Source organism: Malania oleifera, chromosome 12 (genome assembly GCF_029873635.1).
Source record: "Malania oleifera isolate guangnan ecotype guangnan chromosome 12, ASM2987363v1, whole genome shotgun sequence".
NCBI classification, from domain to species: domain Eukaryota; kingdom Viridiplantae; phylum Streptophyta; class Magnoliopsida; order Santalales; family Ximeniaceae; genus Malania; species Malania oleifera.
Window position 1 is genome coordinate 50045000 of NC_080428.1, and position 72089 is coordinate 50117088.

The 72089-nt window shown below is 37.7% G+C and overlaps 1 protein-coding gene across 1 annotated transcript; it reads left to right on the plus strand.

Moving 5' to 3' along the window:
- The first annotated feature begins 19272 nt into the window (after nucleotides 1-19272).
- LOC131144441 (sm-like protein LSM8) lies at nucleotides 19273-53272 on the plus strand. Its single transcript, XM_058093099.1, has 7 exons — nucleotides 19273-19598; nucleotides 22806-22899; nucleotides 23042-23082; nucleotides 23180-23254; nucleotides 52531-52583; nucleotides 52700-52807; nucleotides 52924-53272. Exons 2-6 carry the CDS (start codon nucleotides 22863-22865, stop codon nucleotides 52788-52790), a joined length of 297 nt encoding a protein of 98 aa, XP_057949082.1. The 5' UTR covers nucleotides 19273-19598; nucleotides 22806-22862; the 3' UTR covers nucleotides 52791-52807; nucleotides 52924-53272.
- The last annotated feature ends 18817 nt before the right edge of the window (nucleotides 53273-72089 follow it).

A 72089-nucleotide genomic window follows, 5' to 3' on the forward strand; every position in this document is an offset into this window, starting at 1 on the left:
TATGCATACTAGGTTATTACTCATCAAGAGTTTGATAAAAGGAGTAAAGGTCATAAAAATTAGAAAAAGAACACAACTCACTCCCCCTTCTTAGGTTTCTTAAGGGACCAACAAGAGTAAGTAAGGGGAAGTATGGGAGAAACGGGCTTTGGGGAGCCTATTGGGTTTTTGTAGCTGCAAAGGAAGTGGGTGGGGTGGGGTGGGGGGGGGGGAAGGGAAAAAAATGACCCCTATGGATAGGCCTGGGGGGAGGCGTTAATTGAAAATGGGCTTTGGGAGGAATTGGGCTTGAGTACATACCCACTATGGGTGTGGATTTCCCAATTAAGCCCAACTGGGCTTTACAAACTAGCACAGACCCACAATGGGCCTTAAATTCCAAAATAAGTCTAGTTCGGCCCATACTAATTTAGGCTTTGATTGTGTGCGTGCAGGTGCTGAAGAGGTCAGCCCATGGAATTCGAGGATGCTGAGGTTGCTTTTTTTTTTTTTTCTCTTTGATTGTATTCCAAAAGAAAAATGCAAATAAAAGCTTGTACAAATTCTAGTGTATGGACAAGCAAACAAAATGATGAGGTCAAGTGAATGGAAATGAGAGATCACGCTTAGGCAAAGACCTTAGACGACTACATTGCCTTTTTTAAAAAAAAATCAAAAACCCATAAAAATGCCTCAAATCAAAATAAAAAATAAGATAAAATACCTAAATTTTGTTATATAGCGATCGGACAAAATAGGGTGTCTACAAAAGTACATTACTCTTTTTTGATAAATTATCATGCATACACAATAAATGATATAATAAATAAATTTTTTTTGAAAAATATATAGGAGAAAAGGAAGATAAGCCAATACTTAAGGAAATAGAGAGGCAAAAAGAGAGGACAACCCCCCTCTTTATGTTACACCTTGTGTCATGATCTTAGAATTTTGTGACCTTGACACATGGTTTTAGTGTATGATTCTGACTTGTAGAGAACTTTGGTTAACAAGGGTTTGGTTATGGAAATCTTGTTGAGATGATTTTGGTATGTCTCTGTGATGTTATGGTGGATCCACATAATACTTATAGTGGTGTTCTTGAGCCAAAGATATAATGATCATTAGATCCCTAGTGGTTACTCATATGTGAATAAGAATGCTTCAACGAATTCATTTTAGGGGAACACCAGGTGAGCAGCTTATCTCCTCAAGTATCCTATTAAGTACAAGATGAACACCTTAAGGAGAGCTTAGGGGTGGGCTTTTGATATCCTAGATGGATGTCTTGGGCTTTCGTATGGGATTAGGAGTCCCATGAATGATTTATTTGAGAATGAGGTCGCACGGTTATTTTAGCTTGGAGGGTTGGATGCTTGCCCTTCTTAGTCATCGACTATATGGTTGGATTGTGTCATTCCAGACTCAGTTGGACTATTGACATCCTTTGTCATGCCCCGAACCCAGAAATGGGACCCAAAGGTGAAAATGTAATCTAACCTATCCCTATATCTGATAAAACATTCAAAGATACAGTACAAAGGATGAAGGTTTGACCCCGTGGGGTTCCCAGGCACTCTAAACACATCCAAACACAATCATATATGCAGCGGAAAAAGGTCATTTTATATATATACAGTACCATACCAGAGTCTATACAAGATCAGAAACAGGCTCTATCAAAATGTACAATCGGGTGCCCAAATACATCTCAAAATGGCAACCCACCAAAATATAGTCCTAACACTTACCCAAGCGCTAACCGCTGTACACCGGTCATTACGCTCCCTACACTAGGACACTAGTTCTGGTTACTCGAAGGACCTGTAAAAATGTACGTACAGCAGGGATGAGACACCTCTCAATAAGGAAGAACACATGTTATATCGGTATGTGGCATTTGAGTGTTATCATGATGCAACATACACGCAGTTAAATGCAGTCCAGTACTAATATTACACAGTGCATACACGCACACATACACATGATTAGCAATCTCAGTGTTGTCACATCCTTCGGCCAGAAGCCAGCCCGCAACATACGGTGTTGGCCCGTAGCCAACCCGAGAACACGGCGCCACTGGCATATCGCTAGTCCACGACTCCTATGGCATCGTACCGACGCTAACTAGTGGATCCACACCCTTTGGCCTGATCTGCCTGAATAGGCTCACGCTCTCGGATATAGAGCCGGACACTCTTGCCTACATGGCAGGCGATAAACACATGCCCTCGGATATAGAGTCGGACGCTCTCAGTACCTGGAACAATTCGGAACCCCGTTCCTACTAGCATTTCAACAGTCACACACACATGCATGCTCATATAACCAAAAAAACCACACCCATTTGGTAATCTAAATCATGGTTTTCCAAACAAATACATTTTAAACAATTCAAGGCACGACCATCCTAATAATCCAGTATAAATCAACATATACGCTCGGTTTTCAACAAAACTAGGGATGCAGCCCGTCGCCCCCTTTTCCCAAAATTGTAATAATGAAAAAACTCATAGTTTTCCTCGTTAAATCCCCCCAAATGAGTAGTCAAAACATACACAAGACAGTGAACCACCGTTCCACCGAGTCCGATTTAAAAAATAATCGATATAAACATAGTTCCCCTTACCTTTTCCCCAAATAACAGATCCCGAACTCCAAGGCCCCTAAACAGCAAACCGAGTTCCAAAACCTACAAATCACAGTACATAATATACTCACAAGACAGTTTCCTACAAAACTACCTAATCAGAAATGAAAACCGAGCTTTACCTCGACTTTTCGCCAAAACCCGAAAATCCCTGAAACGGGATTCCAATCCGTAGAACTTGTAGAGAATCCTTCCACGATCCTCGTGGTAACTTCAGATTCACGATCCTCGCGACGATCGGCAAAGAAATCTAGAGAGATAGAGAGTAGGGAGAGTTCTAGAGAGAGAGAGAAAGAGAGATATTTGAGTTTTCTTAGCTGAGAAGTAATGAGAATTCTATTTATAGCCCCTTTGACCTGGGCAAACTCGTCCGTGAGATGGTGTCCTTGTCGACGAGGCTCTATAGTCCTCTCGTTGACGAGACGGTGGATTCGTTGACGAGATAGTGGATTCCTCGACGAATCCTGATATCACCAGTTCCCGAAACTCCTCGGTTTCTCCTCGTCGACGAGAGATGCAAGGCCTTCATCGACGAACTCTGGCTTCATCGACGAAACCTATTCAAATACCAATTTTTCCTCTCTTTTATTTATTTAAACTCATTTATCACGGTTTAGGTTCTTACAATCTCCCCTCCTTACAAAAATTTCGTCCTTGAAATTTGCCATCTCTCTTTCACAAACTCATACACAGAACATATATACACGAAAGTTGTCAACAAGAAATTGGCAACTACTATAACGCAGCCCCATCATACCCATACACATATATACCCTCACTTGTAGCGGAGGAATACCGCGGTTACATATACAACTGTCTCAGGAGTTCACAATACACACACTCCCGATGACTAACCACCTATCCCAACCCAAAGTAGGATAACATACAAGTGCTCAAAACACATGTGGATACTTCCAGCATACCGTTTCAAGTTCCCAAGAAACTTCCTCAACCTCATGGTTTCGCCACAATACCTTCACTAACAGTATATCTTTAGTATGAAGCTTATGAACTTTACGGTCCAGAACTTTACGGTCCAGAACAAGTATCTCCTCATATGCTAAAGTAACCCCAATTTCTAACTCATCGTAGCTAATAATATGTGAAGGATCCAACACGTAACTCCTCAACATGGATATGTGAAACACATCGTGGACCCTCGAAAGTGCTGTAGGTAATGCAATCTTATAGGCCACCGGACCCACTCACTCAAGAACCTCAAATGGTCCGATATACCTCGGGCTCAACTTGCCCTTCCTGCCAAATCTCATCGCCCCTTTCATCGGAGCGATACGCAAAAATACTACCTCCTACTTCGAACTCTAACTCATGGCCACGAACATCTGTGTAACTCTTCTGCCAACTTTGAGCTAATCTAATCCTCTCCTGGATCAAACCCACATTCTCAGATGCCTACTGCATAAGTTTAGGTCCTAACATCTGATGTTCACCAACCTCATCCCAACACAAAGGTGATCGACACCTCTGACCATACAAAGCCTTAAACGGTGCCATCCCGATACTAGACTGGAAGCTGTTATTATAAGCGAACTCTATAAGTGGCATAAATTGTATCCAGCTACCACCAAAGTCTAACACACAAGTTTGCAACATATCTTCCAATATTTGTATCGTCCTCTCCGACTGTCCATCAGTCTGGGGGTGGAACGCTGTACTGAAAGTAAGCGTTGTCCTTAATGCCTCTTGCAAGCTCATCCAGAATCGAGAAGTAAACCTCGGATCTCGATCTAATACAATGGACACTGGTACCCTATCCATTCTCACAATCTTATGCATATACAACTCCGCCAGCCTACTTAAAGGATAGCCAACTTTCATCGGTATGAAATGAGCAGATTTCATCAATCTATCCACGATCATCCAGATAGCATTTTGCTTGTGAAGCGCTAGTGGCAAACCGGTCACAAAATCCATGAAAATATGCTCCCATTTCCACACTGGAATAGGCAAAGGCTGCAACGGCCCTGCTGACCTCTAATGTTCAGCTTTCACCTGTTGACACGTCAGGCACTGCTCCACGAACTGAGCAATCTGCCTCTTCATGCCAAACCACTAAAAAGTTTCACGCAAGTCCCGATACATCTTCGTACTACTAGGATGTACTGTATACAAAAAATGAGGCGTTTCCTCCAGAATCGTCCTTCTGATCTCATCATCGTTTGGAACACATAGCCTGGTCCCAAACCTCAGCACACCTCTGTTAGAGATGTTAAACTTTATAACCAGTCCCTGCTGTACCTTTTCCCTAACCTCTGTCAACTCTGTATCACTAGCCTGCGCGGCTTTTATACGTTCAAACAGGGTCGGCTGGACCACCAATCTAGCAATGAAAGCCTAATGATCACCAGACACCAATTCTATACTCGAGCTCTCCAAATCCCGTCTGATGTGACACTGAGTTACAATCACAGATACAGTCGTAGGTCCGGATTTCTAACTCAACACATCAGCCACCACATTAGCCCTCCCAGTTGATAACTGATCATGCAATCGTAGTCCTTAATCAACTCTAGCCACTGCCTCTGCCTCATGTTCAACTCCTTCTGTGTGAAGAAATACCTGAAACTCTTATGGTCAGTGAAGATCTCACATTGCACCCCGTATAGATAGTGTCGCCAGATCTTCAGTACATATACAACAGCAGCCAACTCCAAATCATGCGTAGGATAGTTCTTCTCATATTCCTTCAGTTGCTGAGAAGCATAAGCTACTACCTTACCCTATTGCATAAGCACACATCCCAGACCTTTCAGAGACGCGTCGCTGTAAATCACAAACCCACCATCCCCCGAAGAAATAGTCAACATTGGAGCAGTAACCAACCGGTGCTTCAACTCCTGAAAACACTGCTTGCAATCACTGGTCCACTCAAACTACACCCCCTTCCTAGTCAATCGTGTCAAAGGTCCAGACAATTTAGAGAAACCCTCTACGAACCAACGATAGTAACTTGCTAGTCCTAGAAAACTCCAAACCTCCTACACATTCTTCAGCCTCACCTAGTCGACCACAGTTTCAATCTTGCTAGGATCAACTGATATACCATCACCAGTCACCACATGGCCTAAGAACGCAATCTGACTCAACCAGAATTCACACTTCTTCAACTTAGCATACATCTTCTTCTCCCGCAGAATTTGTAACACTAACCTCAAATGTTCCACATGCTCTTCCGTACTCCTAGAGTTTACCAGAATGTCGTCAATGAATACCACTACGAATCGATCTAGGTACTCATGGAAAACCCTGTTCATTAGATCCATGAACACCACCAGAGCATTTGTCAACCCAAAAGGCATGACCAAAAACTCGTAGTGGCCATATCTGGTTCAAAAATCCGTCTTCGCTACATCCTCCGATTTGACCCTCACCTGATGATATTCTGACCGCAAATCGATCTTCGAAAAGACCCGCGTCCCCTACAACTGGTCAAAGAGATCATCTATACGAGGTAAAGGATAGCGATACTTCACAATTACCTTGTTAATCTCACGGTAATCAATGCACATCCGCATCGACCCATCCTTCTTCTTCACAAACAATGCTGGAGCTCCCCAAGGTGAAACACTAGGTCGAATGAATCCCCTGCCCAATAATTCCTGTAACTGCTCCTTCAACTCCCGAAATTCTGTTGGAGCCATCCGGTACGGAGCTTTAAAAATCGGTGCCTTACCAGGCAGCAACTCTATCGCAAACTCCACCTCATGATCCAGAGGTAAACCGGGTAAATCATCTGGAAACACATATGGGAGTTCAGTGACTACCCATATATCCTTAAGCCTCAACTCATCCCGCGGCGGTTCCTTCATACAAGCTAGGTACCCTTGACATCCATCCAAGAGTAGCATCCTCGCCTGCAATGCCGATAGAATCTGTGGCGTCGATCACACGCACGATCCCACGAATTCATATTCCTGCTCCCTAGGTGGTCTAAACACTACTACCTTCCTACGAAAGTCGATCACCGCGTAACTGGAGAATAGCCAATCCATCCCCAGAATGATATCGAATCCCGACATGTCGTATACCACAAGATTTGCCAAAAACAGCTTCCCCTGAATCACCACTGGGCAGTCTTCCAACATCTTCCTATAGAATGATACACTACCCGATGGCATAGTAACAGATAACACCGCGTTCATGACTCGGGTCTCAAACCCATACCGTCCCATAAAATTCATAGATACAAAGGAATTGGTTACACTCGAATCAAACAAAACAGAGACCTTATTCGAAAGCAATAATAAGGTATCTGTCACCACGTTCCCTGCATGCTCAGCGTCCGCTAGAGTGAGAGAATATACTCTGGTCAGAGTTGTAAACGTCTGAACGATTCCTCGAGGTATCTAATTGCTCCCTCAGTTCCTACTGAATGCAGGCACATCTCGCTTCGGTGTACGACAATCACAAGCCATGTGACCAAGCCGACCACAGTTATAGCAGTTACCTTCAAAAGACTAACACTTACCCTCGTGTCGTTTGAGGCACCTGGTACAACGATCACTAGTTTGGCTCCCTTGAGAATCCTAGCGCTCGGTATTCTAGCGGTAGCCCGAGCCCTTGTTCCTCTTCTTCTATGATCCCTGACAAGATCCTGTTTAAGAGCCAAAAGGTACTATCCTCTTCCTCGATTCCTGATCCACCTCATTCTCTCGGATACCGGTCTCAATCACCGTGGCTTTATCCACCAACACCGAGAACTTGTGGATTTGAAGCATACCCACTAGTATGCGGATATCCTTCCTCAGGCCCTTCTTGAACCTCCGAGTCTTCTCATATTCTCTTAAGATCAGACATGGCACAAATCGAGACAGCTCTATGTACCGAGACGCATATCCTTGCACCGTCATACTCCCCTGAGTCAGAGTAGAAAACTCATCTGCCTTCGCATCACGTACAGAAGCCAGGAAGTATCTGTCGAAGAACACCTCCTTGAAATGGCTCCATGACATCTCCTCAGGACCGGCTCTTTGCTTCTCCAGCAAACTCGCCGCAGTCCACCATCGACCCGCCTCCCCAGACAGCTGGAAGGTGGCATAAAGGACTCGCTGCCTATCTGTGTAGTGCAGGACCTCTAAGATCCTTTCCGTCTTCTCCACCCAGTCCTCCGCCATCGTTGGGTCAGGTCCTCCAAAGAACGTCGGAGGATGCATGCGTGTGAACCTCTCAATGGGGCACCCCGCATCAATAGGAGAGCACTCGCATCTCCTCACACTCCGCCCGATCTCCTATAATACCTACCTCGTCAAACCTCGAGGCACAGGAGGAGACTCATCACTCATAGTCTCCTCGGAGCCACTTCCTAGGTCATTGTTTGGGCTCCATTTTGCATCACAATAGGAATCTATCAGTATCCCTACAACACATACAGTTAACACAATGATCTGCACTAATTATGTTAACTACTCCCTGCCAGGTATAGGTCTATCCTATCACATCAACATGAAATTCATCCATGATCTGCCCTACTTTTTCTGAAATCGTCATCCCAGAAAAAACACGGAATACCGTCGACAAATCCCATTCTAGCAACCGAACAACTCTCAACCAACTTTACCCATATCCAACATCCTATACTCTGGTATGTACTCACAGCTAAGCCTAACCAAGTCTACAAGACCTAACAACCTTGTTAGCTCTAATACCATGTTGTCACGCCCCGAACCCGGAAATGGGACCCGTGGGTGAAAATGTAATCTAACCTGTCCCTGTATCCGATTGAAACATCCAAAGATACAGTACAAAGGATGAGGGTCCGACCTCGTGAGGTTCCCAGGTACCCTAAATACATCCAAACACAATCATATACGCAACATAAAAAGGTCATTCTATATATATACAGTACCATACCAGAGTCTATACAAGATCAGAAACAGGCTCTATCAAAACGTACAATCGGGTGCCTAAATACATCTCAAAATGGCAACCTACCAAAATACAGTCCTAGCACTTACCCAAGCGCTAACCGCAGTACACCGGCCACTATGCTCCCTACACCAGGACGCTAGTTCTGGTTACTCGAAGGACCTGTAAAAATGTATGTACAGTAAGGGTGAGACACCTCTCAGTAAGGAAGAACACATGTTATATCGGTGTGTGACATTTGAGTGTTATTATGAAGCAACATACACGCAGTTAAATGCAGTCCAGTATTAATTTTACATAGTGCATACATGCATACATACACATGATTAGCAATCTCGGTGTCATCACACCCTTCGGCCCAAAGCCGGCTCGTGACATACAGCATTAGCCTGTAGCCAACCCGCGAACACGGCGCCACTAGCACATGGCTAGTCCCCAATTCCCATGGCATCGTACCAGCGCTAACTGGTGGATCCACACCCTTCGGCCTGATTTACAGGAATAAGCTCACGCCCTCGGATATAGAGCCGGACACTCTCAGTACCTAGAACAATTTGAAACCCTGTTTCTACTAGCATTTCAACAGTCACACACACATACATGCTCATATAACTAAATAAACCACACCCATTTGGTAATCTAAATCATGGTTTTTCAAAAAAATACAATTTAAACAAGTCAAGGCACGGCCATCCCAATAATCCAGTATAAATCAACATATAAGTTTGGTTTTCAACAAAACTAGGGATGCAGCCCGTCGCCCCCTTTTCCCAAAATTGTAATAATGAAAAACCTATAGTTTTTCTCGTTAGATCCCCCCAAATGAGTAGCCAAAACATACACAAGACCATGAACCACCGTTCCACCGAGTCCGATTTCAAAAATAATCGATATAAACTCAGTTCCCCTTACCTTTTCCCCGAATAATAGATCCCGAACTCCTAGGCCCCTAAACAGTGAACCAAGTTCCAAAACCTACAAATCACAATACAGAATATACTCACAAGACAGTTTCTTACCAAACTACCTGATCAGAAATGAAAATCGAGCCTTACCTCTATTTTTCGCCAAAACCCAAAAATCTCCGAAATGGGATTCCAATCCGTAGAACTTGTACAGAATCCTTCTACGATCCTTGTGGTAACTTCAGATTCACGATCCTCACGACGATCGACAAAGAAATCTAGAGAGATAGAGAGTAGGGAGAGTTCTAAAGAGAGAGAGAGAGAGAGAGAGAGATTTGAGTTTTCTTAGTTGAGAAGTAAAGAGAATTTTATTTATAGCCCCTTTGACCCGACCAAACTCGTCGACGAGATGGTGTCCTCGTCGACGAGGCTCTATAGTCCTCTCATCGACGAGACGGTGGATTCGTCAACAAGACGATGGATTCATCGACGAATCCTGATATCACCGGTTCCTGAATCTCCTCGGCTTCTCCTCGTCGACAAGCCTCTGAACTTCGTCGATGAGAGATGCAAGGCCTTCGTCGACGAACTCTGACTTCGTCAACGAAGCCTGTTCAAATACCAATTTTTCCCCTCTCTTATTTATTTAAACCCATTTATCACGGTTCGAGTTCTTACATCCTTCATGTGCCTTGCTTGAGTAATGTATGGTGTCATTTTTCTTAGCTCTGACTAGTGGACTGTAAGTTATAAATACTTTGACATGAGGATAGTGTTGGTGGAATATAAATTTAGCTTCCTTACTATTTGAGTCTTGATTCCTTAATAATAACCTTAGTCAGGTCAAAAGATTTTAAGCAATGAGTTAGAAATTTGAGTGTTTAAATGGATGAGGATAAAAAATTACTTATAGTAAGTAGTCTCAGACTACCTTTAGATAAATAATTTTTTTTAGAAAGATACTTGTTTTATAAGTGGTTTCAATAATCCCTTAAACTTTTGGGTCATGTTTGTGCTCAACCGTGTATATTAAGTACCCATGAAGACTCCTCCAGTCCTAACATAATAGATAAATTAACTAGTTAAAAAAATTTGTGCATACTATTTTATAACTTTAAGATATATTATGTTGAGTTATGAATCATATTCGGAGGGATTATCTACTTGGAAATATGTTACAAATGGGAGAGCTTAAGGGCTCGTCGAGGGGGGCTACGATACAATATAAGTGAATTACGTATGATAGGTGTTGGCGTGATTGTAGGCTTGATTGTAGGATTAAAATTATGGCATGATTATAGGAGGAAATTTCGGATAGGTAAATATTGTAATATATATTCATTAATCTTGTATAGAAAAATTGAAGAGAAGGAGAAATATACAAAATTTTATTTTTCATTTTTTAACATGGTATCAGAGTAAGGTTCCAAACCTAACTTTTTTCCCTAACCCTAGGGGTGTATAAAATTTACCGAAAAATCGAGAACTGGACCGAAACCGAACCATTTGAAGCTTCAATTTGGTTTTTTGGTTTTGGTTTCGGTTTCACTCAAAAACCTAACCGTAAAAATCGAAAACAGATTATAATTTTAAAATAATTATTTTTAATACTACATATATATGTCCTGTGGAATATATTATTTTTTTAATTTGAATTGTTGTCTTGTACTTTCTCAGGGAGTGGGGAAGGATTTTATATAGGGGGCATGAGATTTGCTTCCCATTTTGGCCATGTGGGATGAGTGCTATACTACTATTGGGAAGAAGACTGAAGAGACTCTCATTCCTTTTGGCTCCTGGTCTTGGAATCCTGGTAACCTGCAACTGCCATGCCCTCCGACGCTCACGCCCACACCAACGCCGAGTCGCCCAAACCTTCCTTCCTCGACTCCTCATAGCACCTCCCGCTTCCTCCCAAGTCCCACCCCATGCCGATGCAGCGATGCTCACACCCACACCAGTCGCCAACGCCCACATCTCCACGCCGACGCAGTCACACACAGCAATGCAGCTCACGCCCACATTATCTCTGGTGCAAAATGTGTTTCTAATCGTCCCACATCGGTTGGAAATGGAAAGAAAAAAGTTTTCCCACCCTATTTATTGAAGTTGGATCTGCTCATCCTCTTCCGTGATGGGCTTTGCAGTCAAAGCCTTGGCCCAGTTCGAATAATATAAGAGGCTGTGGGCTGTAGCCTGACTTGGCTTTAAGTAATGATTTTTTTGTTTTGTTAGTTTAAAATTTGGTAAAACCGAATTAACCGAACTGAACCGTAAAATAAACGATTTGATTTGGTTTTAAACCGATGGTATACGATTCGGTTGCGGTTCAGTAGTTTTAAAAACCGAGAGGTTCGATTCGGTTGACGATTTTGACAATAACCGAACCAATCCTGAACCATGTACACCCCTACCTAACCCTACCAGCCCTTGTCGTTGTCGGCCGTCATCTATTGAGGGTCACAAATTTGAACCCATCTGTAGACTCCAGCAACCTACCCTTTTCGGCAACCTATCTTTTTGGCCGTCTGCAGCAAAGCTTCGTCTACAAGGCGTCACCGGGCAATTGGTCCCTTACGGCCTCACCCTGCTACCCCTATCCAGTACACAGTACCATGTTCCCTGTACCCATTAACCTGACCTAATCAACACAATACCCACTCGACCACTCCACTCCACTCACAAACTTAGCCTCGCGCTCAGCACTCGGCATGACGACACCCACGATCGCTACCCAAAAAACCCTAGACTATCAGTGAAGTTGTGAAGGTGAAGTAAACTGAATCGCAACTCTCAAGCACTGAGGGCGTGACCCATCGTGAAGAAGGCCCGAGTTACTCCATCGTGAGCGAGCAAGACCCTTCCCCAGTCCTTCGCTCGCTGTAAATTTCTGAAACGCTGCCCTTTTTGCAGCCCTGTTTCCCTTTTCCTCTGGTAGGAGTAATAGCCGAGGCCCCTCTGCTATAGTTTTGTGGACCCAGCCGAGACCCCTCTGTTGCTGTTCCCCCTCAAGACGTGTAGCGTGTGCGATATTGGTTTTTTTTTTTTTCACAGACCGGAGGTTTGCAGTTTTTGGTTTTTTTTTTTTCTTGTGAGCTCGAAATCCAAGAACTGTTCTATCCTATTTTTTGGGTTTTCTCAATAGAGGACACCAACGATCTCGGCACCTCTGGTACTTTTTTATTTAATTCTCATCATAATGCTGATAGTAATATTTGGATCCTTGATTCCGGGGCTACCAATCACATGACGTTCAATCCCGATGATTTCTCACACACTTCTCCACCACAACGTACAAGCATTGCAAATGCCAATAGAGTTGTTTCTTCAATCACCGAGGCTGGCACGGTGACTTTGTCACCTTCTCTCACATAATCTAACACTATTGGTTTCCTCTCTATCTTATAAGTTACTCTCTATTAGCCAAGTAACAACAGACTTAAATTGTGATGTGCTCATTTATCCTACCTTTTGTCTTCTTTAGGATATTCTCACAAAGGAGATCATTGGCCGTGGTATTAAGAAGGGGGGATTATACTACATGGATGATTTCACTGTGGGTTGAGCACATCATATGCATCATCCGAATGGTATCAAGGAGAAACAAATTTGGCTTTTACATCGTCGATTAGGACATCCGTCGTTTGGGTATATGTGACATTTATTCCCTAATTTACTCTCACACATATCAACTACTACTTTAAGTGTAATAGCATTATTGCCAAAAGTCATTGAATTACTTATCTATTAAGTATGCATAAAATTGATGTTCCATTTGCTTTAATCCATTCCGATGTGTGGGGACCCTCTCTTATTTCTACTGCATCTAGAATTTGCTGGTTTGTAATATTTGTTAATGATTGTACTCACATGACTTGCCTATACTTGCTAAAACATAAAGATAAGGTATTAAGTGTGTTCAAATCATTTCATCTCATGGTTCAGACTCAATTCTCAGCCAAGATACAGATTCTTCGGCCGGAGAATGGTCGTGAATATTGTAACCGGGGATTCCTTGATTATTTCCAACACCATGGAATTATTCATGAATCTTCTTGCCCACAGACTCCTCAGCAAAATGGTGTTGCTGAACGAAAAAACTGACATATACTTGAAATTTCTTGTGCCTTTTTACTTGGCGCCCATGTACCCAACTGGCAATGGGCTGATGTGGTTGCTACAGCTGTGCACCTCCTCAACCGTATGCCATCTAAAGTTTTGGATTTTAAGACACCCCTACAGGCTCTTTCAACTTATGTGTCCTTGCCTATAGTATTAATGATTCCTCCCCGTGTCTTTGGATGTGTAGCTTTTGTACATCTCTATAAGGACCAATGTAATAAACTTGATCCATGTGCTGTTCGATTTCTTTTTTTGGGATATGTCGTACATTAAAAAGGATATCGGTGCTATGACCCGATCACCAAACACACCTATGTCACTATGGATGTAATGTTCCTGGAATCCGACATGTTCTACTCTTCCTCGGTATCCAATTCTTCCCTTCAAGGGGAGATCCAAGTTGAAGAGCATAATTGGTCAAGATTTGACTGGCTAGGGTTTGATGACATAAATACGGTAGTCAGTGGGGAACCTGATAAAACTCCAGATGAATCTCCAGAGGATGACATAACTCTAAGAGCAACAACTACACCAACAATATCTACATCAACCCCACCTAAAGCTAAACAAGAATCCTGTAAGGACTCGAACCCAAGTGGCTTCCTACATATAAATTTTTCATCAGAAGCAAATAAATCTAAATTATTTTTATTACCAGAGCACTAATTAGTTTTATTACAAATATATGTCTCAACTATTAAAATATAAAATTCTAAAATACACAAACATATTCTAAATTGTATTACGCTAATTTTTTTTTTTATTCTACTCTACTATTTCTACTCCCGCCTATGCACTTATTACTCTAGATTTTTGGTACGCTCCTCAAAATGATCTGAAATGTAAAATAATGATTGGGGTCAGACGACGCTCAGTAAGTAAATAAGATTATTATTAGTGTGTGGTCAAAACTTTCATAATTTTGTAAAATAATATTTAATACTATAAATTCAAAAAATGCTTTTAAAATAAATGTAAATTTAAAAATTTCTGCATAAAAACTTTTGTCATAAACTATAACAGTAAAATTTTATAATTATATACTATAACTGTTAAACTGAACTTTTTAACTTTTAAAATTATAACTATAATACTTAATTATGTATATATATATATATATATATATATATATATATAGATATGCATATATACTTTTCAGTATTAAATCATTAATTAGGCACAAAAATGCCCCTATTCACATAAACATATATTTTTCTTTCAATTCATCAATAGCTCTGTATACGTAATTAAATATATATATACACGTACTGTAAAAATCACCTTTAGGCTTGTTAATCGTAAGTCATGTTTACCCCCATGACTGGGTTGTGCGGTCTGAAGACTGGACTTAACTAGCTGACCGATCAAACTAAATCAACGTGCATCATCATTAAGTGAGATTTTCCCTATTAAACGCTGGTCCGACCCAGGTGTGCACTCAGGAGAAATTCACTGCCATATAAAATCACTTTGTAAATAGTGATCCGTTTAAACTTTAAGCTGCGGTATTGAGCATTTGTAACTTTGAACTTCCTTTGCCGTAAGGGGTTTTAAAAATATTTTTATTATATAATTTGTACAATTAAAATAATATAACGAAAATCTCATTTTTACTCATATTTTCGTAAAATACACAACGTAAAAAAAAAATTAACTCATGTAATCTTTACTCATATTTTCGTGAAATATACAATGTATAAATAAACTCATGCCACACAATTTTCGTGTTAAAAATATTTTATTGAATAGAAATTAATGATGTAAAATACTCGAGGGATTTAGAACATTTATTAACTCAAAAATAAATGCAAGTATATTAAAGATAAAACTAGTATAATTAAATATACTTAAAAATATACTCAAGAGAATTTTTTGAAACTAACTAACATAATCGAAATTTACTTACAAATAAACTCGGGTATGAATTTTAATAAAAGTCTAACATAATCAAATTTACTTACCTCTTCTTTTACTTTGTGCTACAAACACAATAACTATCTCTAAAAAATAAGATCGTAAAGAGTGGGTGAGTAAGAACTTACTCAAAAATATTCCCTCCACCACTAATTCTTTCACTCATTAATCATTCTTTTCCTTTGAAAATTTTTATGAAAAAAGAAAGTTGAGAACTTCCTATTTATAGGAAAATTTTGAGGAAAAAAATATAATTTGTAAATATATAAGGAGAGGGGTGAAATTATAATTTTTTAAATTAAAGAATGAGCATGTGATGGGTTAGGTATGATTTAGATATGTAATAGAGATGAAGGTTATGTGGGAGTGCTTGCCACCACTCCCCTTTAATTAATTTTTAATTACTTACTTAATTAATTAATTAATTATTTTTTAATTTTTTAATTTATTATTATTATTATTATTATTATTATTATTTTTAAGCCATGTTTTAGTATTTTTTTAAAAGAATTAAATTTGAATTTCGAAAACCCCATATGATATTATGGGTCCCACACAACTTAAAGACCTAAGTGGGTCCTACGTAACTTCAATAGTCCTCACACGATTTTATGAGACCTACATAGTTTTGGGACTTATGTAGACACCACAAGACTTTGGAACTCATGTGGGCCCCACATGATTTCGTGGGCCCCACACAACTTTGAGACCTAAGTGGGTCTTATGTAATTCCAATAGTTTTCATACGGTTTTATAAGTCGTACACAGCTTTGGGACTCATGTGGACCCCACATGACTTCGGGACTCATGTGAACCCCACACAGTCTTGTGGGCCCATCATAGGATACCTATATTATTATTATTATTATTATTATTATTATTATTATTATTATTATTATTATTATTATTATTATGCCTATCAAAACATTATTTTATGTATATGTACTTATTTACGTGTACAAATAGTATTTATCCTGTTTATCCTATGAAATTCCATTTTGACCATGCCAACCTCCAAGGAGTGACTGAGCCGCAATGGTCTCTGAGCACTCGTTAAGACAAGGTCTTTCTTAGTCATCAAATATGAAATTAAGGATCCTACAGAAAAATACTTTTGTATTGATATTAACTTAGTGACTATTTTTATTATTTTATTATTATTATTATGCTTTAATCAGATATATATTTTTGGGTCATCACAAATCCCCCCACAACTCAGTACCTGAAGAGCCATCTCCTAAGAATATACCTGAGGTAAACTCTCCCATTACACTTCCAACTAATAATGATATGGATATCTCTACTGGTTATACCTTACCTTTCAGGCATAATCGTCGAAAGCCACCAAATAGGTACTCTCCATAAATTGAGGAATGAAGGTCAAGGTATCCAATTTCCAACTATGTATCTACAAAGAAACTATATCTGAACCCATTAAAAAATTTGCACACGAACTTTCCTTGTATCATATTCCCACCGATGTTTAGGAAGCTCTAATAGACCCTAAGTGGACCCATGCTATAAAGGAAGAGATGAAGGCATTACTAAAGAACAAAACATGGGCTCTTGCGTCATTGCCTAAAGGAAAAAGGAAGGTGGGGTGCAAATGGGTGTTCTCCATTAAACACAAGGTAGATGGATCTATCGAACAATATAAAGCGAGACTAGTGGCAAAGGGCTATACACAAACATATGGCGCGGACTATCAGGAAACTTTCTCACCAGTAGCCAAGTTGAATATAGTTAAAGTCTTGTTATCTCTAGTAGCAAATCTCGACTGGCCGCTGCACGAGTTTGATGTAAAGAATGACTTTCTTCACGGTGATCTTGAGGAGGAAGTGTATATGGATATTCCACCAGGGCTACACGACAACCTCAACGACTAAGGTTGTGTGTAAATTACAACGCGCACTATATGGACTAAAGTAATCACCAAGAGCATGGTTTGGACGTTTTAGCTTGGCAATGAAGAAATATGGGTTTCAACAAAGCAACTTAAACCATACACTCTTCCTAAAGTAACAATATTAATAATCTATGTAGATGATATGATCATTACAAGAGATAATCCAGAAGAAATAACAAGACTTCAAGAGCAATTGGCGACAGAGTTTAAGATGAAAAATCTAGGAGGACTCAAATATTTTCTAGGAATTGAAGTTGCTAGGTCTAAGAAAGGCATATTTCTTTCCCAAATGAAAATATATCCTAGATTTATTATCAGAAGTTGGGTTATTAGATTGTAAGCCCGCATATACACCAATAATCCAGAATTACAAGCTTAGAGAATACCCAGATCAAGTGCCAACAGACAAAAGATGGTACTAGAGATTGGTTGAGAAACTTATTTATCTATCCCATACACGGCCTGATATCGCCTATGCAGTAAGTGTAGTAAGCTAATTCATGCATTGTCCAAGTGAGATCATATGAATGTGGTGATTCGGATTCTTTGATACCTAAAGTCCTCCCCCGGAAAAGGACTTATGTTCTCAAAAAACAACGACTTTTGGGTTGAAGGTTATGCAGATGTTGACTGGGCAGGAAATATTTCAGATAGAAAATCCACCTTAGGCCATTTTACGTTTGTTGGAGGGAACCTGGTTACATGGAGAAGCAAGAAGCAAAATGTGGTAGCATTATCAAGTGCAGAAGCTGAGTTTGGTGGGATGACTAAGGGTATGTGTGAGCTTCTCTAGCTTCGAAGACTATTAACTGAAATTGACTTTGCCCCAAACTACGAGATGGACTTATTCTGTGATAACAAGGTTGCTTTTGACATTTCTCATAATCCAGTTCAGCATGATCAGACCAAACATGTGAAAGTAGATCGACACTTCATCAAACAAAATCTTGAGGCCAAGATAATACGATTTCCATTCGTTAAGTTCGAAGACTAGTTGACAGATATACTTATAAAAGTTGTGTGCAACATGAGTTTCTACAACTCACTTGACAAGTTGGACATTAGAGATATATATGCACCAACTTGAGGGGGAGTGTCGGTGTGATTGCAAGCTTGATTGTAGGATTAAAATTATGGCATGATTATAGGATGACATTTCAGATAGGTAAATATTGTAATATATATTCATTTATCTTGTACAGGAAATTTGAAGAGAAGGAGAAATATACAAAATTATATTTTTCATTTTTTAACAATAGGAGAGTATTTTGGGGGTTTTAATATAGGTGTATATGTGCCTATTGCAGTCGAGAGTTGAAAACTCAAGGCAATTTTTGTTTTGATAATAAAAATTGTGTAGAAACTCCGTGGACATAGACATATTATCGAAGTACGTAAATTTATGTTTTTCTTCTCCCTTTTGATTCTCTATATTTTTTTGTAGTTGCTGTATAACCCTAGAAAGTAATTTTGCAACATATTATCTATATATATATATATATATATATTGTTATACAATGATATATAATATAAATAATATATTATTAATAAATACATATATCAATTTAGTTGGCTAACCACCAGTTCATGGACATTAAGGACTAAAACTAAATCAATAATTGAAAATCATAAAAAAATAAATCAAAACCAAATTAAATAAATTGGTTAACTGAATTTTCCGTTTATTTTGGATAGGATTTTTGGCTTGATTCAAGGTTTTCAAATTTAATTTTTTGATGAACCCTACTTATCCCCTTTTTGTTAGTTGATCATCCCATAATTGGTGGATTGTCTCCCTTCACAATTGGTGTCTAAATTGAAATGAATTTGGAGACAAGAAACACACAGTTCCAAAGCGTATGTGTTGTTATCTAAGGCAATAAGGCATGGATGACGGATACGCCCGGACTGGCGGACACGTTCGGCGTAAGTCCGGGACACTTAAAACGCTGCGTTTGGTCCACTTTATACAACCCCCCCAAAAAAAACACAAAACTGAGGCAGAACGAGCACAAGACGAGCGTAGCTTCGTCGAACCCGTGGAAGTCTCGAACCCTACCGCTCGCCACCCTTTCTCCCAGCCTTCAAACCTCGCTTCCCGCCTCCAGTCGCCGGACATCTCAACCTCATTGACGTTCGACGACGATCTTAGTTTCTTCGAAGGCTCGAAATCTCTTCTCTGCTGAACGGTCGAACTTCCGAACCTGAAGCCTCTGCTCTCTCGAAGGCTTGCCGTGTGAGTCCCTTCCTCCTCCTTCCCACCCTCTTCCGCATCTCCGTACCAGATTTCTAGTAGTTTTGTATTATATGATTGAACTATTGAAGTGCCCAAGCAGTGCTTGGCGAGTACAAAATTGATGTTAGGGTTGGCGTCGAGCAAGCCAACCTTTTAGGCATTAGAAATTTGATCGAGTCTCAAACACAGATTGCAAATTGTTAAAGGTTTTCTTTCTTCTCTTCGGTAATTGCTTGTGTGGTGTTTGAGGCTTTGACTGTTTGATGATTATGTACAAAATTGATGTTAATATTTCAGTGTTTTAAAGATAAAAAATTTGAAGGGCTACTAGTTTTATTAGGTAGGTATATGCAGTACAGCAGGAACATGGCTCTGCCACTCTGCTGCGACTTTACCTTCAGAGTGTACTTGCAACCCCATGAATGGTGCCTATTACCTCAATATTTTTCATTCGAAAGGAAAAAATGTCTAAACATATTTATTTTTTATATTAATGAACTATCCTTATCCTGCTCTTTTTGTGTCCTTGTTTTTGCAAAATTGCTGAATCACTGTATTCGTACCATGTTGTATTCGTATCCCTTATAAATATCGGTGCTTCCTAGATTTGGAGAAATGAGCACTGTAGCAAACACTCGTCAAGTCATCATATCTTCCAAAAGCGTGCATATTTTTCTCTGCAAGTGCATATTTCAATGGGACCAGTTTTGCATTGGCCAGTGTTGGCATTCTCAAAACTAATCTAAGAACGATATGGGAACTTTTTTGGTACTGGGGCTTCTTCTACTTGCCATTTAAGGTATTACATTCATTAACAAGACAAATATTTGTGCAGTCATAGAGGTCAACTAGTAGAGGGGGTATAAGAGTCATTACTTCTAAATGTCAAGATATGTTGGTGTTATTTTGTGGAAGTCAGAGTAGGTATAAATGAAAGGTGAGGTCAGTTTCTTAAAAATATATATATATATATATATATATTTTTTTCAATTCAAAGACAGCAAAAAATAGGAAACTTCGTTAAGCATTGCTAACTTTACAAAATATAGGGGAGAAGGTATTCCCATGCTAATAGTAACTCTCACACAAGCTGTTATGAATTGGCTCAACCCCAAATAAAGGGGACACAGGTAAAACTTGGAGCTGCACTGTGCCCTCCCTTCCCCATAAAGCAAGACAGACTTGATCAATACACAGGAACAACTTTCTAATAACCTTTTAAGCTCATAAACAATATATCCAAAAAATTGAAAAGCTAGAGATATATCAATATAATCATGTAACTCGCAAATTAGATTTGTATAGTTACACCTGTGATCCATAGCAGGAGCTTCATGCTTGTTTGATTCTGAATTGTGTGCGTACATATATATATATATAGTACAAAATATTCTTTTTCTTAGGTTTCACTATCATATTTGACATGGTGTAGGCTTTAAATTTTTTCATGATATTTTATTTAATTCAATAATTTTTTTTGATTAAATTCAGTTAAAATTACTGTAAACCCATATTTTATTTAATTTAGTAATTTTTTTACCCATATTCATTTCATTTAATAATTTATTTATTTATTTTTTAAAATTAAGTTAAATTTGTTATAAACCATGAATAGCATAATTTTGGCAATTCCATCTTTACCTAATTTCCTCTTTGAATGCTCATTAAATTCAATAAAATTATATTCCATTAAAACGTCTAGTTGGATGAATGCCAGCAAAAGGCTACAAAGCTTAAAAAAAGATTGAATAACATTCACTCAAATTAAAAGCATAGAGATAGACTAAAAATGTTATGAAAAGAAAATAAGTGCTATTATGGATCATTATTTTCTTTTCTTTTATAACCTGAGTACGGTTTGGCAATTATTTGAAGGAATAAATACAGCATGTGAGGTGCAAAGCTCCAGGTTATGGCTCGGAATGTTTTTTTTTTTCACAAATGTGCATCCATATACTTCTTTCTTTCATGCTCCCCAGCCTGGTTTTTTCCATTTCAAGGCAGGAGTCCTTGTCTTCTTTTGATCCTTCCTTTCGCCTGGCAATGAATGCAGTGCCAGTGAATACATCAACCTGTGACAGCGAGGCTTCACAGAGGCACGCACTTTCTACTCTTCCTCTGATCCCCTCTCTGCAACAATTATGATGAAGGTGCAGATGGAAACTTGCGGTGCACACCTTTTAACTTCTGTATTTGATCTCTCTCACTTTGCAGAGAAATCTAACTGCATTCTGTAGCTCTGGCTTCCAAGATGAAGTCTTGGGGAAGAGATTTTGCTAACTTAACAAAATTGGAAAAAAAAAAAAAAAAGAAATTAGGAATGGGGGAATGGCACTTTCTCAAGCGTCCTTATGTGTATCTCATTTGCTGCAGAATTATATAGATTATACGTATACTTTTAATCACATTTAAACTTTTTCCAAGCAAAAATCATATTTTCTTTAAATATAAATTTTACGAAGGAGGCATAGATAAATGTTCTCAATTGTACTTTAATGATGTGGAATGGTGCTCATTGAAATATATGGGTTCAATTTTACATTTTTTTCATCCAAATTAAACTACTTACAACCAGGAGAATCAATATTGGGTCAAAATGTTCATATATAATTTATAGTAATGCATATAAGATATTTTATTTTTCTGAGATATGTTCTATGTGTGGGTCTGATTGTGCAATGAAAGACCATATCCAAATACAGGCTCTGTGTACTGATTCTGAGAAAAGTTCTCTATTTGGGTCTGAGACAAGTTCCATATGTTTTCCTAATTAATAAAATATGTTATGCCCAATATTTTTCACAATTTTTAATATTTTTATGTATTTCATTGTTTTCCCCCTAATTTAATTGTCTTAATGTAACACTTGAAGTTGACTTGTGAATACTTATGATGAAAATTAAACTATCATATATTGCACTGTGTGCAAGGATATTCTGGCCTACCTTGTTCTGTGTGTCATTCATTGTTATTCTTGTGAACCAAACATGGAATTAAGGCTGGAATAGATATTGCATTCTGTGAATCAAACAACAAAATAGCTGCTGTTTCAGCCTGTTTTAGTCCTGTGGAATAATCATTTGATCGCCCTTTGTCAGTTACCATCATATTTCATTCTGCAAACCAAACATGACATTAGGGTTTTTAATTAAATTTTGCTTGAATTATTCTGGAATGACAGTTGCCTCCCCTTTGATTCTCCTGCAGCAAACCTTGTAAAGTTGTGACGATCATTGTACCAAACGAGGCTGTCAGGTGTTTCTAATGTCAAGTGGGCCTGGACTTGAGTCTCTTGTTGATCGTATGCTATCCCCCACTCTTATTATTTTCTATATTTTCTTTTAAGGAACCTCAGCGGTAATCAAATGTGGGTGTTTCATTAGAACTTTGAGCTCATTGTCATGTTGTTTCTGATTTTTTTCCCTCAAAATTTTTGTTTTCAGAAACAATCTCAGTTATTACAAATGATGGGCGTAATATTGTGGTAAGTTTTGTTGTTTACTCCACTGAAGCAATTTATTTATTTATTTATTTTTATGCTTTAACTTGTGTTGTACTAACTGATTGAGTTTCCTTTTTAGGGAGTCTTGAAAGGCTTTGACCAGGCAACGAATATAATCCTTGATGAATCTCATGAACGGGTTTATTCCACCAAGGTTTGAATTCATTTCTGTGGACATTCAAGAATCTATTCATTAATACGTCCTCTTTTATTTGTGAGAAGTAATTCTAGCTTCTGATGCTGCAGATTAAAGATATGATCATCAAAATGAGATAGAAAATTCTTCTCCTTTCTTAATTTAATTTCTTATATTTTAATAAAAAAGAGAAAAACAAAATGATATCAAATTGATGTTGTTTTTTTTAAAAGAATTCACTCTAAAGCATAGTTGTCAAATTGAGATTTGAATTGTGAATCGAAATTCCAGTTTTGGGAATTGAGAATCAAGAATCAAATCAAATCGCAAGATATGGTAAATTTTCCAAAATCAGTTCTAAATGGCAGGTATATTTTGATATAAAAACGACAAGCAAAATAATAAAATACATGTAAATTTTGATAATAAAAGAAAATCATATTTCATGTGTATGTTATCCCTAAACAAAAAAAAAAAGAAAAAGGGAATGAGTTAGGAAATATTAATAAAATAATGAACTTTATGCTGTTTAAGGGAAGGAATCAAGAAAAAATAATAAACAATTGAACTTTTGGTGTTTATCAACAGTTGAAAAAATGATATTTCATGCATATTCTTTCTTGGATTAAAAAAAATTAACCTAAAAAAAGTGATAGTAATTGAACAAATTACTAAAAGAACTAACTTTTTTGAATCTTAACAACACAACTAAACATGAGTACACCTTAGCTGGCGAGTGTTCTGCTCCTTCTTCTCAATGGTAGAGCACTGTGCTACTATAGTGAAGAATGATTTTGTTAAGGCAACATAAGATCCAAAGTTCTATTTTTTCCTCTTCGTAAGCATAAAACTGATGGAAATAAGGAATAAAAGGTATTCATGTGAAAATAATTTAAAAGCGATAAAAAAGAAAAAGAAATGTTGCTTTGGGGGTTTCAACCTAGTTGGGTTTGTCAAGATATGATAGGTCTAGAATTGTGCAAATTGAGATTCCGATTGCCAATCAAAGATTTACAAGGTGAATTGATTGATTCGGCAACGATTCATTTGATTTTAGATTCGATAGTAAGATTCAACTTGATTTGATGCAGAATTGATATGAAACGTATGAATCGAATCGTGAATCGTTAGATTCAAACAACTATGCTCTAGAGCATGTTCGCTTCTTAATGAATCTTTATTTTTGACTTATAATTCCTGGATTAGTTTGATTGGATCAAGAGTACTCATTGTGATAGAACTTGTTTTGAACTTCTGCCAATTTAGTTAATCCTGATGCTGTACTTTGCATTTTCTACAATAAAGAGTAGCTAATTTTTTGCGCTTAAAAGATATATATATATATATATATATATATTTAACTGAGCTTTTAGGCATTTTTTTCCCCTTGGACCAGTAAAAGATCATATCTATTGAAGAAATTGTGGTGACAACCAATCATGTCACTCTTCGTCAATTGCTTGTAGAATATAATACTAAAACCAGTCGAATAGGAAGGTATCAACAAAGATTTGAAGTCACTGTAGTTAGAACTACCTACCATTTTCCCAAAAATAAAGAGTTCAGCTTCACCTCTCCTTTAAACTTGGAGAGTAATCTCCACCCGCTTCAAAAGCTGTATATGATGTAGGACAAGAACAAAAATCAGAAAAGAGAAAATTGAGATAGAGAGAAATAGATAGGAGGAAAGAAGATGAGAGAAGAAGGGAGAATGAAGGAGGGACAGCAGGACAGGGAGTCTGGGACAGAACAGAACAGAGTTAGAGAATAACAGAATATAGAAGAACAGAAGGAGAAGAAAGATGAATAAGAAGAAAGGAGGAAGAACAAGACAGAACAGAGAAGAGCAGAACAGAACATAACAGAAAGAAAAGGGAAGGAGGAGGAAGAAGAAGAAAGGAGACAGGAGGGAGAACCTCTAAGAGAGAGAGGGAAAACCAGTTCTGGGAATCAGATTCAAATGATAACTGTTTTGTACATTATAAACAGAGTACTTATTCACTAATATTACAATTGAAACAAATATTTACAAAATAAGCCTAAGTAAAACAAGAAAAAATAACCCCAAAGTACTTAAAAAGTACAGAAACAATCCTAAATGAGCTAAATTTATAACATAACCAGCTCTTTTCCCAAACTAAATAAAAATCCTAGCAACATTATAAACATCCAAGGTTCTCCGTTGGTGGTTCTCCATCATTTCCCTTGTTAGAAAAAAACTCGACCTTGAGTTCTGAAATGACATAGTAGCTTTAACTCCAAGATTGGAAGCAAAGTCCAACATGTAGGCAAATTGAGAGGAGACAAGATCTGCATTGCATCATCAATCACCACAGGAGAGTATCATATCCTCCAACTGTAATTAGCTTAGAAGGCTGCAATGTACTCTGATAAAATAGCAAGTCCTCCAAGAAAGATATCAATTTAATCTCCAAATCTATTGGCAGCTCAAGCAAATATGCATTAGGTCCATATTATAGAATGGTGGAGAATGTTTCACTAGATTTGGTTAGAGAATATCTGGATAAAAAAAGATGCAAGGGATGGAGGTACAAACTTATAGATTTAGGAGAAGTAATCTCAAGGGGAATTTCAACAATAGGATCCATGATTAAAGAATTTTCAACAAACTCTGGAGCTACAAGTTGTTCTCCAGTCTTTGGGTCAGAAATGGAAACTTGAGGTTGAAGAGCAAGGTCACTGACAAACATATATGTCTAGTAGTTGGCAAGCGCCAACAATCAATTTTGTTCAAGACAAGTTGAAGGCCTTATTTTGATAAGAAGATTCATGAATTATCTTCACTGAAGAATAAAAAATTGTGCATTAATAATATGCAAATAATTTATGTAGTCATGATACTCAGGTTTGCAACAATTTGCATGGGCCCTTATAGCATTTGTTTGTTTATCCTTGACAATTTGAGTTTTCTCTTGAACATCTTGGGTGGGTTTAGGACTACATTGTGACCTTTGAGGAATTGATGTGTTGGTAGCTAGAGAAATCTCTCAGCTTCCAAAGCCATGTGGTAAGCTTCAGATAGAGTTGTGGTACATTTTCGAATTTGCAAAATCATATGCTTTCTGATTCATCCCTCGAACCTTTTTTGAACATAATCATCACTCTAGATACCTCACTAAGAGCACGGTTATAAGAATGTGGGACAGACCTCTTGCTTGATATATATCTCATTTCAGACCAAGTGGTAACAGGTGGTTCTCCAAGATAATTTTTGTCCTTTTCAATTTTTTGCCAATATTGCTTTGTTCAACCAAGAAGGCTTGATTTAGCTAAGAGATACTTTGATGGTCACCCAATCCATACCAATTAAAATAACTCTCCATGCCATCCAACCTATCTAAGTAAAAATGAGGAACTGAACAATCATCAAACTCAGGAGGATGCCTAGGTTTTATCAATTGTTTAGAATTGTCAACTAGTTGGGAACTAGACATGTGGAATTGACTCGTCATTTTTTTAAAGAAAAAAAAAAACAGAGCAAATATGGGCGGATGCAAATTCAAACAAGTACCAAATAGATTAGCAACATTAAATCAACTTCCATGGAGTCCCAGTAGCATAAGTTCATCCAATGTTACCAAAAGGTCCTTTTGCGGATTTTACAGTCATAAGAGATTCTTCAACTTTTTCACTTATTTTCTTGCATATGCTCTATGGAAATTCTACCAACAAACCTGAAATAGGGAGTTGGCAGTGTAAGCTCTCGCTTCAAAATGTCAGTGTTATAATGGCAGCCCAATTTCTTGCAAAATATAACGTAAAATGTGAACCAAACACGATCAGCCTGTTTTCTTTCAATTAACTTCAAAATCTCAGGATGAAAAACCTAAACTGTTGGATTCAAAATATCACACTGAGGATTGAAATTTCAAGTTCTGGAAGTTAGGCAAAGTGCTGGCAGTTTGAATTTATCCTCCAAAGTACATGTTAGGCACTTGAAGTTCGATTTCTTCAGACTAAATCAGAATCTTGTGACGGAAAACTAATTTTTCACAGTAAATCCTGGAATACTTTTGGGCCTCAATCTGAATGCTGGCAGACCTTCAAAACTCTGAAATTTGCATTGGCAGTCCAAAGTATCTCAAAGCCAAGCCAAAATCTAACAAAAATGCCAAAGGCCCAAAATATCATGGCTAAATTCAATTTTACGTGATTCTGGAACTCTCCATGTGTGCTGTTGGTGCAGGGGGTGCGTGAACTGCTGGTGCATTGAGTGCACTGCTGGCACAAAGATTCTGCAAAGGTCTTCGGGCTGGTGGCAGATCAGGGGTTGGTGAGTCTCTTGGTGGTGGTGGTGCATGAAGAAAGTAATGTCAAACATGGGATTTTGAAGGGTGATCAGGAGGATGTTTAGGCCGGCAAGTGAGGCTTCACTGGTGATCAGGCAGTGATGAAATTTCAGGTGATGGCTTTTCAGTGGTGCCTGTCTTCAATGGTGTGGTAAGTGTGGTCAAATGATGCCTGGAAATGGTGTTTGAAAGTTGGGCACGACTGAAATTTTCTGGAAAATATTTGCACTGGTACAGTGTTTGAATTTGATTCAGTGAACTCTGAACTCTTCATTCTGCAGCAACTGAAGCCTGTCAAAGAGAATTGCATTTATTTGGTTGTTGTGGTTTGGGTTTTTTTTTTTTGGACGATTCTTCAATGGAAACTGTTGTAGGAGTTGTAACTTAGAACCTTTTTGGTGTATGAGTTCCAAGCGATGATAGGGGAAGACAATTGGTGAATTGAAATTTTCTCTGATACCAAGTTGATGACAGAAATAGGAATTATAATCAGAGAAGTGTGAGAGAAATAGAGAGGAGGAAAAGAAGAAGAGAGAAGTAGGGAGAATGGAGAAAATGTAGCAGGATGGGGAGTCTGGGACAGAACAGAAGAGAGAGTTAGAGAAGAACAGAATAGAGAAGAACAGACGGAGAAGAAAGAAGAATAGAGGAGGAAGAAGGAGACAGAGCAGAGAAGAGCAGAACAGAACAGAAAGAGAAGAGGAGGAGGAGGAAGAAGGAGAGGGGGCGGGGGGAGAACCTACATGAGAGAGAGAGGGAAAACCAGTTCTGGAAATCAGATTCATACAATGACTGTTTCATACATTACAAAGAGAGTACTTGTACATCTAACGTTACAACTGAAAATTATAAAAATAACCAGATATTTCCTATACTAAAATAGAAATCCTAGCTACAATATAAATATCTAAAGTTGCCCATTCGTGGGTCTCCATCACTGTATTGGTTCCTTCTCTCCATATAGTTCAAAAAGTAGCAAATGGAATGAGAGAGAGAGTCTTCTCTGCAGTTTTCCTCCAAAAAACCTGTTCTAGGAAAGTTTTGCCGTAAAATTTTTTTTTCCCATTCTTTGTGATCTTGGAGCAAACCAGTAGTTATCCATTATTACATTTGTCAACTGATACTTTTAGCAAATGGACAATGAAGCACAATATGATTAACTATTTATCCATTATTTTTGCATGATAAATATTGATTTCATTAGGTCTTCACCATTCCTTGCAAGTTGTTGATAGTCAAGATATTCTCCCAAGTGCTTGCCAGAAATTGACTGCATAACCATCTCTTCTAACTTTAGGAGTCCACCCAATCCTTGCTACTCCTTACTCCATATTTCGCCAAAATTAACTCCTTCTGTCGTTTACCCTCCCCTACATAATTGTCTTGAGGAAATATTTTTTGAATTTCCTCAAATTTTGAGGAGACTGGCTTAGGTATGAGGAAATGAAATAAGAAGTAGATGGGAAGACAAAAATGGAGCACTTCTAATGAGGGTAAGTATGTAGAATCAACATGAGGGGGAAGGATAGGAAGACAAAAAAAAGAAAGAGGGGCAGATTGTCTATGATAAAGATTGGTTGATTTTTTGGAGCTTGGGGATTTTTTTTCTTGGACCAGTTAAAAACTATATGTATTAAAGGGATTGCCTTGAAACTAATATGTAGCTCTCAACCAAAACACATTTGTAAAAACTAGTGGAATGGGAAGCTACCAACAAAACTTACAGTGTCACTACAGTTAGACTATAACCTATCTTCTCCAAGGAAAAAAAAGGAGTTTGGAGCTAGATATGGAAAGTAATTTCCATCGCTTCAAGAGCATTCTTTCTGTCCATATGGTTCAAAAAGTAGTAAAAGGAATTAGGGTCCAAGTCTTCTTGGTACCTTTCCTCTGAAAAGCTCTTTTCGCACAAAAAAGTTCAAGCCTCGTGGACATATAGAGGGAACCTACTGTTGCCCATCGTTGCATTTCTTGTAAGCTCATTTTCAGCAAATGGACAATGAAATAGAATGTAATCTAACAGTTTATCCGTTATCCTTGCCCAGAGAACATTGATAACTGAGATCACCTCCATTATTTGCAAGTTGATAATAATTAGTTGTCAAATCAAGATTCAAATCATGAATTGAAACTCCAATTTTGGGAACCAAGATTTGAATCGAATCTTAAGATTTGATACAAATTTTCAAAATCTATTCCAAATTACATGCATACATTGAATCATTGATATACAAACAACAAGCAAAACGGTAAGGTACATTTAAATTTTGACAATAAAAAAAATCATATTTCATGCGCACGCCATGGTTTTAAATAAAGGCCACGACCGTTACGTAACGCTGTTACGTAACAGTTTTTTGGGTTACCGATACCGTTACACACCGCAAAATCGATGGGAAGAAAAATCACGGCCAGAGCAGCCGTTACGGACCACGACCGTTACGTAAAGGCTGCTACGGCCGTTACGTAATTGCTACAGGACTATTACACCAAAAAATTATTTTATTTTTTACTTTTTCTTCTCACTTTTTCCCTCTCTTTCATATATCATTCTCAATATACCAAGTGGCAAGAGGGGGAAAAGATTATAAAGAGGATGACAATGATTGAAAATTTACTATTTCTTTAAATACTCACAATAGATGCATTAATTAACAATTTGAAAATACTAACTTGTTAGGAAAATATTTTATTTTGATAATATTAGTAATGTAATATTTATGTTTTATATTTTTCAACTTCAACCTTCTTTCTTTTCTAGCTATTTTATATTTGTATTATTCGTATGTCTTATGTGTCTAATAGATTAATGAAGTGTCTAATGTATTTTGTTTTATTAATTAATTTAGCACACATAAGAATTTATCATAGATAAGAACAATGAGAAGTATAAATACGCACACACACGTAATTTTTCTATCAATGGTTGTTTAAAACAAATGTGAACTTGTTGCCCCTACCAAATAACTTAATTACTTGAACTAAAGGATCCAAAATACACTAAAACTCTTTCTAAGAAGGGCTAAAAGCTTAAAACATGCAAGTATGCTAATATGCACAAGGCTGTGCGTGCTTCAAAAAAATTCACGGCCGTTACACCCGCTTCCCGTTATGTAACATCCGCTACTCTCGCTTCCCGTTACACCCATTACCGTTACGTTACGCTACTCGCTACTGTGATTTAAAACCATGGCGCACGCTATCCCTAAATAATAAAATGTAGGGGAATGGGTGAAGAAAAATTAATAGAAAATGAACTTTAAGTTTTTTAAGGGAAGGAATCAAGAAAAAAATAAAAAAGACTGATAGACGAGGAATGGAAGCTAACTGTAAAAAGCAATAAAAAAAGAAATTATTTTCTATTTTTTGGGATTTCAGTATGATATATCTAGAATTGTATGAATCGATGGATTCAGATTGATTCATTAGATTCACAGGGTGAATTGATGGGTTTGGTTTTCTAATTTTCTAGTAAGATTCGAATCAATGTAGTAACTGATATGATTTGTATGAATCAAATCACAAATCGTAAGATTCTAACTATGCTCTCAAGTGCCTCCCAAAGTTAGCTCCCTTAGTGGATTAACTCTCCCAACAAAATTGCCTTGAATAAATCTTCTTTGAATCCCCTCAAGTTTTGTGGAAGCTAGCTTAGATATGAGGAAATGAGATAAAAAGTAGATTGTAAGGTTAAAAAAGGTAACATTTGATGTGGTATAGTGATGTAGAATCAAGGAGAGTGAAAAGGAACAAGAAATGAGAAATAAGAGAGAGATTTTCTATGATAAATATTAGTTGATCTTTGGAGTTCAGGGATTTTTTTCCTTACTAATACTGCAGAAAACTGAATCCATTAAAAGGATTTCTATGAAAACCAATTGTGCATCATCTCCACCAAAACACATGTGCATAACCTTGTCAAATGGGATTATGGAAAGGTTGTACATTGTGATTATGGTTGGAACCAAGGTCTTAAATTTCGATTATGACTAAAATTTCGAAGCTCCAAAAGTACGGAAATTATGATGGAAATTTCGATTTTGATTTGAAAAAATAATGGAAATCAGTAGTAAAGCATGAACTTCTTTGTAAACCTTTAGAAATGGTTAACAAACATAATAATGTAAGTTTTAGGACTATATATTACAAGTTAAATACATCTATGTTGTGCATGAGGTGGAAAAGTTGGTAATATAGTATGTGTGCAAACATATTTGTAAGATAATGTACAGTAAACATATTCAGCTCATACAAAATGGAATTCATAAATCGTTCAAATATTATTTATTATACAAATAATGATAATTTAGACATAAATGATTAAATAAAATGCTGCTGTAAGTTATTTTTTCATATAATTTCAAAAGCATTTGTAATAATATTTTGTTTCGATAAAATTAAATGAAATAAATTAAAAGAGAAATTTCACTTCACTCCTAAATCTCTTATTTGAATTCCAAGGAAATTTCATTGTATAGTTAAAATTTCGACAAGTTTCACTGAAATTTCGAGATTTCGATAAATTTCAGGATGATTCGTTGAGATTTCGATGGAAATTATGTAAAACGGAAATCGACTGCCATATCGATTTCGATAGTGACGGAAACTGGAAATTTCGATGAAAATTTCGACAATTTCGTGGAAATTTAAGACCATGGTTGGAACTAAAACCTTTCATTCCCCCAAAATAAAAAGTTTGGAGCCACCTCACCTTTAGACATGGAAAGTAATTTCCACAATTTCAAAAGTAGTATTGTTTCTTTCTGATGTTGGCAAAGACAGTATCTAGAACTTTATAGTAAGAGAGGGAATGAAAATTGAAAAAAAGCAGTAAAGATCAATTACTCAGCCAAGGGGCTGGTCTTCTGTAGTATGTAACTTTATGAAATGATTATTTCAAAAGAAAAAAAACTGCCTCATTATATCCATTAGAAAAGCTTACAGCCTTTTTACTTGTGGGAAGCAATTTCTATTTTCTAATTTTAGTGTTCCAAAGAATTATAGAAATACAGCTTATTCTTTTTGTTTTTAAAGATTTGTTTTTAGAAGAAATAAAAGAACACGTGTTTAATTGCGATTTTTTTTTTAATTTTTCATTTCTTAATTTCCAAGTAAGTACAAAATCAAACCTTGTTTTCTACTTTTTCAAAAATTATATAAAAAAATAAGAAATCTAGAAAACAATACAAAGATGTTTTCCAGCTTTCCTATACAAATTTAGAAAATTGGAAAACGAGATGGCATCTTTGCAATTGTTTGAAAATTAGAAATGAAAAATAAAACTATTTTCCACAAGTGAACAGTGCCAAATTTTTATTATTTTTCAGTTTTTTTTGTATATATGTTGCAAAGCTGAATGTATATATATATATATATTTGTAATTCTTTGTAAAACAAAAAATGGAAATGAAAACTGTTTCCCACAGCGAAACAGGCTCTTATATAATATGAGACCCTGATTAAAAAAACAAATCCTAACCCTTAAAATGAGTTTAATCTCAATCATCCAGATTAAACTAAAGAGAAGTGCTAAAAAAGACCAAAAAAAATCTCTAAAAATAACTTTTCTACCCTAATTTACAATACTGCAGAGGAGCAGGACTCTGAAAATTTGGGCTTCTGCTGCCAAATTAATTGCTTTGGGGTGGAGAGAACTCATCTTTGATGAGAAAGCTTGCATATACTGATGTAAATGGATTGGTCAATTCATTTCAGTTCTTCTTCGGATCTCCAAGTTTTATAGGTGGTTTACCCAGCTCCTTGATAAAACATCTTTGATGTAGATTCCCTGGGCAAGAACATATTTCTTTCATGTCAAGCACATCTTCAACCACTTCTCTTTACTTTTTTGGGTAATTTCTTAACCAAATCTTCTGCATCACAGCATCAAGCACTTCATCATCTTCTTCAAGCTCATGAATCAAGCAAATCTGCGACACTTTTTTTTTAGGGATAAAGGGAAAATTTTATTAGGACCAAAATAATGTATGATCAAATAAGGATTAGGTGTCCTCTAATGAACAAAGAGCAACAACCAAGAAGAATATGATAGGGCTGCCTTCCAATGCCTTTGAAGATTGTACAGCCATAAACCCCAAAAAATCTGAACAAATAGTGTTCAAAACGCCACTATCCCATAGCAAACAAGTAGAAGTTGTACAACTCTTGAATGTTCTGGCATTCCTCTCAATCCAAAGAGTCAAAATACAGTGAAGACCCGCACTTCATAAAACACAGCCCTTTTCTACTTAAGCCAAAACCCCAATGTCTCATGAGTGAGAGATCTTCCACATTTGAGGCTCCACCCAAGCTTCACCACAGCAAGAGAAGAGAGCATTCCAAAGGTGAGTTGCCACCTGGTAATGGAATAAAAGGTCAGCACTCATTTCATTGGACTCACTACACATCAAAGCACATGTGGGGTCTTATCTGTAACATATCATGCGTGTTCATCCTATTTAGTCACCGTCCAGATGGAAATCATATTTGGTAAAGGAACCTTAGCCTTCCAAATGATGTGATTCCAAGTAGAAAAATTAGGAAAAGGGGTTTTCAAGAGGTGTAAGGAAAAAAGGTTTTGGAGAAAACTCCTGAAGAATCAGCCTTCCAAAATCTCTCATCATCCATATTGAAAGGAGCAAAATGATCCAGCAAAGTAAGCAGGGTGGTAAGCTTGCCAACCTCTCTTTAACTAAGATTTCTAGAAAAGTGGAAATCCCATAAAAGAGCCCCCCTTAGAAGAAAAGAGTGAACTTATAGGTGGGCTGTGAAGAGTAGGAAGCTTCAAAAAACAAGGCACCGCAGCTCCAAAGAGTCCTCACCCACCCAAACATCCTCACATAAACAAACTCTATTTCCATTACCCACTTTGAAGTGAATGAGATGGAAGAACTGACATGCCACCTCGGAAACAAACTTCTAGAGACTTGCATGAGAAATAATGCCATTTCCTTTAGTTTCCCATCCATTTCAATGGAGCCCATGTTTACTTCTAGTCACTTGGTGCCATAGGGAATTAGCTTCCAAGTGGCATTATTTCTTCAAAATACTTGTTGAAGTTCCTCTTGGAAGTTAATTCCCTATGGCATCGGGTGATTAGAAGTAAACATGGGCTCCATTGAAATGGATGGGAAACTAGAGGAAGTGACATTATTTCACATGCAAGCCCCTAGAAGTTTGTTTCCCCGGTGGCATGTCAGTTTTTCCTCTCTAGAGGGTGTATTTCTCTCCTACAGGTTGTATCCCAATCATTAAAGCCTCACTTTCCAACATCCCTATTTACGTTCTTTCCCTTTTTAGAGTGCCCTCAAATGTACCCAAGGCTTTAGAGAAGCTGATGTGTGATTTCCTATTGTCAGGTTCTGGGGAGAGTAAGAAAGACCATCTAATTATCTGGGAGGTTGTTAGAGGACCCAAATCTGAAAAGAAGGGGGGGGGGGGAGTGAGGTCTTGGCGATGTGGTATCGAAAAACATCTTTTAAAACTTCCAAGGGCTTGCATGAGAAACAATGCCACTTCCTCTAGTTTTCCATCCATTTCAATGGAGCCCATGTTTACTTCTAACCACCTGGTGCCATAGTTAATTAACTTCCAAGGGGAACCTTGACAAGTATTTACCAATTAGCTTTGAAATTGGGGTAAAGGGTGTATTTGTCCCTTGCAGGTTGCATCCCAATCATTAGTGCCTCATTTTCCAACATCCCTATTTACTTTCTTTCTCTTTTTAGAGAGTGCCCTCAAATGTAGCCAAGGCTCTAGAAAAGCTGATGCGTGATTTCCTCTCATTAGGTTTTGGGGAGTAAGAAAGACCATCTAGTTAGCTAGGAGGTTGTTAGAAGACCCAAATTTGAAAAAAAGGGGGGAGGGGGGGGACCACCTCCCTAATTGGTAAATACTTGTCAATGTTCCTATTGGAAGTTAATTAACTATGGCACCAGGTGGTTAGAAGTAAACATGGGCTCCTCTCGATCATGGGTCCTAAGAAACCGAGATCTTTTTGAAATTTTTGACAAGATAATGACCTTAAGGAATTTTGCAACATTCTCCTCAAGAAACATCATAGTATCCTCCCAAATTGAAGATGAGACACATCCACTTCCTCCCTCTCAATGCAAATACCTTTGATCATCCCAAGCCCTTTGCTCAAGGTATCCACCATCAAGTTAAACTTAAATGGAGACAATGGATGCCATTGCCTAGGCCTTTGAGTAGCCCTGAACCGCTCTTTAGGCCGACCATGACAAATAATTAATGAAATGATCGAATTTAGACAACCTTTGATCCACTTTTCCATGCCTCCCCAAAACCTTTACTGCACATCACCTTTTCCAAAAAGCCCCAATTTACCATATCACAACCTTTAATGAAATCACTTAAGTGAAAGCCCCTTCCTCCCACCCTCCTCACATCATCCATCACCTCATTAGCTATGAGCATAATGTCTAAAAATTGTTTATCTTGAACAAATTCTGACTAATTCAATGGTCACTATGCCCCCCCTTCCCCCAAACCTCAGAGAAAATCTTGTAACAACTGGTGACAAGACTGGTAGGTTTGAAGTTCCTCACACATAGATCTCTCTTTTTTAGGGATTGGGGCTAAGAAGGTAGAATTTACACTATTGCTCACTAACCCATTACAATGAAACTCCTCGGAAAACGTCGAGTAGTTTTCTTACAAGACCTCCTAATTCTCCTCATAAATGGCCATTGTGAAACCATTGCAGACTAGGTTCTCCCTGTTCATCTCAAACATTGTTTTTTAATTAACTAATTAATTATCTTTATAATTTTATTTCTATATCTTTGAAAGGCCTCTCAAGTGACTGTGCTGAACTTGCCTTGATGGGGCTCCAGTTGAGGTTCTCTATGTCAGTCTGTTCGGCAGCTCCTCGGTGAATAGATGTTTTTAGAAATTTGTAATCTCAGGGGCAATATGAGAATGCCCTTCACCAAGTTCCCTGAATCTAATTTTAACTCTTTGATAAAACTTGTCCTCCTCCTTTACAAGCCTCCCTATGGGAAAAAAACCAGATTTACAATCCCCTTCCTTGACCCACACCCACTTCACTCTAACTTTCTGATGCCAACTCATGTCCTCCCTCGATAAGAGCACCTTCAACTCATTGCAAAGTGTCACGAGTTAAGCTTGTTCAGGGCATTATGCTTGCCTGTGACCGCTTGTCTCGTGTGTTTGGGATGGGTTTCCATCATATAAATACTAGTGTAGGGTTATTTTTCAGTATTTATTTCATTGTAAGCCAAATAAGGCAGTATGACTATTCGGTCACTTTGATGTTTCCTAGTGCCAGAGTGAGAATAGCCCAGAAAGCTCTTTAGGGGAGGGCGAGTGTTCATCAGTCATTGTAAAACTCACTAGCAATTGTCAACGTGCTTAGCCTACTTGCCTCCCTCGCTAAGTACAACATGTCAACGGAGATTTGTTAATGAATTACGTTTGCTTCAATGTTTACTGCTTGCTTGCCACGGCTTTCATGAATTGATTATTGTTTCCGCTGCCATCTGAATGAATGTTAATGAAAGTGCTTCGTGGATGAATGTTGGTAAACGATAGGCTGACTAGTTAAGCAAAAGTGCTTTAGCTAGCGCCGCACGGCCCTTCACAACGGTGTGAAAATAGTCGGACCGTGACATTTGGTATCAGAGCCAAGTCGGTGACACTTGGTGAGAGCCCAAGGTTGAGTTGCTACGTGAATTCGATTACCTTCGTTGTGGGATTTTGGAAGCTTTGGCAGTTGACCATGGCACCAAACAATGCTGAAAGACTTAGTGCACTGGAAGCACAGGTTGAAGAGACAACCAACAATATGGCCAACGAGATGGCCCAACTGAGGGGACTTGTTGATGAAGTGATGGGATCACAACAACATCAAGCAAGTTTGACAAGTGAAATGTCAGAGGACTTTCACCACATTGTGGAAACTTTGCAGGCCTGGATGGCTGATCTGGATGCAAAGGTGAATCTGATGGTTCTTGCTATGGGGAACTCCAACACTCCAGGAGTTAGTAAGACCAAGGTACCTGAACCCAGGACGTATGGGGGTGCCCGTGATGCTAAGGAGTTAGAGAACTTCTTGTTTGATATGAAACAGTATTTTCGCGCTGTGAGGATGGCCTCAGAACAGATGAAAGTGGATACTACAACCATGTACTTGGTTGGTGACGCCAAACTCTGGTGGCGTGCTAAGTACAATGGCATTGAAAATGGAAACTGTGTAATTGAGAATTGTGCAGACTTGAAGAGAAAGCTTAAGGCCCAATTCTTTCCTAAAAATGTTGAGTATAATGCAAGGAGAAAACTGAGAGATCTCAAGCATACGGGGTCAATCAGGGAATATGTGAAACAATTTTCTGCTTTGATATTGGATATTGAGGATATGTCGGAGAAGGACAAGTTGTTCTATTTTCTTGAGGGGATGAAACCGTGGGTAAGGATTGAACTTCGTAGACAAAGAGTTCAAGACTTGTCTACCGCACAAGCTGCTGCAGAACGCTTGACTGACTACGCTGGGGAGAATACCACTTCGTCCAAAGGATCTGGCGGAGATGGAAACAATGGAAAGTCTTTCAAGAAAGGCAAACCCAAGAGTGGGGGAGCCGACTATAAAGCATCAACCTCAAAGAAAGCTTCGTTGTCTTGAGGGTTCAACACACCCAAGGGAAAGGGTAAACTTGAGTGTTTCTTGTGCCGAGGTCCTCATAGAGTTTTTGAGTGCCCTCACAAGGCCTCACTTAATGCTTTACAAGCTTTCATTGCCGAACAGGCAGTGGAAGACGATGGGGAAGAAGATGAGACCCCGAGGATGGGTGCAATGCTGCAGGTGAGCGCATTGGAAAAGCAGGCGAAAGCCCCAAAGGTTACATGAGCCAGAGGGCTAATGTTTGTGGACTTGAGAATCAATGGGAAGAGCACCCGCGCTATGGTGGATACCGGGGCTACCCATAACTTTGTTTCGCAACCAGAAGCTTGGAGACTCAACTTATCCTTAGAGAAGGATACAGGACGCATGAAAGCAGTTAATTTTGTAGCCCAGCCTACTCTGGGAGTAGCTAAGCAAGTTACTGTGAAGCTTGGGCAGTGGGAAGGTCATGTGAATTTCACAGCAGTGCCATTGGATGACTTTCCAGTCATTTTGGGAATGGAGTTCTTAAGGGGAACGAAGGCAATGCTGATGCCTTCGGCTGGTTCCCTATGTCTGATGGGAGATCACCCGTGTATGGTGCAAGCTGTTGCAACGAAAGGAGACGATGGGAAGTTCCTTTCAACCATGCAACTCAAGAAAGGTTTAAGGAAGGGAGAGCAGACATATCTAGCCACAGTGGTGGTAGATGAAGAAGGAGGCAAAGAGCTGGTGCCTACAACCATCCAAGTGGTGTTGGATGAGTACAAGGAGGTGATGCTGAATAAGTTGCCTCACGAGTTACCTCCACTACGGGGTGTGGAGCATGAGATCGAGTTGTTTCCAGGAGTGAAACCACCTGCAAAAAGGCCATATCAGATGGCGCCTCCAGAGTTAGCATAATTAAGGAAGCAACTTGATGAATTATTGGAAGCGAGATATGTTCGCCCTTCCAAAGCACCATTTGGAGCACCGGTGCTGTTTCAGAAGAAACATGATGGGAGCCTGCGGATGTGTGTAGACTACCACGCGCTCAACAAGGTGACAGTGCGCAACAAGTATCCTATTCCGTTGATTGCTGATTTATTGGATTAGTTGAGTCACGCCAAGTACTTCACTAAACTTGACTTGAGGTCAGGCTACTATCAGGTGAGAATTGCTGATGGGGATGAGCCGAAGACTACTTGTGTGACACGGTATGGGGCATATGAATTCTTGGTGATGCCGTTCGGGTTGACGAATGCGCCTGCAACATTCTGTACCTTGATGAACCAGATTTTCCATGAGTACCTTGACAAGTTTGTCGTGGTGTACCTGGATGATATTGTTGTCTACAGTTCCACTCTGGAGGAACATAAAGAGCATCTGCGGAAGGTGTTTGATAGGCTGAAGGGGAATAGTCTATATGTGAAGAAAGAGAAGAGCATCAAATTCCTTGGTTATGTGATTGACCAAGGTCATATCAGAATGGATATGGAGAAGGTAAGGGCAATTCAAGAATGGAAGATCCCAACAACAGTGAAAGAGTTGCGTTCCTTTCTTGGCCTTGCCAACTACTACAGGAAGTTAGTAGAGGGGTATGCACGGAGAACGGCTCCTATGACAGAACTACTAAAGAAGGGTCATGGGTGGAACTGGACAGAGGAGTGCCAGGGAGCCTTTGATGACTTGAAGGATGCCATGATGAGAGATCCGGTTCTGGCTCTTCTGGATGTCATGAAACCCTTCGAGGTACAGACAGATGCATCAGACTTCGCCTTTGGAGGATTCTTGGTACAGGAGGGGCACCTTGTTGCATACGAAAGCCGTAAGCTTAGTGAAGCAGAGCGGAAGTACACAGCTCAAGAGAAGGAGATGCTAGCGGTGATACATTGTCTTTGTGTGTGGAGGCATTATTTACCTGGGGCAAGGTTTGTGGTGAAAACAGATAATTCAGGTGTTAGCCATTTCTTCACACAACCAACGTTGACACCCAAGCAGGGCCGAAGGCAAGAATTCTTGGCAAAATTTGATTTCTCATTTGAGCACAAGGCGGAGTGATTGAACCAAGTCGCGGATGCACTGAGTAGAAAGGCCGAACTGGCAGCCTTACAAATGGTAACACATCTGACTTCAAGTACTGTTGCCACAACGATGCGGGAGCGCATCAAAGAGAACTTAGCTAAAGATCCAGTTGCGCAGAACTTAATGAAACTTATCGAAGAAGGGAAGGCACGATAGTTTTGGATGGAAGATGGATTGCTGATAACCCATGGTAACCGACTCTTTGTGCCACGAGCAGGTGATCTGAGGAAGACATTGCTGAAGGAATGTCATGATACCATATGGGCCGGACATCCTGGATGGCAGCACACTTTGGCCTTACTGAAGCGGGGGTACTATTGGCCGCACATGCTTGATGATGTGGTTGATTATACCCAAACTTGTCTCACTTGCCAACAAGACAAGGTTGAGCGGAGGAAAACTGCTGGGTTGTTGGAGCCCCTACCAGTACCGTCCAAACCGTGGGAAAGTGTCTCATTGGACTTCATCACCAACCTGCCCAGAGTGGGATACGCAGGGTCTATACTTGTTATTATAGACAGGTTTTCGAAGTATGGTACATTCATAGCCGCACCGAAGTACTGTTCGGCAGAGGAGACAACACAGTTTTTTTTAAGAACATTGTGAAATATTGGGGTGTTCCCCACGACATTGTTAGTGACCGAGACTCAAGACTCACCGACAACTTCTGGATAGAACTTTTTAGAATCCTTGGTTCACAACTAGAAATCTCTTCGAGTTATCACCCGCAGACAGATGGACAGACGGAGAGATTCAATGGGCTACTTGAAGAGTACTTTCGCCACTTTGTCAATGCCAACCAGAAGAATTGGGTGCAACTACTTGATGTGGCTCAGTTCTGTTTCAATGCCCAAAAGTGCTCCACAACCAACAAGAGTCCTTTTGAGCTTGTTACAGGCTAGCAGCCGCTGTTACCTCACACAGTGGATGAGCCGTATAGAAGAAAGAGTCCCAAGGCGTACGTCTTTACCAAAGAATGGAAACAGAATGCTGAGATTCCCCGAGCCTACCTCGAGAAAGCTACTAAGCGGATGAAGAAGTGGGCAGATCAGGGGAGAAGACCGCAGCACTTCAACGTAGGTGACTTGGTGCTTGTTAAGCTCAATCCTGAACAGGTCAGGTCACTACGGGGACGAGATAGGAGACTACTTCGCAAATATGAAGGACCAGTCCCCATCTTGGCCAAAGTCGGGAAGGTCTCCTACAAAATCGACCCTCCGACTTGGATGAAAGTGCATCCTGTGTTTCACGTCAGCTGCCTCAAGTCGTACAATGCCGACACCGACGATCTAAGCAGAAATCAGTCAGCCAGAGCAGAAGTGAGTACAGTGCAACCTGACAGACGTGAAATTGAAGAAATCCTTGCAGACAGAGAGTTCACATCCTCAAGGAAGAAGCGGCAGGAATTCTTAGTGAAGTGGAAAGGCCTTGGTGACGAAGAAATTAGCTGGGTTTCTGTGGAAGACATGCAACCGTTCGTAGACGAAGTCGAAGTGTTCCTTGCGTCAAAGTCTACAAGGACGTCGACCGCATAAGTGGGGGAGAATGTCACGAGCTAAGCTTTTTCAGGGCATTATGCTTGCTTGTGACCGCTTGTCTTGTGTGTTTGGGATGGGTTTCCATTATGTAAATACTAGTGTAGGGTTATTTTCCAGTATTTATTTCATTGTAAGCCAAATAAGGCAGTATGACTCCTCGGTCACTTTGATGTTTCCTAGTGCCAGAGTGAGAATAGCCCAGAAAGCTCTTTAGGGGAGGGTGAGTGTTCATCAGTCATTGTAAAACTCACTAGCAATTGTCAACGTGCTTAGCCTACTTGCCTCCCTCGCTAAGTACAACATGTCAATGGAGGATTTGTTAATGAATTACGTTTGCTTCAATGTTTACTGCTTGCTTGCCATGGCTTTCATGAATTGATTATTGTTTCCGCTGCTATTTGAATGAATGTTAATGAAAATGCTTCGTGGATGAATGTTGGTAAACGATAGGCTGGCTAGTTAAGTAAGAGTGCTTTAGCTAGCGCCATACGGCCCTTCACAACGGTGTGAAAATAGTTGGACCGTGACACAAAGGCTAGACCTCCTTGCCCTTGCCTCCTCATCGAACAATTTGTACTCCTCAAGCCTATTCAATGAAACAATTTTAGAGAGAATTTTGTTTTTTGTATCTTTAATATTCCCAAAGATCTCCTCATTCCATTGTTTCAACTTTTCCTTGACATACTTCAGTTTTTTCATCACTTTAAGCCCCTCCCACCCCCGAACCTGACACTCTTCCTGCTGGTCTTTCACACACTCCAGAAAGGAGGAATGCATCAACCACATGTTCTCAAAACAAAAAGGGGTTGGTCCTTGCTGCATCGGGTTGGACTCCAGAAGCAGAAGGCAATGGTAAGAGGAAGGTCTAGCAAAGTCACTTGCAGTAGATGTTGAAAAGTGTCTTCCCATGTGTTGGTGAACTGGAATCTACAACATTGAATGTAGGATTGATTTGGAGATCATTTGGTAAGTAATCTTAAGAATTATGCATGGACCAATCTTCCTCGACTTGAGTTTATAATAAGTCCCTTTGAGAAACCTTTTTTTCCTCAAATGTCCCAACTCGATCATATTTAGCAAGTTACTTAGATGTTTGATGTTGATCTGCTCATGATGGCTGTGCGTGCAGCCGTGCATCATCATGAATCCTCCTTATATGAGTAGAAGAAGCTCTAGCATATTCGCGAACCCAGGCTTCTAAGTTCTATGGCAATGGAATGAGATTCAATTCATCTTGAGTTTTTTACCAACATGAAATTTCAAAAGGTATCTTCTTAGTGGTCCAATTTACTGAATTGTTGTTGCAAATTCAGCATGAGAAAGAATCGTATCCTGCACCACAATAAATTACCAAGGCTTTGATTTGTTATCTTGGTTTAATAACCTGTATGTGGATGGCAACTGCTAGATTAGTGCAATTGTGTCCCTAACTTCCTCCACAAGATCCTCCAAAAATTCCCCATAAACTTTTAATCTCAGTCAGATCCAATCAAAGTAGGGACTCCATTTGGTTGCACAGCTTCTCTGAAAAATAATTCAGCCACTTGGGCCAAATCATCTGTTCAAGAACAGGGAATGAAGTACTTCATGTAGTCAACAGCTCTGTAATCATGGCCCCTTGCTGTATTTGGAAGAAAAATAACGTAACCCATGCTAAAATGAAGCAAGGAGGAAAAACAATTGGTAAAGGTGCATATGAACCAGTGTTTGCGATTTCAGTGGTAAATCTACACCTCTTCATCTACCTTTCATCATATCTAGCCATCTTTTGCCAGTAATAATGCTCTATTACCATATCTAGAGCCTTTTCTTCCCTAAAATGCCCTCCTGAAATACCACCATGCATCTATTGGATAATATGTTAAAGTGAGGATCGTACTTGCAGGCATAGTTTACCATGAAATAAATAACCATCATGAGCAGCAGCAGGAATGGCTGATTTAATTGCTGGACCTTCTGATTACTGCATCACATTGTTGAAAAAGAATCATTATGGTACTGATTCTTCAACTCTTCTAACCCATAGTTCTCGCATAATCGTAAAGAACAAGGCTCATTGGCTAACTTCATCAGTCACTTTGTTCTCTCCAGACTGAGACTTAAATGTGAATGAGAATTGTTGAGGGAAGTAATTATTAAGAATGCTTTGGATTCAGCTTGCGTAGTGAATTGAGATACCAAGTGCGTCATGATCAGAATAAACTACAAAATTTTGATGTAACAAATCATGCTGGCAATTATCTAATACTTGAACCAAGGCATAATAGGTCATAAGTGGAGTTGTCTTTTGCTTCAGACGACTTTTCTCTGAAAAATGTTGGTCTGTCTTCTTGGCTGAGAACAGCCCCTATTCTAACATGACTACATGAGATGCATTGCATCTACCACAAAGAGAGTATCAAAGTCAGGCAGCGCAAGGACAGGTGCTTCAGCCACGACTGTCTAATCTTTGTTGAATGCCTTTTCTTCATGTCTTGTCATTGTAGATGTTGCTTCCTTGAGGCATTGCATAATAGGATTCTTAATTGAGTTAAAATTACAACTTCCTATAAAAAGGAAGCTAGTCCATGAAAGCTATGAAAATCTCCCATTGTTTGCGGTGTAGGTTGCTCAATGATGGCTTTTACTTTGTCAAGGTCTGGCTTCAACCTTTCAGCTGAAATAATAAAGCCTTAGAACGCCACATTATGGCACAGAATGGACCATTTTTGAAACTAATTGTATTTCTTATGAGTGTGTCTAAGATCTATTCTAACAACTGAGGTGATGATTCTGATGCAGGGAGTGAAATTGACAGTGGCTTTATGTGTAATGGTTGTTTGTTATTGGGTGAAATATCTGCTCAGTATGATTGTAATCCTTCAGTGGATGATGGTTCATGAGTTGGAGACCGCAATGGTGGACTTGGAAGGGGCTCCTGTTTTTAATGATGGAATTAGTACTTTGTTAGATTATCATTTTATCTAAAAGCTTAACATGTTAGGTTGTCGGCCAACAATGCATATCATGCCTTAACATAATTTAATGAGTTTTAGTGGACTGATGAAGGGTTAACAAGAAAATGATCCCAAGGGGAATATTGTTTTACCTACTCCTGTGACCCCATGGATTTTGGTAAGAATAATTAAGCGGATGGAGAACATTAGAGGATAATTATATGCAAGATTTAAGGCAATTAGAGTTAATGCTCAATTTTAAGATTTTTCTGTAGTATTTTTTTTTTCTATTTTAATGATATTTTGTAGTTGTATTTCTATTAGGTCCTAAACTAGTAGGCTTTAGGCATATAATGTTTCAGAAAGTAATATTCTAGACTTTTTAGTTTTATTAGGTTCCTTATTTTATTTTGTTGATTCCCTAGAAAATATGAATTGAGTGTAGCAATATGAATTAAGTTTTGAGTTTATCCTTCGCTTGTGCATATGTTGGCCCTGCATCGTTTCGAAGCAGTGCATCATAGCCCACTGCCATTCTGCCTTTGCCCCACCATCTGTTTTTCCACCACTGCAGGACCTTCTTTGCCATAGCCTCCAGAGCCTAGGTGGAGCATTCAGAAGCGAAACCGCTTCCTTAAGCCTTCTGATATTTTTGTTTCCTTCTGGAGTCCCTGAGCTCAATGCTCAATGTTGTTATTACCTGCCATTGTTGTTTCGTGTAGGTTGCCTTCATAATTCCCCTTGCTTGTCTGTCCCAGAGTAAGCCCTCTCATTCTATGTATCTGGAAGCAAGTAAAGCAGCAGCAGCTTCAATGATGCCAGAGACCACTGTCATTGTTTGAAGAGGTAAAAGCTAAAGCTTTAATCCCTAAACCCACTCCATTTATTTCACACAATACCTGATCCTTATCCCTTCTCAATCTCATACAATCTGACCCGTTTTTTTTTTTTTGGCAACCTATTGATGACTCAGGTCCACGCTGAGTACCCTATTCTTAAATTGAACCAATACCCTTGCTTCACAGTCCCAGAGCATGGTACCTATTAGTAGCATGCACAGGCACCCTGCGGGCCCTTTCTGTCACAGCAGTTAGGGGTGTATTTGAGTCGATTCAACACAATGGAATCCTCAAACTTCGCTCAATTAAAATTGTTGATCTTGAAACTCGGCTATCAATCACAAAATTGTTGAACTCAACTCGATTAAGATCGATTTGATTATAAACTAATATTAAAATAATATAATGTATGCATAATGTTAAATATACTTATAAAAATAGAAAAACAGTAAAATTACAAAAGCTTGATTAGGAGCAGTAGTATTAGAAAACATGAACTCGACTCATTAAGCTACTTGAGTAGCCTTGAGGTTGACTTGAACTTGAGCATAATCAAGTCAAATTGAGTTACAAAGCAAGTTGAGCCCCAGTAGTTTGTGAGTTGGCTTGCTCACACCCTTAACAACAGCCCAGCAGCACATATATGACTAGTAAAATATGAAGGGTCGGTGAGGATCAATTCATTGGAATCTTTTTGCTGTATGAGGGCGAGATTAACCAAGGCAAAGAGAGAACTACTATGGCAATCTCAGAACTAAGAAACAGGTTAAATATTACAACAAACTAAATATTGTGTAGTTTATTTGGGGTACCCTACTAGAGCATAAAAATAAAACTCGAAAATTTAATGAGATTGCTGTTAATATTGAAGAGAAGGAAGGAAGGTCCGTGAAGATGTTAAATGAGCCAATGTTGAAACTTGAGTTACAACCTGTTGAGTTAGTAAAAGCCTGATAAAATTGGAATGTGCTAATATTCCTGAGTTCAAGGCCATACATGGATTCACTGAAGAACCTGAGAAGGTGGAACCATCCATGCATGTCCAGTCCATTGAGTTCAAGGCTGAAGAAACAAGTGAGATTGTGTGATGTAGGACAAGAAGCAAGACCTTGGGAAGATCCATGTTGGAGAGTGGATTGATAATTGTTGGGTTTAATTAGTAGTTTATTATGTATGTAGTATAATTAGTACAGTATTATGTGTATTTTGGGGGCTTGTTTGTAATATTTGTGTAAAGTAGGGGTATATTTGTAACGTAATGTAGTTTTAGGGGTTTATGTGTAATTTCATGTAAAGAGGCTTTCTTATAAATAGTGTGTGAAAGCCATGTTGTAGTTAGTTGTTGATGAATTTTAATTGAAGTGAACATGAGTTTTTCCCCTGGTATCTCTTCCCTCCTCCCTTCCCCTTCATTTTCTCTTCTAATTTCTCCATGGCTGCAGAGCCTTGATGCTGCCTCTGTATCATTTGGTATCAGAGCCCAACCACAATCTCTTTCTTCCATTTCAATTCCCCCATTTTTCCTTTCAATCTTCTTCCCCCTCTTCTTCACTTCTTCCTTCCCCCCACTGTTCTGCAACTTCTATCTCCTCCTCTTCTTTCCTTCTCTCCTCTGTTCTGTAACTTCTGTTCCCTCTCTGCTGCTGCTTCTTTCAACTCTTCTTGTTCTTTGGTTTTCTGTTCTGATCCCCTGTTCTGTCCCTAATCCTTTGCTGCCCAGCAGGCAGCAGCCTTTTGCCCTCTTGCTTTTTCTCTGTTTCTCTTCTCCTTCTCTTTAATTCTCTCCCATAACTCTCAACCTTTTTTCTCATTTCTGAATTCTGTGGCTGTCTCTTGGCAGTTTCTGTCCAGCAACTCCTCCAACCTCCCATCTTCTTCTTTTCTCTCCCATAACTCTCTCAACTCTCTTTTTTCATTTTCTGAATTCTGTGGCTGTCTCTTGGCAGTTTCTATCCAGCAACTCCTCCAACCTCCCATCTTCTTCTTTTCTCTTCTGCTGTTTTTTAATTCTCTCTCTCTCTCTCTCTCTCTCTCTCTCTCTCTCTCTCTCTCTCTCTCTCTTTATATATATATATATATATATTTCTGAATTTCAGTTTTTAAAAAGCAGTTCTGCAGTTTCTGAGCTTTTCAGAATTTCCAGTTGCGTCCCAGATCTTGAACACCACTTCCCAGTGACCAGCCTGCAACACCATCCACACCACCAAAAAACAGAATCCCCCGAAACCCTTCCCCTCAAAATTTCATCGCTGTCCGAGACCCTCATGTGTCGGCCAAACATACTCCAGCCGTCAGCCTTCAAGAATCACTAGTGTCTTGTGTTTTTCTCATCACACCACCACCACCATTGTGCTCCCCACCCACTGATCTGCAGTCGCCTGAAGTTTCAACACTGGTGCCAGAATCTCGCTGCCGGTGACTCACACCTCATGCGCTATCGAAGCACGTGAGAGTCTCCCAGAGTCTTCTACAATTTCCCCTCATGAGAAATTGCCTAAAGACATGATATTTTGAATTTATCCATGATAATTTGATTTGCAGCTTGACATTTGATCGCGGACACAATATTTTGCAAGGAAGCGTGATAATTTGGCACCAAACCCTAGAAATTGTCACTGCCAGCTTCAGAAATCATGTTTTGTTGCTGTAATTTGTGATTTTTCTTCGTGAATTTGTTTCATTTCAGCAGGACAATCAATATCAAGGTAAATTAAAGATAGTTTTTTTTGAGAAATTGGGAGTAAGGCTTGTGGGAAATTGTGTTAAAGGGTTGAGATATATAGCTGCAGCATGTATAAGCATAAATTTAGAAACATGGTGATAGATTATAGGGAAAAGGAATGCCATTTTCCAAAATTTGGGTACAATTGAAGCTTTTCAGAACCTTTCTCAAATGCGGAGAAAAGATTTGCAAAATCATCATTGATGGGAGATGGTCAATGAATGTGGTTTCCTTAAATGGAGTCATTCGTATGCAACTTTATCTGGAACCCCATCCAAAGCCTTATGACATATGTTGGAATGATAACACTAGCTTACATTTTTATGAAAGATGTTTGGTTCCTATCCAAATGGGTGCATACTTTGATAATGATTGGTGTGATATCAAACCTATGAAGATTGGCTATGCACTCCTTGGTTCTCCTTGGTTGGGTGATTTGGGTGTGACTCAAGGGCTTGAGAACACATGTCTTCCATTGTAATGGGGAGAAAATCGTTTTATAGTCATTCTATTCTAATATTTAATAATCAAAAAAAGAAAAAACAAAAGACAATTAGAGATGTGTTTTACCAGTTTACCAATGCAAAGAATCTGAAATTATTGATCATGTCAAAGTTTCACAACTTAAAGACACTACAATAAGGCAATGAATGTGTTTGAAGATGTCCAAAGTCTTTCAAACATTCCTATTGTTGAGTTCATCATCCTTGATGAGATTGTTGATGCTAATTCTCAAGTCAAGTCTATGGTGCTGCCAGTGGAGAATGGTTTCTTGTCTTATTCAACCACTGACTTTCGAAGAATCCAAGTTTGCTTCTTAATTCTGATCCTCCAACAATTAAAAATTCGAGGCCGAATTTTTTCTAATTAGGGGAGAGTTGATGTAGGACAAGAAGCAAGACCTTGGGAAGATCCATGTTGGAGATTACTTAAGAAGAATTGGATTGATAATTGTTGAGTTTAATTAGTCATTTATTATGTATATAGTTTAATTAATACAGTATTATGTGTATTTTGAGGACTTGTTTGTAATATTTGTGTAAAGTAGGGGTATATTTGTAATATAATGTAGTTTTAGGGGTTTATGTGTAATTTTATGTAGAGAGGCTTTCTTATAAATAGTGTGTGAAATCCATGTCGTAGTTGATGATGAATTTGAATTGAAGTGAACGTGATTTTTTCCCTGGTATCTCCTCTCTCCTCCCTTCCCCTTCTCTTCTAAATTCTCCATGGCTGCAGAACCTTGATGCTGCCCCTGCATCATTGTGTATGTAGAATTTATTATTTCCAATAAATTTGTCTTGATTGACTTTGCCTACTTGAGATCTTATTTATTTTTGAAGCATGTGGGTATATTGTTAATCTACAAGCATGCTTGATCCCTCAGTTCTTTACCACTAAATTTCAAAATGTTTTGAGCTTGAGGCTGGATTTTCTCCAATCAGTAGGTAGTGATGGAGAACTTCATGAAGTAGCATATGGGCAAGATCAAGGTGGAGTTTATTGCTCAATTTTGAGATTTTTTCATCTCTCTCTCTCTCTCCATATATATATATATATATTCTGTGATTTTTTCCTGGTGGTAATGTTTTTTTTTGGGTCCTAGATGCCAGGCCTATTATTATATAAGAGATTTGAATTGGAGTGGAAAAATATGAGTTGAGTTTTGGATTTTAGGATTTATCCCCTGTTTGTGGAGATGTAGGTCTTGTGGTTTTGGATTTTAGGATTTATCCCCTGTTTGTGGAGATGTAGGTCTTGTGGCAACACTTCTCAATAAGATGAAGTTGATATTAACTACACCTAGTGGTCAGGAGAGATGATACTAGATTTGGTAAGAGTAGGAAGAAGGATCAAAGAGGGTTGGGAAATTTGAAGTGCCGTGTCAATTTGAAGAGGGCATTTTTGAAGTAGTTCTCTTAATTTCCTATGCTTTTATGTTGTTTTAAGGACTTCTTGTCATCATTTGGTTTGTAATCATCTTACTAAATTTTCTTTTGCTGGATAAGTAAAAGAATCCTCTTGCATAATAAAATCTAAAGGCAAGTTCAACCCACCATCCTCTCTAAAACACGATCTTTTTCATGTAAAGGAAAGATCTGATTTCTTCATGTTCTTTTTTTTTTTTTTTTTCCTCCACTACTACGGCAGACCTCCTCTCCATGGTTTTAAATCGCGGTTGCAGGTAGCGTAACGTAACTGTAACGGGTGTAACGGGAAGCGGGAGTAGCGGATGTTACATAATGGGAAGCGGATGTAACAGCCGTGAATTTTTTCGAAGCACGCCCAACCTTGTGCATATTAGCGTACTTGCGTGTTTTAAGCTTTTAGCCCTTCTTAGAAAGAGTTTTAGTTAGTTCGAGTAACTAAGTTATTTGGTAAGGGCAACAAGTTTATGTTTGTTTTAAACAACCATTGATAGAAAAATTACGTGCGTGTGTATTTATACTTCTCATTGTTCTTATCTATGATAAATTCTTATGTGTGCTAAATTAATTAATAGAACAAAATACATTATACACTTTATTAATCTATTAGACACATAAGACATACAAATAATACAAATATAAAATAGTTAGAAAAGAAAGATGGTTGAAGTTGAAAAATATAGAACATAAATATCACATTACTAATATTATCAAAATAAATTATTTTCTTAGTATTTTCAAATTGTTAATTAATGTATCTATTGTGAGTATTTAAAGAAATAGTAAATTTTGTATCATTGTCGTCCTCATTATAATCTTTTCCTCTTGCCACATGGTATATTGAGAATGATTTATGAAAGAGAGGGAAAAAGTGAGAAGAAAAAGTAAAAAATAAATTAATTTTTTCTGTGTAACAGTCCTGTAGCGGTAACGTAACGGCCGTAGTGGCCTTTACGTAATGGCTGAGGTCTGTAACGGCCGTTACGGCTGTGATTTTTCTTCTCACCAATTTCATGGTGTGTAACGGTATTGGTAACCCAAAAAACCGTTACGTAACGGTCGCAGCCTTTATTTAAAACCATGCTCCTCTCACAGCCTTCCTCAGCAACACATGTTTTTGGTGTGTGCACATTCTTTTGTAATTTTTTTTGAATATTAGGACATGGGAATGATGGCTGTCTAATTGCATATCTGTGGCAAATGTTGATAGTAGAGCATTTCAGAATCATTTCCAATCACCCTTTCTTGAAATAACGAATTGCAGATCTGGATTCAAGTTTGGGTGTTCATATTTGGATTGCTGTGAAAAAATAAAACAAATTAAATATCCAGGTTCCTTGAATTCTTATGGACTCAATTGGTTCCTTGGATTTGACTTGTTTTAGATAAATCAAAATGATGCAATAACTGGTTCTAGTTTCAACCTGTCTAACTGGTCAGTCTGATCAAAACAATGGTTATCCCCTTGTGGGATTAAAATAAGTTCTTTAGGTACTGCTGGGAAGGCTTAATGCTCACAGGTGCAAGATAATAACTAAATATGTTACCCTTGATTTGCTTCTTTTAGAATGGACTGGAAAAACTTGTTTTATAATTAATGTCAATATGAAGACTTGGTAATATTTCCCTCTCTTAATTTATTATTTTTGGATGCTTATTTGTTTATTTTTTTGGTCAGTGATAACCCATCACCTTAGAAACAAATAGGGACTGATATATTTATTCAATTATTTTCTTTTGGTGAAAGAAGAAATTTTATGAAGGGACGAGAGGAGCAAAAAACATCTGTTTTATTTCACATTAGGGATTGTGATAAGACATTTTGCTGGGATTTCATACAAGCTGCAACTAGCGTAGAATGTTGTGTTGGCATTTGTTACTGTTGAACTTTTATTCGATTATTAGCCACTAGATTGCACTAGTTTTAGCCTTAGAGTTTGAAAATTTATGTCATTACTCTTATGTTAGAAGTTTAGGCCTATTCACAAGGATTCAAGACAAAAAAATGCATTAAATGCAGCTTTTGCTCTTGTTTTCTTTTCCCAGGAACTTGAAGATGGTAGAAGTTGTACGACTTGTTATACCATTGGTAGATAGAATATGCTGCTCCTGCTGCTTTTGAAATTATTAATTTATTATCAATTGCTATTATATAGCAAATGTCGATGTTGCTTGTTACTAAATTACAATCATGACTGATATTCTTGCTCACTGTTTGTGGCTGGTCTTTTCTATTTTTGTTCTTTATTTTGAAAATTTCAAGTTCGGCAGTTTATCCACTTGTGTTTGAAGGACTATTTTTGTGGTGATTTTTGCAGGAGGGCGTTCAGCAACTTGTTTTAGGATTGTACATCATAAGGGGTGACAACATGTATGTATCTTTTATTCACTTCATCCTACTGAATGGTAGCAAAGTCCACTTGATTTTATTTCATACCATAATACCAATAATAAACTTTTCCTCCCACAACCATTTTGCTTCTGCAGAAGCATTGTTGGGGAACTGGATGAAGAGCTGGATTCTAACTTGGATTTGTCAAAACTGAGAGCTCATCCCCTAAAGCCTGTTATCCACTAATGAGTGACTCTGATGAGGTGTGGATTGTCTTTGGTCTGTTTAATGGGATGATCCATTGGAGTAGGTACTTCTGATTGTTAAAATTATTGCTAATGCATAATTTTGTACTAATTTTTCCCGAAAAATTCTGAAGCATGGAAAGCTGTACTCTACGCCCCCACTCTTTCAACTCCCAAAAGAGTCGAAAGAAAGTTTCTGGTTTACTGGTGTATATTGCTGCTGCTGCTGTCTGCTGTTTTGTTTTCGGCACCTCTCCGGGATTTGCTATGAAACGAGCCTCCCGACCTTCAAGAAATGACGGCCACCCCGCCATTTGTTTTGATTTTTTTTCTTGTTTTTGTTTTATACCTCATGCTTGAGAGCATAAATTTGAAGTTCTGGATTTGAAATTGTGGATGTGGATGAAACAAAATTACAATTTTGTGTTGCATATTTTATCTAAATTTTTCCACAAATTTGAATCAAGTTTAGAATTCACTGAACCTGTGACTTTTTGAAAAACAGTGATGTCCTGTCGCACCTTTATCATTGGTTTGGTGCGAAGGGAGCGGCGTGGTGTTGGGGGAGTGTTCAGTGTCCCTCATTTTTTATCCATTATCTTTTCCTAAAAGTATTTTTCACGAGATATTCTCATTTAAAGGCGCTTTAACGTTTATGGATGTGAGTAGTTGTATGGTCTCTCTTTTCCACAATGAAACGAACGGTCTATTTTTCTCGTCTCTCCTTTTTTTTTTTTTTTTAAATTGCGGTTTCAATGAGACACGTTAACGCTTGGTTTGAATCCTTTAGCTCTTCCCTATGAATTGGTCTAATGTACTTGGTCAAAAATTACCCAGTCTTGGATATGTCAAACGATAAATGTCTTTTTAGGAAAAATAATTAGTGGGTAATTTTATAATATTTGAAAACAAATCATGATAATTATAGAATAAAATATTTTATTGGTAACATTTAATTGTTAAAAGTTAAAAAATTTAAATCTATGACTTTTAAAAGTTCTTAAAATGGGTATATATATTAGTTGTTTGAAAATTAAAGAAAGAAAAATATAAAAAATTTAATGTCCAACTTTTGCCTTTTAAAAAAAGGCAGGCGAAACTCGCGTTAGGGCCTTCTATAAACAATTGCAATGTGGATCTCATAATGACTTTTGGGAATATTATTCTTCGGGGTCATACGGACTAATCTACTCCTTTAAAAATGAAGAATATGACTACCCTCAATTTTCCAAGCCTGCCTTAGGCCACTCCATCTGGCGGATTTAATTGAACCCGAGGAATTTGGAACACAGCCCCGGTCGTTGAATCCCCAAGTCTCGATTCCATTATATGAGAAAAGAAAATTTAATCTTTCACTCTTCCGTGGAATCTAGGGTTTTAGGGAGGATGCGCTTGTGCTTCTTAGTGTTGAGGTCTGTTTCAACCCTTATAATCCGGTTGCTCCTTAAAATCAAGAGGTTTTGAAAAGCGGATCTTTAGCTTGACTTAAATTTTTAGGTAAAAGCATACAAAGTCGAAAACGATTCTTTAATATGTTTTTTTTGTGTGTATCTAGTCGATAGGGGTAGGAAGACGTAGAGTAAATGTAGAAATAATGACACATTTTCACGCTGTATTTAGAAGCATGAATTTTAAATTTATATTTCTTAATAAAATTTAATACAATTTTATATTATATTTTCTTCAAATTCACATAAATTTAAATTCAAAATGTCTCTCAAACATATAATAAGGGTATAAAGAACATGATTTTGGATAGCTCGAGTCTAGAAAAGGAACTTGCGGCAATCCATCTTCAATAAATAATTTGATGGCAATCCATCTGGGATGAATAATTTGATTTGAGCAGGAGGTTGGACCTGATTTAAAAAATGTCAGGTATGATGCGGTGGAAAGACATCAGTAAGTAAAGAAGGAGTATCGGGGGTTCAATTCCAGGTAGATACACTCACGGAACCAGCGGTACTTGTGGATGGTGAGAGTTTACTTTTTGAGCCAGCGGGGACCGTGGATGGTGAGAGTTCACTCTGTGAGCTAGCGGGAACCGTGGATGGTGAGAGTTCTCTATGAGCTAGCGGGGACCGTAGATGGTAATGGAGATGTGTCCCGAGAGTCGGGTTGACCGAACGTCTAACTGATGCACAGAAATCGTGTCAGCATTCCGGACTTTACCCTGATCAGCGAGACCTGGGGGTGGAGGACGCTGATCCGTAGGTTTGGTGTCGCACTAGGGGGTTTGAAGGACTCGTTGGTGGTTAAAGTTCCTATATAATCATATGTATATATAAATTTTGGAGCTAAAAAACTTAGATTTATATAAATTTAAAATTAATGTAATTTTCCTATTACGTGTTTGTACTAATCTCAAAATTAAATTTTATAGATTTGATATGCAAAGTCCAAATCCAAACTCACTTTCTAGCCTCAATTCATGGATTTGGAAGTTTGATCATCTAAACCCAAACCTCCAATTCTGTAGATTTAAATAAACCCTAATTATTTGTTTGAAGAGTTTTAAATTTTGATTAAATTAATATATAATACAAATTTACATAGACTTTTAAATATAAAACTTGAAATTTACATTTACATACAGGAACAATACTATTTCTAAAAATCTGGCCAAGCAAACGCCACAAATCCAAGACAACACCTGAGCAATAGGTTTGGTGCCGCACCGGGGGATCTAAAAGGCTTGTTGGTGGTCGAAGCTCCTATATAATAAAAAAAAAAAAAAAGAAAGACATAATTCACAATATCACATTTTTAAAATGATAGAAAGGAGGGACATGGATCCCGTCCACCTGGCTGGGCCCTAAAAAAATAAAGAGATTATCTGTCTGTCTAAGATTTTTTGAAAAATAAAATTATAATAGCTTGGATTTGATAATTGAACTCGGTCCTTGGGTCTCTCTTGGCTTGCCATGCATTAATTATTTTATCCCATTTCTTTATGGGGGCGTAAATATTAAATTCAATTATACACCCTTCTTTCACATAAAATTTTAAGCTCGCTGGTTATAAAATATTGAAGTAGTTTTTCATTTATTAAAGCAACATTAAAATACTAAACCAGTCTTTGAAAATTTCAATAAAACATATTATTCTCCAAGATTGATATTATATAGCAGTAGAGTAATATGATATGAGAGGATTCAATCATAGACTATAAAAAATTAGGAGGACAACCATATTATTGATTGTAAAGCTAGCAAAATAAGTACAAATCTGTTAATTCAAATTGGGTAACCATGTTATTGACAGTAGACCTAGTAAAACAAATAAAAAATTATTAATTTGAATTAAATCTGACCCAATTAAAATGACTCGTCATAATTGATCCATTTGTTAAATAAGTCATACAATTTAAAAAAAAAATTTATCTCCTACACAGACAAATTGACGGATATCAAGTTTTTTCGACAGATATCCACCAACCTGTTAATAACTAATGCTCAAATATATATATTTTAAAGAAGGGCGGTACCTCCATTTATATATTGATAACCCCTCACTTTTGGTGGAGGAATACCGTGATTACAAGACAATCAATGGGAGATAACAAAAGACAACACGTTAAAAACCTCCCAAAGAACAACACCAACATCCAGCCAAAAATCGGGTTACAAGTCCAAACAAAACAAATCAAAACATGATCTACAAAACAAACCTCAAGCAACAAAACAAAATAAAAGATAAACAACATAAAGTATAAGCTAAAACCAAAAGGAAATTAACTAAACATACCTCATATAAGCCGTACACATCTTCTCCAATTTATACAAACCATTGCAAACTCTAGGGAGTTAACTACTATTTGTAAACAAACTATTCTTCCCCATAGCATCTTGTCGAGCCAAGGCATCTGCCACTTTGTTCCCTTCTCTATACCAATGATTTATCGAAAAATCTATTCCCTCCAATAAACCAATAAGCTGCTCCCAAAAATCCCACAAATACCACAATGAGCACTTCCTGACTCTTATCCAATTAACTACAATATTCGAATCACATTCAATATCGATACAACTATGACCCAAATGTTTGTAAATTTTTATTCCTCCTAACACAGCTCTTAATTCAGCTTCATTATTTGAACAAGAACCAAAATGTTTTGAAAAACCAATCACAAAAGAACCTGTCTCTAAGGATGCCACCACCACCCGTCGGCCCTGGGTTCCCCAGGCTGCTCCAATCCAAATTTAGTTTCAACCTCCCGTGCCTCCCTTACTGCGAGGAGGGTTGGGGCAAAGACGTAGTGGTGATGACGAATCTGCGTGAGCGACATTCGGTTACGGCAGACGTAGGTCTACGAAACTGCAGGTTTGGTTTTTTATTTATTATTTTTATTTGCCTTTTGGTGGTCAATATGGAAAACAGGTCATTTTTTAGACATGACTGAGCCATCTTCGGTAGCTGTTACTGGAGGGTTGAGGGGAGGTGTCGATGCTAGTATACGGGAGACAGGGAGTGGTTCGGGGGATGTTAAGGTCGAAAAAGGGGAAGGTTTTGTTGGGGGAAAATAGTTTGCGGAAGCCTTGAAGAGGTCAATTCCATCTTCAAAATTCAAAATCCCATTGAGGAAACCGGAACTAATTAATGGGGAATTAGGTTTTTTTTTCTCGGATGTGAAGATGGAAAAGGCTGTGGAGGATCTGAAGTTTGCATTGGTGCTTAAATTTCTTTCTGCAAGACCGTCTATTGATGTCCTTCGGAGGCATATTATCCAATCCTGGGCCCTCTTTGAAGTCCCAATGATAAGTTTTATGGATAACTACCATGTTCTGTTGCATTTGGTAAACGAAAAGGACTACATTCATGCATGGGCACAAGAAGGAAGATGGGTGGCAGGGTGCCAATTTCGGCTTTTTAACTGGTACATGAATTTTGATTACAACAAGGAGTCATCAATCGTACCTCAGTGGATTTTCTTACCAGGTTTGCCTTTACATTTATATAGAATGGACTGTTTACAGAGTTTGGCCACTAGATTTGGTAAATTCTTGGGAACAAATAATGCCACGTTATATAGAACACGAGCCACGGGTGCGAGATTATGTGTTGAAGTGGATTTGCAGAAGGATCCTGTGGAGGGTTTTCTGTTGGTGGTAGGAAAAATACATAATTGGCAAAGGGTAATATATGAGAAGAGGGGTTTCTATTGTAACAAATGTTGTAGGCAAGGTCACACTGAAGTAATATGCTGGTTTGGAGTTAAGCTTAAGGATAAAAGGAAGGTAGGTATGAGGAAGGAGGTAAATGGGATGGTTTGGAAAGAAGTGGGTAGAAAAGAGAATATGATAGTTGAAGAGGAAGATCCTATTTTAAAGAGTCAGGAACAACAAGTGGAGGAGAAGAAGGATGGAAAAGTGAATGGTCCATCGAAGGTGATTGAGAAAAATAAAGAAATTGTGAATGAGGTTAATAATGTGGGTACTAACAAAGTAGAGGAAGTTAATTTGGTAGAGAATAATAGAGGAGAAAAAGCCGATCGTTGTAAAGACTAGAAGTCAGGGGTGGTAGGGGTGCTGGTAGAATTGAGAGATTGTTTTAGGTCGGCTTAGGAAATCGAAGTTGTTTATGAAGGGGGGAGGGGAAAATTTGAAAAGGATAAGGATGGAGAGTTGATTTCAGTAGAGGAGGTGGATGAGAGAAAGGGGGAAGTGGAGGGTGGAGTGTGGAGGGATAATTATGATGTGTTATCTGAGGGAGATTTGGAGGTTTGCATTGATACTCAAAAAGAATATTACTCTGATCAGGTAATGTGACAGTGGGTGAATCGGAAGGAAGAAATAAAGATGATGGACAAGTGAGGAAGTCTAAGAGGTCTAAGGCAGTACCTCAAAAGTTGAACCTATGATTGACAAAACTAATGCTCAAATATATGTAATTTCATATGCCCATATTTACTAGACATTAGCCCACCTAGTATAAGCCCAACTAGCCACGAGCTCGTCCTGTGCTCCCAACTCTCGCACTACTATTTGCATCTCTGGGTCCATCCCACGACCCCACTCAAACTCAAGTTCAAATGCCTAATTCCCGTGATCAAAACAAAACCCTTAAATTCATAATCTGAAAAATAAAAAAACATATAATTTTTTATTTGTTATTAAATGTTTAGCAATTCAAGAATATGAGTTTCTACTTTTGTAATTGGTTGTTAAATGTAACTTCAATTATTATATTACGAAATAAATTATTCATCAGATGGTAAAAAAAAATTATATTTGGAATGAGAATGATGAATTATCCACCATCTATCATAGATTATCTAATCTGAACTGCCACAAATAAGTTATTTAATTGAATCAAATATAGATTGTAATTTCATCACTCAATTATTAGCCTAATCTGCTACAAACTATCTAATCCGATCTGCTTTGTCAGGTCTAGTTGGCCATTACCATAATATATATATAGCGAAATCACACAAAGTTTAGAAAGGGTCTCTAATTATTGGTGCCAAGGCATGTTTATAATAAAGGAGACATATCTCACAAATGTGGAGAAGGCAAGTTTGAGGCCCCTACCCCATCTCCACTTGATCTGTTCTCGAGAGTACCCTAAAAAAAAAGAACCTTTCTTTATGATCTTCCAAGTATCTAGTACATAAAGGGTAAAGGATCTTGAACTTTACCCCTTAATGAAACTTATCTAAGGTGTAAAATTTGTTAAGGATTGCTAGCTAGCAAATGAATGAATGGTTTGGAATGTTTACACTAAACTAGATGTTGTTTACCCATCTTACTTTATAATTCTTTAGTCTTATATAGCTCCAAGTAGACTTGTTGGAAAATTTTCTAGTCAAGTTTTGAGTCCATTTGATCATATTATCTTTATTAAGCTTTAGGGAGAAGGATGTTAGGATTTAGAATTCTGCCACCCTGCTTGTTGCCCTTCTTAGCCATACTTAGTCTCCATTGCTAATAATGTCACTAACTTTTGCAACGGGAGGGATGCCAAGATCAATAGGCAAATGGGTTCCAAAGTATTGAATCAAAGGACTATTTTAATGCTAGCTATGTAGAATATGTAGGAGACTTTTCCATTCTCAATTTTATGCTTGACACAAGGATACATTATAGCTCTAGCTTTTAAAAATGGTTTCCATGCGGAAGGGCACATTTGATAGTCAAAATCCATCTTTTCTTTAGGGTCAAAGTAAGAATCCATAAGACCTATAAGAATTTTTTTCTAGTTAAGTGCTAGAATTGGTGTATTCCCAAGAGGAGGGGGGGGGGGGGGAATGAATTTGAATTTAGAACTTTCCCTAGGTTATGTTCAAATCTACAAGCAGTATACTGCAACCTAGGGTCTTTCTAAACTTATGCCAATTAGCCAACAATATAAAATTGAGTAGATAAATAAAATAGTTATAATATATTTAGTATTTGACAACCAATCAAAGCATGTATGAAAATAATCAAGACAATAAATAATACCATACATGTACGAAAATTAAAGTGCAAAGATAAGGGAAGACACGATATGATATCGGGGTTCGCCCAATACCGCCTACGTCCCCGCCTCAAGCTCATAAGTAAGAGGATTTCACTAATGCTCGCTTACTGGGTGGAATGACATCGATTACAACACCAGGTCAAATTACCATGGCTGACCTTAACCTTTACAACATCTCCTTAAACGGGTTGAGAAGACCCATCTCATGCCATGCTTGAATTACAACTGATCCTTACAGGCTAAATCAACACCCCCTCAGGCCACGCGTGGAGTACAATAATGAATATAAAGTTTACGTACAATTCAAATGTTTCGCAACTAAGAAAATATGTACCAGTATAACCAATGCACTTCAATATGATAGGATTTATAAGCTTAATGAAGTTTATATGACTACTCTCAAGATAATGCAAGTATAGTAATCAGTATGTGAGAGTGTATGTGAAGGGATCTTTGATTCAAAATAACAATATCAATCACAATGTTCAATATCAAAGATCTGAAACACACAAGCAAAAATCTCGTAAATGATTTTCAAAAGTCAAGCACACCAGATATTTAGAAAACTAGCTTGTCAAAAATATTTTCTTCAAAACACAAGACAAGCTCTTGAGTCATGCAACAAGAATGCAAAGACTCACAAGCTTAAGAAAGTTTCTCCAAAAATAAATCTATGGATTAAATCACAGGGGAAAACTTTTTGGCTTACTCACTAAAATAAAAAATCAATCAATGTATATGAGAGTATAAGCTTGTAGTAACAATATGGGTTATCTCAAGATACTCTCACCAAAGATTTTTGCAAAGGAATGAGTTAGGGTGGAGTATGTAGGCTTGTATGTGAAAGAATGACTCAAGGATTTCAAAAAATATTTTGGTTAATCAAAGGCTTAATCCCTTGCTAATTTTTCCAAATGAAGGTATATATATAGCCTTTGAAAAAAAATATAACAGTTGGGACATAAAGGAAAATTTTAGAAAATTTTAATCAGTCTTTTTACCCTAATTACCATGGTTAAATTATGGCAACCCGAGAGTTTCGATCACACTAATAGACACAAGGAGAAAGGGTGAATTTTTGGGTTTGGGTGCTCGAGGGCAATGACCGGTCGGCTAAGCTAGGCAATTTTCCAAACCTTCGTGGTTTCGATCGCCTAGTGAATGGTTCGGTCTAATGAACCTCACAATTCAGTCGCCCGAGCCTATTTTAAACTAAAAGTTTAGTCGTTCGAGGATAGTGAAAAAGTAACTTTTAAGCATTCGGTCGATCGGGGACAATTAGTTCAATTTAAGTTCAGTCGCTTGGGCCTTAGTTAACTTTGTTGACTCTTCATACGTTGGGCTGCCCGAACCATTTTTAATACTCCACGTTTGATCGCCTGAAACCCTTTCAAAATTCAAGTTATGTTCTAATTAACCTCATAAGTTTTGTTCCTATAATTGTAAGTGTGATATTTAATCTTTTAGAGATTTTTCATTATGTGCATGGGGACCTATGGTCAGTCTACGACCTAGGTTTTTTAATTTAGCCTAAAAACCTGGCGTCGGTCGACCGAAGGTCAACTAAAGCCTTTTCTATGGTCATTGAGGTTATATTAGCCTATCATGCATGCAATGCATTAATTATTACAGGCCCAAATAAATTGATGCAATTATAATTTGAAAGATTTGTTTTCATTCTTTTTGCACTTCGTATAGCCATGCCATGCACTAGGTGATGTTGAATTTTAGCTCCTCATGACTTCTATGTAATCCTTACCATCCATGCATGCAAAGTGATAATCTTGCTCACATACTCAATGCACAGGTAAGATACTTTGCATTTGTCATAATTAAAACGAAATAGGACTCAAAAAGTCAACATTAAGATTTGCCATAGCATTTTCAAAGTGTTGGCATCATTTTGTTCTAATATGTAGTATATGTTCAAGCTCCTTTGTAAAGAAGGGTTGCAGACATTTGACCATTTAACTTTGCAGCTGTAGTTTTCCCGTTATTGCCTTGCTAGAGAAAAGCCTTTAGGATCTTATTATGCTCCTTAATAACATATTTAGGTAGGCAGAGAGTGGAGCCTCAATAGGCTTGAATGCTTAGAAGCACCAATTTGGTAAGTTGGAGCCTTGCTATATATGACAGGTATTTGCAAGTCAAACTCTTAATTCTACCAAATATTCTATTAAGTAAGGTCAATTGAGGCCATTAATACTTTGTAAACTTCTATGAAAAATAAACATAAATAAATTGATATTGAATTGATTATTAATCATATTAGCTAGATTAATAATCAATTGAACATGTTAATCATTTATTTCATTTACTATTAGTGATGTTTACATTTTAACCATTCTTGAATTGTCCAATGTGTGGACAATTTAAAAATTTGTATTTACATTGTTTCATTGTCCACACTTTGCTTATGTTCTCTAGGTGTGTAGTGGGGTGTATGACAAATTATTAGTGAAAAACTAGCAACACGTTCACTTCCCCCATCTCATGTACTTGGAGAACTATTGTAATGACCCCAAAAATAGTTATACAAAATTAGTGGAATGATCCTAAAAAAGTAAAAATATTATCAATTAATTAATTAATTATTAAATTGAATTAATTAAATGAATAATATGATAGGTATATATATACATACATACATATATATATATATATATATATATATAGATAGATATATACATATATATCTGTGTGTGCATGTGTGTGTATAATATTAATATAATATAATAAAACATAAAGGAAGTCTAAGGAGCTTCCTGAGACTTCTTGAAATAGGAAATCAATTTCAATTGCTCACCCCCCCACGACTCTCTCTCACTCTCTGTCTTCAAGCTCTCTCTCTCCTTAAACCCACTTCCTCTCACTAGATTTTCTCTTTGTGTGTAAGCTGAATCGACGATTAGACACCACCATGGGGTTTTAATTTCAATCTTCGTCATTTTAATTGGAGCATATTCGTGGTTTGGGGATCCTAGACACCACTTCAGGGGTAAGGTAAGGGGAATAAATTATGTCCGTTATTTTTAGAAAAATTAACTGATTAAATTGTAGTATTTGATTAAATTAGATTTTTGAAAATATTTTGGAATTAAGTTTAAACTGCAGGGATTTGATTAAATTAGAATTTTGAGAATATTTTGGAATTAAATTAACCTGCAGGGATTTGATTAAATTAGATTTTTTGAGAATATTTTGGAATTATATTAAACTGCAGGGATTTGATTATATTAAATTTTTGGGATGTTAGGATAGTAATTATTCCAGGATTTAGTTAATTTAACTAAAATATATGATTAGAAGATTTTGTACTCCGAATGCCACAGGCGTCGGTTTAGGATCCTTGTAGGAACATTTTCAGTAATCAAGTAAGGGGAATAAATTAGGCCAGTTTGTTTTCGGAAATTTAACCGTTTAAAACTGAGATTTTGAGTACAGAAATCTGTTGACTCTACGAGTCCAATCTTGTTTTGATAATGAAAAATCACTTGATATTTGATTTGTGTATTGAGTTTGTGAACAAGACTTACACTAAGCATGTACGGAAAGTTAACAAATCTTGGCAAGATCAATGGAACTCAAAGAGTATGAGAATCAAGATGCAAGTGGCAAAGTTCAAGAATATCTTGAGAAAGGGTATTTAGAACTCATATATCTACATTTTTGTATGATTTATCTTGAGGCTCAACATAACTTAGAATGATTTTAGGATTCATGCATTTCATGTATATCATTAGGAAACCTTCATGGACTTAAAAATGTTTTTTGAAATCATGGAAAATATGTTTTATAAAAGGTCCAAGAAAAAGAGCAAAGCATTTTCTAAAATTAGAAAAAGGAAAATAAAAATTTGGACTTCGGTAGCCTGAACTTCACTTCAGTAGCCTGAAGAATTTCTTCGGTTGCCTGAAGATTAAGTTCGGTCGCCTGAAGAATTAAATGGGAAAGACAGAACCTGGCAGAGGTACCTCGGTCGCCTGACCTTGGAACCTCAGGCATCTGAAGTTGACACTTTAGGAGCTTGAAGTCGAGTTCGGTTGCCTGAACTCGCGGGAAAGCCTAAAAATCAGTTCTTTATTAAAAAGACACGCGGGGTATCTTATTGATCCAACGGCTGAGATCAATTCTAAGGGTAATATACTATATATTATGAATATCTAAACCCTAGCAAAGAGAGAGTCGCACAAGAAAGAGAAGAACACACCTTGTTGCAAGTTTGTTGATTATCTACTCTTAGTGCTATTCGTTTACCTATACATCAATCTCATATCTTCAAGCTTGGGCAAATCAAATCAGATTTTCAAAGGGAACTTGGTTACTCTACTGTACTTCAATCTAGTATTGAGGTTTGATCTTTCAAGTTATTAGTCTTGTGATTTTTACATATCATCTCATTGGTTGTTCTTGACTAGTATTGAAAATTATTGATCTTGAGTGTGCCTTTCGTACAAAAATTAATTTTCCAAGAGATCATTACTTGAGAAAGTTTATCTAACTTGGTAGATTAAATATTGGTTCAGGAGTATATAAATATACATATATTTTCTCAAAGGGCTTCTTATTGAAAAACCTAGTTTTTGATTAAAAGAGTGATCTTGAAAGTATCTTTATATATATACCAATCTATTTTAAACAAGATCATTATTTGTTTTATGGTGTGTGACTCATTGAAAGGATTGATTCAAGTGTGTGGTTTCTAAAAGGATCTATCTTTAGATACATTAGAACTTGATTTAATATCCTTGATACTTATATATATAATTTTAATTGAGGGATATTTTTCTGCAAATTAATATACTCAGTTTTGTGGTTGAGTACTTGAAATAAAACTTTGTGATTTTGATTGAGTGTATATTCAAGACAAAGTTTTTGCCAATAAGTTCACTTCAATTATATAAGTGTGCATTTTTGCAAAGTGAACCAATAACCCTAGATTATTCCAAAATGTTTTGAATTTATCTTTACTTGAAAGTTTTGGTTAAAAAAAAAGAAAAAGGGGATTCGTGTGTTGAGGCATATCATACATAAAACGAGTTTATCGTTTTCATACATTCACGAGCTTCAAGTTATATCATATGTTTATGTGTTAGGAAATTGAATTGTACTCACTAGCTTTTGTTAGAAGCATTGTTTTGAGTGTTATTTTTAGATTTCATTTTAAACACGGTTTGGGTTGTGAATCGGGTGTGAGGAGGAAGCTGTACCTCTTGTGAGCAGTAGATAAAGAGGGAGCTGTACCTCTTGTAAGCAGCGATTTGTAAGGGAAGCTCTGTCCCACTTTAAGGAGCAGGGTTTTTAGTGAACCCTTGAGTGGTTGCTCAAGGTGAGGATGAAGGCCAAGTTGGCTGAACCTCGTAAAATCGCGTTTGTTTTCTCTCTTCCCTCTACTCTTTATTTTTCGCGTTGTATTTAAATTGAGTATATTGCATGCATAGATAGGATTGCCACACACATACATAATTGAGCAACAAGAAGTAGTTGGTAAATTTATAAGGAGTGTGTAAAAGGAAATTAAGTGGCTTAATTTTTTTTAATATCCAATTCGCCCCCCCTCTTGGGATTACACCTTAATCAACAAAATCTTTTACGTGATTTTCCGAATGGTTAGGTATATGAGAATTTTGGATAATTATTATTCTAGGTATATTTTTGGGAAACAAGTATTTCTGAGGTTAGTAAAACCCTAGAGTTTGTTATACCATTATTTTCAATAGAAAAATATAGTTATCTTAGGGAGATTTTTATATTATGAATTATTACTTAAATTGTGTGGCGTGAGATTAATATAGAACAATAATGATATGATGGTGCATAAGTTATAATATGAATTGTCATATAAATTGTGGGGCATGAGAAATAACTGTGCTACAGCATAAGTAAGCTTGATAGAACATTTTGTGATGATATAGGGCAAAGTATGTTTTATATCGAACTCAGGGAATGTTGGGAGTATTATAGATATGGTAGTTTGTTATGAATGACAATGTTTTTACATAGACACCTATAATATGATAGTATGTTGTATTCATGTGAATGATTGGACATTGTACCTTTATCACTTACGAATACATTTAGAAACCCTCACCTTACTCGCAAATTGTATAACATAAATCAGATAAATTATAAAACATGAAACATATAATCTTAAACCATAAAACATATATTTAATAATCACGATAACACACAAATCACACTTAGGATAACCGAAACTTGCAAATAAAACTACACGACAAAAATGCTCACCGAAATATACTGGTGTGTGTTAGAGTGATGATATGAATGGCTGGTTTGGGGGACGGTGGCACAAAACACCTCAAACTCAGAAAGGGTATAGTATGAATAGCTAATTAAGGGACGGTGGCACAAAACGCCTCAATCATACAGTAAATGGTTGTTTTGAATAGCCAATTGAGGGATGACAGTACAAAACACCTCAATCATGGTAAATGTTTGTATAAATAGTTGATTGAGGGACGACGACACAAAACACCTCAATCATACAGTGAATGTTTAATATGTGTGTAGACTATGTAACTTGTGGTTTTTATATATATAGAGCTTTTGAGCCGAATAGTGAACCGAATATTAATAGCTGATTGGGGGACGGCGGTACGTAACGCCTCAATCTCAACAAATGATTTATATGTGTACATATCATGTATCTGGTAATTTATATGTATGGGGCTTTTAAGTCAGGCAATGAACTGAAAAATACTAAGTGATATGAAATTGTGTGGGTATGAGTATAGTTTAAATTGGTATTTCATTTAAGTAATTAAGATATGATTCATACGTATATATAAACTCATTACCACACATTAACACTAATTTATTCCGTCTTACTCAGAGGTGTCTCATCCCATCATTATATATCATTTTTTAGAAGTCTTGTAGAGTATGACAGTAACTAGAGTAGCACAGTGAAGCGTGGGTGGGATAGAAGGTTTAATTTAGAATATATGTTTTATTATATTATGTTTTTGATATATTCAGTCTATTCTTTTAGGGATATGTAAATTGTGATATTGGAAATGATATTGTTATATTAGGATAATTAGTACTCTGGTAATGTGTGTTGGAGGTCTTCCGCTGTATGAAAATAATTATTACAAGTGATATTAGAGAAATTGAATGAAAATTTTGGGTTACTACAGTTGGTATCAGAGCTTAGGATATAGATTCTATAGACTCTAGGTGTAATGACCTGAAGAATAATGATATTTAAATAATAAGAGAAAGGGGAAAATGGGAATATTAAAAGAGGGCGCAGTAGAAGCGTTCGTTGGCGACATGGCAGTATAGGCTCATCGATGAAGGTGTGTTTAGTCGACGAGAAGATACCGAGAGGATGTTTTAGGCGACTTTGAATTTTGTCGATGAAGGGGAGAGCTCATTGATGAATTTCCTCTTAACCTCGTTGACGAGGTGACGTGGCTCATTGACGAAGTCCATAGTATAAATAGTCTTAAACTTGGAATTTACGCATAAAAATCAACAAAAATTCACTCTCTCTCCTCTCTACAGTTTCTCTCTCCTCTCACTTCGATTTTGGCTCCGATGTTCACTGGATCGACGATCTGAGGCCACCACGATGCTCCTGGGCGGATCGTTGGTGGGACTGAGCTGAAATTCATCCTTGGGTTGAGGTAAGACTTTTTATGCAAAATTTGGTCTTCTCGTAGTTATAGGAAATGTTATTCACGGAAAAATATTGAAGTTTAGTTATGAGAGTTGTCATTTTCAGGGTGTTGAACGAGGAACCCTGCGGATGCAAGACGAGTGTATTTTACGGGGGTTTCTTCTCAGAAATCAGGTAAGGGAATAAACTAAAGCAGTTATTTTCTATGCAAATTATTATTATTAATTAAAAAATTAATTTTTAGGAAAGCATGTATTATATTGGTATATTATGGAGAAAATGCATATTTGAGAAAATATTGCTATAATGTTGAAATGTATATATACGTATGAACTGCCAAAAATTATGATTTTAGAATATAATGTATGGTTTTATACAGCAATGTGTGGCATGAATATTATTTTACATGGGAAGTATTATGATATGACAATTTTATGAATAAAGTATGTTTTCAGGAACTGTGAAATAATGCAGTACATTATGGTTTCAAAATACATGATAAATGAATTATTTATTCCGAATGATATGTATGAAATGTTCGGCGCAAGGCCGTGATTGATAGCCGGCGCGAGGTCGTGTTTTACGTATGATTTTGGTGCAAGACCATATTTATGAATGTTCGGCGCAAGGTTGTAGATATGAAAGAAATTGGCGCAAGGTCGTATATATGTATGTATATTATTTCATAAAATGCTATCAATCTATTTATGTTAGACAAGTATATTATTATGTATTATACGTTATCAGAACCCGGATGATAGTTCAGTTTAGTTACAAGAGCATGGTACCATTGCTATACATATCAAATTACTATGTTCAGACTTGTGCTACCGCCCCACAAGGGGGTGGGAGATGGATAGTCGATGTGACTTTCAGTGTAGAGTTGTAGATATCCACCTGACAGTCCAGAAAAGGGTGTGGCAGGCCCATCGAACTTACATACATTTTTGACTTGGCAGTGGTCGGCCAACCATTGTCAAGTTCCACCTTTGAGCTGCACAACCCGTCATGGAGGGTAATACATGACATCAACTAGCTATACATCCTAAGTAAATTTCAGTATTATCAGTTATATCAGACATTTCATAATCAGTATGAATTATTAGAAATTATGAAAGTATATGATTATTCAGTATGTTATGATGAATGTTTTCCAGCATATGAAATGTACTGTATATGTATTAGAGAACTAAATATTCATGTTGCCACATAGATGTATTTAGTTTATTTTACCTTACTGAGAAGTGTCTCACCCTCGAAAATTAAATAATTTTTAGGAAACTCAGAAAGATTGGCGAATCGAGGCCGCTGTTGAGATAGTGTGTTACTACCCGTTAGGAGGGTAAGTTTTGATCTAAGAACAGGAAACTTACGCTATGGGTTCCTATATTTGTTATCTATTTTTGTATTTTTAATGAGATTGTATATAAACACAATGTTTTGGATTTTAGTTGACTCTGGTATTATGTATTTTGTGGTTATGAGAATGATGATTTACATTTACTGCTGCCTAGGTTCTGCTGTGTATGACAGGTGTCCCCGTTACCCATGGGTTCAGATTAACTATTTTATTTATTATGCTTTAATATATGATAAGTTAAGTAGGTCGTTATAGTTTGGTATCAGAGCCTAATATTTTAGGTTTTGTAGACTCTAGAATGCAGCAGTAATAATACCAGAGTATAGGGTAAGAGAATTTGAGGTCTAATTTTGTAGTATGGTTGCAGGACTTCAGTGGTGGTTTGTGTGCTTTTCTTGGGGTGATGATTTCAGGAAAGTCATGGTAAACTATCATTCGGTTGGATATCTAGGTTGCAGGATTGAACCTTAAATTAAGATCAGGGGTGATGAATTAATTAAGAAAATATTGTACTAGTTTGGTGATATGTTATGGTGATAGGGTTCTAAGTTAAGTTATTTGTTTTTAGGATGGAACCTGAAGGCAATAGTGCCTATGCTAGTGGAAACGAGGGAGCTGGGCCCTCAGACGTTGCGGGTAGTGATTCAGATGCAGTTTTACATAGTGTGGTGCAACAAGTTATGGCTGAAATTGCCAGGAGCTCAAGGGAAGAGGGTGGTCCATCGGCAGGCCATGGTAGCTCGATTGAGAAATTCATTAAGATGAATCCTCTAGCTTTCTCAGAAGGAACTAATCCTGCAGTCGCTGAAAATTGGGTGCATGAGATTGAAAAAGTGTTTATAGTGCTGCAGTGTACGGAGGAGCAGAGGGTGCTATTCGCTATATACAAATTGATTGGAGAGGTCGAGAGATGGTGGATGACAGTGAAACTCCTTAAGCAGCAGAGGACAGTACTTGTGGAGATGATGTGGGAGTGATTTAAGGAGATATTCTTCGACAGGTATTTTTTAGCTTCACTTAAGGAAGCTAAAATTGAAGAATTCCTGAATCTGAAATAGAGACAACAGACCGTGCAACAGTACGTGGTGAGATTCATCAAACTATCTCGCTTCACCCCGTACATTATTCCAGATGAGGTGAAAAAGGTACGAAAATTTGAAAGAGGTATGAGGAGAGAAATATATAAGAAGGTGTTGATACTGAAGTTGCAGGATTTTCCTGAGTTGGTAGATAGGGCCACTATAGCAGAGGTTGGGGAGCGTATGGAGGCTGAGGAGCAGAGACAGAAGAAAAGATCCACACCTTTTGGTTCCTAGTAGGGAGTCAGCCATGGTTCATGGAAGAGAGGTGACTATTACAGAGATCGGAGGTAGGAGACATGGACTCAAGGTTTTCAGGGTATGCAGCCACTTCCAGCTTGCCCAACTTATGGGAAGAGATACCTGGGGGAGTGTCGTGCTGGGCGATCTATTATTGGTATGGGGAGCCAGGACATGTGATGAGAGATTGTCAGGCTCAGATTGGTGCTGCTCCTACTCCTAGACTAGCTCGAGGAGGTTATCAAGCACCACGTGGAGGCCAGCAGAGGAATATAGCTCCATTTAGGGTTTTTGCTCTAACGTTGGGTGATGCTGAGACAATCGAAAATGTGGTGACAGGTACAGTTAATATGTTTTTATTTAAAGTTATTGCATTATTTGACTCGGGGGCCACACACTCGTTTGTATCTGTGGGGTGTGTTAAATTGTGTGGGGCTGAAACACAATCACTAGATATTGAATTATTAGTGGCTACAATGACCAGGTCAATCGTGAGGTATAGTAGGGTATTCCATGGCGGTCCAGTTGATGTTCAGGGGAGGATTTTATTTGCTGATTTGGTGGTGCTGGACATGCATGAGTTTGATATCATATTCGACATGAATTGGCTAGTAGCTAACTCTACCATTATAGACTGACATGTGAGAGAAGTGATATTGAGACCTCCAGGAAAACCAGAATTCAAAATTACAGGGTCACGAGTGCAATCCCTACCTCAATTAGTTTCATCTATTGAGGTGAAGAAACTACTTCAGAGGGGCTGTCAAGGATTTGTGGCTTTTGTAAGGGAAATGTCAGAAAATGAAATGAAGCTTATTAATACGCTTGTAGTAAAAGATTTTATAGATGTGTTTCCATATGAATTACCAGGTCTACCACCTAATCGTGAGGTGGATTTTCCTATAGATCTACTTCTAGGTACATCGCCGATTTCTAAAGCACTGTATCGAATGGTGCCAGTAGAGTTGGTAGAATTAAAAGATCAATTGCAGGATTTACTCGATAAGGGTTTTATACGACCTAGTGTATCTCTGTGGGGAGCTCTAGTACTATTTATGAAGAAGAAATACGGGTCTATGAGGATGTGTATAGATTACAAGGAGATTAATAAAGTGACAATTAAGAACAAGTATTCTCTACCCCGTATAGATGATTTGTTTGACCAGCTCTAGGGGTACACGAGTGTATTCTAAGATCGACCTCAGATCAGGCTACCATCAAGTAAAGGTAAAAGCGGAAGATGTATCGAAGACGAATTTTGGGACCAGATATGAGCATTACGAGTTCTTTGCTATGCTATTTGGTCTGACGAATGCTTCTGCGATATTTATGGATTTGATGAATAGGATTTTTCATCCATATTTAGATCAATTTGTTGTTGTTTTTATTGATGATGTACTATTCTCTTGGAGGAGCTATGAGGAGCATGAGGTACATTTGAGGCAGCTTTTGAAGACACTCAGGGAGAAGAAGATGTATGCTAAGTTTAGTAAATGTGACTTCTAGCTCGAG

Excerpts from the sequence above, each read along its gene's own strand:
- LOC131144441 (XM_058093099.1), top strand. The coding sequence starts at position 22,863 with ATGTCAAGTGGGCCTGGACTTGAGTCTCTTGTTGATC. Across the intron at positions 23,255-52,530 it reads AACGGGTTTATTCCACCAAG|GAGGGCGTTCAGCAACTTGT; the intron begins GTTTGAATTCAT and ends TGATTTTTGCAG. Across the intron at positions 52,584-52,699 it reads ATCATAAGGGGTGACAACAT|AAGCATTGTTGGGGAACTGG; the intron begins GTATGTATCTTT and ends TTGCTTCTGCAG.